This window comes from Drosophila innubila (assembly GCF_004354385.1).
Source record: "Drosophila innubila isolate TH190305 chromosome 2R unlocalized genomic scaffold, UK_Dinn_1.0 1_C_2R, whole genome shotgun sequence".
In the NCBI taxonomy this organism is placed as follows: Eukaryota; Metazoa; Arthropoda; class Insecta; order Diptera; family Drosophilidae; genus Drosophila; species Drosophila innubila.
In genome coordinates this window covers 1,734,470-1,805,683 of record NW_022995374.1, presented here as the reverse complement: position 1 = coordinate 1,805,683, position 71,214 = coordinate 1,734,470, and the positions used below count along the sequence as shown (strand labels likewise).

At 33.3% G+C, this 71,214-nt stretch overlaps 8 protein-coding genes across 9 annotated transcripts in view; 5 read left to right on the top strand and 3 right to left on the bottom strand.

The window, feature by feature from the left end:
• The window catches only part of LOC117785850 (putative gustatory receptor 57a), a 3,474-nt gene extending 2,423 nt beyond the window's left edge, over positions 1-1,051 (top strand). Inside the window, exons 2-3 of the mRNA XM_034624103.1 lie at positions 1-158; positions 935-1,051. The exon at positions 1-158 is cut by the window's left edge and continues 590 nt beyond it. Coding sequence (XP_034479994.1) covers positions 1-158; positions 935-1,051 — 275 coding nt within the window. The remainder of the gene's footprint in view (positions 159-934) is intronic.
• Positions 1,052-28,378: 27,327 nt separating this feature from the next.
• LOC117785126 (MIP18 family protein galla-1) lies at positions 28,379-29,703 on the bottom strand. Its single transcript, XM_034623029.1, has 4 exons — positions 29,156-29,703; positions 28,976-29,088; positions 28,733-28,883; positions 28,379-28,671 (listed from the first exon to the last, which is right to left on the bottom strand). Exons 1-4 carry the CDS (start codon positions 29,376-29,378, stop codon positions 28,574-28,576), a joined length of 585 nt encoding a protein of 194 aa, XP_034478920.1. The 5' UTR covers positions 29,379-29,703; the 3' UTR covers positions 28,379-28,573.
• An 816-nt stretch (positions 29,704-30,519) lies between these two features.
• Positions 30,520-34,845, top strand: LOC117783707 (maternal protein exuperantia). The gene is made up of 5 exons (XM_034621236.1): positions 30,520-30,722; positions 31,455-31,626; positions 31,748-31,900; positions 32,265-33,406; positions 33,863-34,845. The coding sequence occupies exons 2-4, from the start codon at positions 31,468-31,470 to the stop codon at positions 33,399-33,401; spliced, it is 1,449 nt and encodes a 482-aa protein (XP_034477127.1). The 5' UTR covers positions 30,520-30,722; positions 31,455-31,467; the 3' UTR covers positions 33,402-33,406; positions 33,863-34,845.
• A 354-nt stretch (positions 34,846-35,199) lies between these two features.
• Positions 35,200-42,431, top strand: LOC117785067 (protein fem-1 homolog B). Its single transcript, XM_034622954.1, has 6 exons — positions 35,200-35,585; positions 38,530-38,812; positions 39,271-40,013; positions 40,831-41,246; positions 41,321-41,547; positions 41,613-42,431. The coding sequence occupies exons 1-6, from the start codon at positions 35,337-35,339 to the stop codon at positions 41,774-41,776; spliced, it is 2,082 nt and encodes a 693-aa protein (XP_034478845.1). The 5' UTR covers positions 35,200-35,336; the 3' UTR covers positions 41,777-42,431.
• Positions 42,432-42,520: 89 nt separating this feature from the next.
• LOC117784751 lies at positions 42,521-43,256 on the bottom strand. Its single transcript, XM_034622559.1, has 2 exons — positions 42,773-43,256; positions 42,521-42,709 (listed from the first exon to the last, which is right to left on the bottom strand). Exons 1-2 carry the CDS (start codon positions 43,125-43,127, stop codon positions 42,615-42,617), a joined length of 450 nt encoding a protein of 149 aa, XP_034478450.1. The 5' UTR covers positions 43,128-43,256; the 3' UTR covers positions 42,521-42,614.
• Positions 43,257-45,449: 2,193 nt separating this feature from the next.
• Positions 45,450-69,912, bottom strand: LOC117784660 (slit homolog 3 protein). The gene is made up of 6 exons (XM_034622458.1): positions 69,620-69,912; positions 51,589-51,973; positions 48,030-49,220; positions 47,269-47,415; positions 47,112-47,197; positions 45,450-46,396 (listed from the first exon to the last, which is right to left on the bottom strand). Exons 1-6 carry the CDS (start codon positions 69,634-69,636, stop codon positions 45,811-45,813), a joined length of 2,412 nt encoding a protein of 803 aa, XP_034478349.1. The 5' UTR covers positions 69,637-69,912; the 3' UTR covers positions 45,450-45,810.
• Positions 53,182-54,648, top strand: LOC117784662 (lysozyme). The gene is made up of 4 exons (XM_034622462.1): positions 53,182-53,414; positions 53,783-53,871; positions 53,937-54,000; positions 54,370-54,648. Exons 1-4 carry the CDS (start codon positions 53,258-53,260, stop codon positions 54,501-54,503), a joined length of 444 nt encoding a protein of 147 aa, XP_034478353.1. The 5' UTR covers positions 53,182-53,257; the 3' UTR covers positions 54,504-54,648.
• LOC117784661 (lysozyme) lies at positions 54,957-57,084 on the top strand. 2 transcript variants are annotated; one of them, XM_034622459.1, is made up of 4 exons: positions 54,957-55,177; positions 56,362-56,520; positions 56,586-56,738; positions 56,810-57,084. In XM_034622459.1, exons 2-4 carry the CDS (start codon positions 56,364-56,366, stop codon positions 56,962-56,964), a joined length of 465 nt encoding a protein of 154 aa, XP_034478350.1. In that variant the 5' UTR covers positions 54,957-55,177; positions 56,362-56,363; the 3' UTR covers positions 56,965-57,084. The 2 variants fall into 2 exon arrangements, with proteins under 2 accessions (XP_034478350.1, XP_034478351.1); XM_034622460.1 differs by lacking the exon at positions 54,957-55,177 and having other exon boundaries at positions 56,356-56,520.
• Positions 69,913-71,214: the final 1,302 nt, after the last annotated feature.

Here is a 71,214-nt window from a genome sequence, read left to right as displayed (position 1 = left end):
GGAAGTGTCTCCGCCTGCTCGAGAAACTGGACAATTGGTTTCCTGACAGTCCGACTGTCAGACACCTCGTCGCCTCCACGATGCGTTGGCGCCTCCAATTCAAGGTCGAATTCACCAGCGGCACAAGCATTGTCCTTAACAAAACTGTCATTACTCTGGTGAGTTAGAACTGGAGTTACGTTTACACTAGGCAACAAAAATTATGAAAAACGTTTTTTTTTTATTACTATACTTGTACAACAATAAATTAAGAAAAACAGCTTGTATTCGGGATTATAAGGCTGTTTTAACTTATTTTAATAAACATATCATAAAACATATTTCATTAATCATATTTACTAAAGCTTTTCTCATCTAATACTTTATCAAAAAATTCTTAGCTCAGGAAATAAAAAAATCGGGACTTTTATTATAAATTTCATTTATATTGGTATTTTAAAAGAGACTGTATATAGTATATAAAAAATTTCTGAATTTCAAAGTTTGTATAAAATCACATTATTAAATTTGTAATAAATCATAAATAAAATGATTTGCATTTTGATGAACACATTAGAAAATAATTAACTTTATATTATTTTTATTGCAACAGCCTAACTTTCCATTAAATAAACTATAAAAATTGTTGGGATTTTCTTCAATTACTTAACTTTAAAATTCTGTAAGCAACGAAGAAAAAATATATAATATATTTAAAATATATAACTGCTTTAATTATGCGTCATTATAGACCTTTTTTCATTCTAATCAATGGATAGTTCACTGAGACATAACTGTTAGCCTGTAAGATGTGATAATTTATTACTCATATTATATTAATTTATTTAGTATTTTTCAAGAGGGATAAAAAAAATTATTCAATTTTTTAGGCTGCTCTTTTAAACATCAGTTTTTGGTGTTAACTAGTGTTATTTATTCACTTATTCACTTTCAGTTCGCCTCGATTGTGTTCAACTATTTGCTCGTTCTCATACAGTTTGCGATGACCCAGAAGTTGGGTGAACAGGTTGAACAACAGAAAGTCGCGTTGCAAGAATGGATAGGCATATAATGGATGTGGCAGATGAAGCGTAAGGAGATGGAGACAAGGAAGAGGAAGAGGAAGCTGCTCGTCGTCGGTTGGCGTGTTGCATATATCATTAGCTAAATTAATTTACGGCTCGTTAACATAGAAACTCCATAAATATGTCAGCGGCCCCAATGGGAGACTTTACCTCCCCATATTGCAATCTAGAACTTGGCCCAGGGCCTGACTGCACCCAGGAGGCGGTCACCGGGCTAATGATTATAATGTTTGTCGTTTATTTTATTTGAATTTTATGCAAATGAAGCGTGGCCGGAGCGGCCAGACAGTCGGGCTTATCAATACGGCCAGCCTAAACTTTTCCGAGTGCGTCATAAAATTCAAGGCAGCCCCTGCCACGCCCACTAATTGTGCGCCAACTAATTTAGTCGCCCTTTAAGTTATTTCTTTGATAACAATTTACAATACATTTACTTGAAATCGAAAATGTTACTCAATTCATTTTGTGCTTCACATAAAAAACGGAATTCAATAAATTGCTTAAACACTCTTTTAAGACAATAGTAGAACAGATTTGTATCATCAATTTTATGATTATTTTTTTACACAAAACCAAGTCTATATTGCATATATTCTATTCTAAAAATACTGCACTCAAAACAAGCGTATCACTTCTATTTATAAGAAATACATTCCTTTTTTAAATATAATATAGAAAATAAATTTTCTGAGTGTATATAGCTTAAATTTGCTAAGTTTCATTAACTATCTATATAAAACTGTTTGTCCTGACTGACTGATTAATATTTGTGTAGCCCCAACGGTAGACCAAGAAGTCTGAAACTTTTGTACAACATAGTAAAGACAATTTTATCGTGAAATAACATAAAAATTTTCCATACAAAAGTTATTTTCGCGATCAATATATAAATGAATTCGAGAGTTGTTTCTTGTCAAGATAAGGTATGGAGGAAATGAGCCTAATAACTGATGGACCCTATAATTTACAAGGCAAGGCATAAATGTTGATAACAATGAGCGCTGCAATTGGTTGATTTTTATTGTATGCGGCATTATTGGGTTTTGGTTAAAAAATTAATGTTATTGGAACTTCGAGTATGAATGAATCCAATGAGTGTTGTGCATGAAAAGAGGCCGCATCATTGTTATGATTGCAATTTACGATGTAGAGGGGGAAAAGCGGATTGTGTGTGTGTTGGGGAAAACTTCAAGTATTTATTGAATCGCATATTTTATCATCATTATTATCATTGGCATGAGCTTGCGATGGCATTGCAACATTCCAATGACCATTGTTGTAATTGAATAATTTTCTTTTTGCTCCTCTCGGCATTCCTTTGTTTCATTTCATTTCCATGTCATGAGGTTTTCCATTATTCAACTGGCACTCGGTATTCGGCAATTCGGGATTCGACTCCAGATAATGCAATCTCATACACATATATTTCTGGATGATATAATTTGCGATAATTGCTATTGCTGTAGCATGCCACATGTATATAAATATGCCAGAAGCATGCCCCCATTTAAAGCACAAGAGCACAAGAAATAATCAAAAACTATTGCATGAGCCTAATTGCATATTAATTGCGTGCACTTATCCCTCAATTACCAAACACAAATGTCTACAAATAAAAAGCCTCAATTAATACAAAATTTCTACGAATCGTAAAAACGTTTCTGCGATTCCATAATTGCAATTTTATTCGTGTATGTATTCAATCGAAAGCACTGTAATTAGTCATAAATACTTCAAAAGTATAAAAACCAGTTAGAACTTTTTATAGTAGCACCCATTAGAGGGTATTATTATAATCAATCATTATCACAGCGTGGGTGAACTTTTCAAGAGGGTGAGATTATATTTATGTTAATTACAATTAAAACTGGGCAATTAACAGCGCATTGTTCACACAGAAATGTTAATTACTGTGCTACTATTTGTTAAGTGTCTGTTAAAGTGAAAAGCCATTAAGCTTGAATATGTTAACTGGCTGTTAAACTTAAGCGGTAAAGAAAGTACAAATATTATGTTAAATGACTGCTTAAAGTATTTAACAGAGCATAGTGAACTCATTTACCACTGAAATGTTAATCTTAATACTATGTTAACTTTGTTTCTATTTTATTAATATATTATTAAATAAAAACAGATTTAAAAAATGATTGCCGTTTAATTACACAGCTCATGTAGCGAACAAAAAGTTATGTTAATGTTATGTTTGATATAATGTATTATAAATGAAAGAGATATAACTATGTTATTTAGCTGTTAAAGCGCAAGTAACAGATCAATGTTAATCACCGATTACACAAATGTTAAAGAAAATACACATACTATGTTAACTTACTGCCAAAAGTGTAACAAACACACAAATGTTACTAACATAACAATTAATTATTATGCAATTTTCTTTAATTTAAGTGTCTATTATTTATAAAATATATTAGTTTTTTTTAAAAATGTATAACTTTGTCAAGACTATACCAATTTTCAAGCGGAATGTCATTTCGGAATGTCATTTGCCCCTTAATTCATTCTGCATTCAACTTTTTACTAACTTTGACAGTACTATGTAAATTATCTAACAAACAGAAAATTTATTTAGTCAAAGCACAAATGCTAATAAGAGCACAAATACACATGTTAAGACTTTGTCTATTAAAAGACTGTTAAAGTGCTGTTTACACGCAGAACAAAGAAATGTTAATGAGAACTCAAGTGCTTTGTCTTAACCTGTCTGCGGGTCTATTTAGAGAACATTTTCATCAAAAATGTATGTGCACTAATTACATAACATAAACGTGTGTACATATATCTGGTATGGTGAGAATGTTGCTTGAGGGCTCTGTGGGTTAACAGTCTGTTAAGTTAAACAAGCAAAGCTGACAAGCTTTTGTAATGGTGAATAGAGAATGCAGAATGGAAAATGTAGAATGCAAAGTCATAACAACATTACCCGCTTTACTTAACTAACTCATTTAAAAGTTTTCCGAATAGCATGTCACACATGTAGCCTGGTCAGAAGACTCACTCCTCTTAGCCCAATTAAAATGTGGTCAGGGCTGACAGCGGTGCACAGTGGAAAAAAAATATTAAATTTTTGTATAATAATTAATATATTCGAACAGTAAGTTATCAGCTGTCTATCATTGTATGCAATTTTTATTATGTAATACATCATTTTTTTTATAAATATATTACATAATTAAATATTCCTAAGTTAATTACTATATTAGCTAAATATCTTATGATTAACATTTGTCTTTCCTATTTTGTTACATAAATTTTATTATTATTATTTCATTCAATATTTTTAATGTGAATGTAAATGTTTAATATGTATATTAGTTAAGTTTAACAAATACTTTTAAATAAAAAAGCACAGGGGGACAATCATTTAAAATAGGTACCAATTTGCTTAAAAGTCCAATAATATTGTTTTTCTTAAACATAAAACTTACAGTTGATAAATATTAAGAACATTAAGAATTATCTCTAAGGTGCTTGAAATATTGGTTATCGGTTAAATAAAAATTAATAATAAAAAAATCAAACAAGAAATTCAAATATATTTTAATTAATCAAGCCTTTTGTGCCACTGTGCGTTGAGTCTTAGCCCGCATTAGAATCAAAGGAGGAGCAACATCTGTTCCATTTTATGCACAAAAGTAACTGCAACACAATGCGTTTGGATTTTTCCACGCTTTCCCTTGGCTGCATTTTCATTTAATTTTAGTTGTCTTTTTTTTTGCTTTTTTTCATTTTGGCGAGCAACTTAATTAGCAGACGGCGCATATTTTTTATGTGTTTTGTCAGCTTTTTGTCCTAAAGCGAACAATTCGCACCTGCATGACAAATAATACAAAGTGAAAAAATAAAAGGATAGTGGAGTAAAGCAATAAAAAGACACGCTAGTATTAAGTAAGCTAACATGGAATTAAGGTTAAGTTTGTGGCAGACAAAACGCTTCATTATAATTATCCAGCTCAGTGAATCGCATATTAATTTACATTGAAATTTCGTTGGCCACATTGAAATCAAAGCCGAGTGGCAATGCTTTAATTAAGTCAATAGATATGTGAGTCCTTTCACTCTAACACATAAATCATCATAAAATACTCAGCTAATTAGTTTTATATGTTTCTTGCAAACAGTTTGCGTAAATATTTGTTATAGCTTAATATTAAGTCAATCAAAGCACAAATTTGCTCGTATTTTATTAGCATATTTCACTTAAAGTGTCACATCAAGGATATGCACACACACACACAGGACTCACACTTATACATATGTATATATATATATTTAAGGATATTTCATTGTGCAAACTTGACACTTGCAAATCATGGACAACTTTTGTCTGTTTACCTTTTGCTGCCAAATGTCCTTTTGACTTTTTCAGCACAAATTTATCAAAGCATAGCGAGAAAGAGAGAGTAAATAGCGCAGAGCAGAGAAAGAGACAGTCAATTTATATGCAAATATCAAAATCGGTTGACATGTCACATATGTATTTTTTTTTTATTTTGTTGGCAAATATTTAAACAAATTTCTATGCAAATATTTGCCAATTGACTGCTCAAAACAATTTTGCCTTTTTTTTTTTGCTATGCTAATAAATATTTTGCTCGAAAAATGTGCAAAACGAAATTTATTTTTATAAGTCTCAGTTCGAGTTATTTCAAGCATTTTATAAACTTTAAAAATATGTTTTCTTTTATTGTTGCAGTTGGAATGTTGCTACTTTGGCTGGTTTGCAAATTAAGCATACGTCTTATATATTTTTTATTAATTTCTCTCAAATATTTGGACTGAGAGCTAAGCATAAAATAGTTGCAAGCATTTTTAAAAGTTTAAAGAAAACTATTTGACTTTATTGTATTTATAGGAATTCGACTGCTTTGAGTGGTTTAAATATTTAGAATACGCAGTGTGCTTGCTCAAAAAAAAATAGACTGGGCAAAGCTTCAAAAAAATGGCATTTTTTATTGTTTCGTAGAGTGGTTCGTCTATATGTAAATTAAGCATACGCCATGTGTGCCGTCTTTTAATGTAAATAATTAATGTAGCAATCAATTAAAGCTCACACCAAGCGATTTGAGCAGCATGTCCTTTAGTGCAGCTACTATTGTTGTTGTGGTTGTTGTGGTTGTTGTAGTTGTTGCCTTCTGGGAAATTTCTGTGTAAATTTCGAATGCAAATCCACTTAATTAAAGCAATTTGATTGCAATTTTACGTCTTCAGAATGTGTTTGATGCATTAAAAATGCATTAAGCGACACACACACACTATTTGGAGACAACATTTGTGTAGTTTCCCAGCTGCAACAACAACAACAACCTAGCGACGCATTTGGCAAATGAAAATTGCATGAAGTTTGAAGCTTGAAGCTTGAAGCTTTCAACTTGGGACTTTACGCCTATGTCAAAACTTCAATTACTAATGAGGCGAGTGGCCCAAAAACAAACACATAAACATTTTTATGGGCTATAACTGAAGAGACAAAAAATCAACATATGTCACCCTCTCTCTCTCTATCTCTCTTTCTTTCACTCCTTAACTGCTTGCGTCGCGTCAATGGCACTCATCAGATGTCTTTATTTATTTAGATTTACCGTGTGCTTCAAAAAAACAGAAAAAAAAAGGAAATCATATAAACCCGTAGCTTACGCATTTAAAATAGCATAAAATGCCATAAGCAGCCCAACCTCTGACTGTCTTGATGGCACTTAACGAGCCCAGGACGAAGCTCCAGAAATGTCCTGATCTTCTTGATGCACAGCGCAATCAAAACGATGACGACGACGTCAGCGACAGCTAAAAAACACTTGAGGCACCTAGCTGAGCATTCCAGCCATGTCACAGAGCAAACACTGTAGCCTCACTTCACGCTAGAGATGGACACGGCTCCAAAGAAGCTCTTCTGACTCACGCACGACAAATCATTTACAGGCCTTAACCAAAAGTTTAAAATAGTACGTCTTCAACAAAAATTAAAATTCCCTAATTTTGTTGAATTTAATATCTATTTTTAAAAGCTTGTGAATTAATAATTAGTTTTAAAATTAGAAAAAATGAATAGAGACAAAAAGTGTAAAATAAATTAGGCGTAAATTTAAACTCAACTGATACGTAGCAAGTGGAAGCTTTCAAATTCCCTTATTTTGTACAATTTACTATTTATTTTAAACGCTTGTGGATTAATATTTAGGTTTGAAATTTTAAACATAGAAAAAATTAAAAGGGACAAAAAGTTTAAATATGTAGCAAGTTGAAACTTTAAAATTTGGGAGTTTTTAAAGAAATATTTAATAAGCCAAGCATGCTTTCCTTTTTGTTTAACATTTTTTTTGTAACCCATAAAATTATTATAAAATTATGTAAATTTTTGAGTACTCGTTGAAAGTCTACTGAATGTAGAGAGCGTTATTTAACACTTAACATGCTTGTAATTTAAAAGGCTTGATAATTAAAAAATAAAGTATTATAAAAGATATTCAATAACAAAATCTTACTCTCAATAATTCACAATTTTTTGAATACTCCAAAACTTTAGAAACTCAAGCATAGTGTATTTTTGGTGAAAACGTCGCACAATCATCTCTAACTGAAACTCACACACGCATACACACTTACGTATAAATATATACTCGCTCGCACACACACATGCACACACACATGCTGTAATAGGTGCAAATTTGCGAGGTGAGCGCTTTTTGCAGCGAAAACTGAAGGCAACAGAAGAAGGCGGAGGATACTGTAAATAAAAGGGGCTGCTGGCTGTAGGGGACGGGGGCTGCCATTAATGCATTTACTAGTTGGCCAGGTTGTTTTTGTTGTTGTTGCTGTTGTTGTTGGTGTTGGGCTTCTCATGTTGTTTGCACGGTCCAAGCAAACGACTTGACAAGTGCCGCAGCTGCAAGGACACGCCTCGTGCAAAGGTAAAGCTTGAATCTACAGGGAAGTAATCTTTACTACGCCGAATGGTTAATACCCTTAAAAAGCCCTGTGAATTGTGTTGAATTATGTCCAGAAACAACAAATTTTCATACTAAAACCAAAAATGAAGAAAAAAATGTACTAAACTTCACTTTATTTATTTGCTTACTATTTATTTTTATTAATATTTAAAAAAAATGTTTTCTTAAACAATGATTTTGCCTTGGTTTATTTCATGCTTATTTTTTGCATTTATTTTTTTTTAAATAATATTTTTTACTGTCGAAAATAATTTCTCAATGCCATCTTTTATGCGTTACACATTTAGTGACAAAATTATAACATTCTCTTAAAGAATACTCAAAAATAACACAATATTTACAACTATATGAGTGTGTGTATATGTGTGTGTATTTGTGTGTGCATGTATGTGTTAACGCTCATCTAATTCAAGTGCAAAGAAACAAGCAAATTACAAGCATTTTGTGCAAGCTGCTTAAGCAAAATAAACGAGCGCTGAAAAGTGCAAAGGTGAAGGCTACTTTTGGCCAAGGGCTTAACCTATGTGTATGTGTGTGTATGTGTGTGTGTGTGTGTGTGTGACATTGTGTGTGTGTTTATGAGTTGCTTTTTGGTGTGCCATTTAAATGCATAACGCAGCCAAACGCCTTAATCCAAATGTTGAGCACGCAAAAAAAACATACAAATATTATACGAAAATTGACAGACAATACAGATTTAAAATTGTGTTTTTCTTGCAAAAGAAAATACGCTAAATAAAATAGAGAACAAGAAAATTCCAACATGAATTCTTACTGCAGTAAAAATATCTTAAATTATTTAGTTTAGAGGTGAAAGATAGAGCTAAATACAAATGTGTATAATAAGATTAGAAGAATAGAAAATAAGCTATTTTATTCAGTGAAATTTAAAAAATTTACACAAAAACTGCAAAATAAACAAATAACAAATTTAACTAGAACATTTGTAAACTTAAGATATTAATTAAAAATTTGTTTTATGTCAAAAAAAATTAATGATAACGTTTTTGATTAGCGAAAAGTGCAAGAAATTTGTTAAATTGTGTTAATAAATACAAATAGCTTACATTTCTTACTGTTTATATAATTAATTATATAAATTTACAGATATATATTTTAAGGATTGCAAATATGTCCTTGAGGCAAAATTTAAACATAATTGTAAACAAATCGTTGAGAATAATCTCATTCAAGCAGTCAGTATTTATAACTGTTGATAACATTCATCAAATGTGGCCTAAAGAGAGCTCTATTCATTCAACTTACTATGAGAAATTATTAAATGGAAGGCAGCACTTGGTTTCAATGTAAACATAAATCAGTTCAATGAATTATTTCTTCAAGCATGTTATAAATTCAGATATTATTCAGTTTATCTGCATTCATCATTCATATGCTCAGTCTGCAATGCATTTTGGTTAAATATTTGCCAAGTTGACCACAATCCAAATGCAGGGCATAAGTTAAACTAAAATAAACCCAACAAAACCAAAGCAAAGCAAACGCAAATGGAACTGGAACTATTCATTCAACACAGCACTGGACAAACAACAACAACAACAACAGCAACAACAACAACTAATATGCGTGTGAGTGTGTGATATCTGTCACACATGGACACACACAAATTCGGGCATTAAGTCGCGCCTCACTGTGCACTATGGGATTCTTAGACAAATTATTAGCATTAGTTTGAGCTATTCAACAATTTCTTAAACTTAATTAAAAGATATTGCTTCTATTTTATTTTTTCGATGTTCGTAAGTTTCGAAGTTTCACATTCTAGCAAATTTATTAAAGTCACAGAAATTCCATGATTTATTTTCAATTTAAATATATATATATATTGTTAATTTATAAATTCATTCAAAATAAAATTGGGAACGTTTTTTTTACAGCAATAAATTTTTAATTTTATTATATCTTTCAATAAGATATTTTTGTATTTGAAAGGAAGTGTTTCTTGGTTTCAGAAACACAGAAATGTATTTTTGCGTTCTTTTTGGATTAGTTTGGATTTTAATTACTCAATTATCTGCTTAGTTTTGCTAAAAAATGTACGTTCAAAACCTTTTGCAGCGCTTTACATGCCACAAATTATATAAAAACATATTTAATTTATGCAGAATATTTGTTCAAAGGAACCCACTGTGCAATATTGCTGCCCCGGGGCCACTGCGAGATCCCAGCAAATTGTAATTACAGTCTGTGATGCGTATTTGGCACCAAATGCGATGCGAATCGACAGAGCGACAAGTCAATGACGCTAATTCGATTGGCAAGCCGCTAAAATTAAGTGCCGACCACGCTGCGTATGCTTAATAAAGTGTAGAAAATTCAAAACAGAAATCGTTGCATACTTTAAGGAGCACCATAGAAATTTCTAGCAATTGAAGTTGTGAACTGCAAAACGCGGAGACCAAACATCCGCCGGATGTCTGTGCCAATAGGTGAACGACTGAGAGGGAGAGTGAAAGAGAAAGAGACAGAGAGAGAGAGAGGGAGAGATAGCGTCTGTCGCTGGCTGATTGTGTGCTAAGCTATTTTCGAACAGAAATTGCTTTGTAATTTGAATTTGATTTTGGCAAACAATTTGACAATGCGGAAATTGAAATCGCACACTGCTGCTGCTGTTGCCAACATAATTACCAACGGAAACTCTACGCTGTCTAACAACAACAACAACAAGGAGAACCACTAAGAAAGCTACTGTCAAGCTGCTCGACTGTTAGATGTCCTGTAGTCATTTTAATGCAGCTGTTTGAGCAATAAGTGAAAAAAAACTAACAAAAATTAAACAAAAGTAAATAAAAAAAAAGTATTTAAAATAAATGTTAAAAATTAATAATTTTTGTACTACAACTTGATTAATTTTATCTTTTGTTATTTTTTAAAAAATTTAAGATATGCAGAGAAACAATTATTTGTATTTTTGATTTTTATAAATAAAAATTGTATGAATAATAAAACATAACAAATATTTAAAAAAATTTATCTTTAAGATTTAAGTGTAAATAGAAACAGACATAAATTGTCACAAACTTATAAGCCTGTGTATGCTTTAAAGGCTGGGCTAATATGGAGTGCAATAACAACTTTGGGCTTAGAGATTGTGGCAAGAAGAAGCTGCAAACGCGAAGCGCGTTAAGAAACTTTCGCGGTTCCGGCATTTGCTAAATTGACTGGCAATGCACACACACACACACACACACACACACACTTGTACAGTCAGCATCCACTTAGCAAAAGTTCATATAATGGTCGACCCAGAACAACAGCAACAACAACAACAACCATTGAGGCACTTCAACTGCAACCCGCGCATCCATTTAATTGAAGTGAAATAACATTTTGTGTCAGCAACTGTATTGTTGTGCTTGTTGTGTGTGTATTTATATATATATATCTGTGTGTGTGTGTGTGTGTGTTACTGTGTTTACGCAGCAACGGCTGGCACACATTGCGTATGCGCAACACTGCACATCACTTTTCCAAAACGCAAGAAAGTGAAAATGTTTTGTACTCACATCTGGCAAATGTGTTGCAACAACGAGTAACATGCAATTTGCCGCATTCACAACGCGACACTCACAAATGCGGGTTGAGTGTATTCAACTGAATGATGCTGCGTGTGAGTGTGAGTGTGAGTATGAATGTCGGTGTCTGCTGTATATTTTGTGTAGTTTAAGTCAAGTTTTATTGAATGCCGCATAGAAGAGCGAACTCTTTTCCGACTTCTTCACAGTTTCTGCCATAAAAAGCAAACACATCAATTTGGCTAATGAATTGCAGTTCAATATTGGTAAAAAGAGAATCTATTCAACTTTAAACTGTCATAACTTTGTCAAAACTCAACCAATTTTCATGCGGAATATCATTTTGATCATGATTTGGCACCCAAATTGATTCTGCATTCAAATTTTATACAGTAAAAAAATTTCATATTTTTCGACTATAAGCCAAGAATCATTAAATTTTCCTTACCAACCCCTTGACATTTTTTCAAAAACTTTGATCTCTCATAACTTTGTCAAAACTCAACCGATTTTCATGTGGAATGTCATTTTGTTCATGATTTGGCCCCGAAATTGATTCTACATTCAAATTTTATACAGTAAAAAAATTTCATATTTTTCGACTATAAGCCAAGAATCATCCAATTTTCCTTACCAACCCCTTGACATGTTTTAAGAAACTTTGATCTCTCATAACGTTGTCAAAACTCAACCAATTTTCATGCGGAATATCATTTTGATCATGATTTGGCACCCAAATTGATTCTGCATTCAAATTTTATACAGTAAAAAAATTTCATATTTTTCGACTATAAGCCAAGAATCATCCAATTTTCCTTACCAACCCTTGACATTTTTTTCAAAAACTTTGATCTCTCATAACTTTGTCAAAGTCAACCGATTTTCATGCGGAATATCATTTTATTCATGATTTGTCCTCGAAATTGATTCTGCATTCAAACTTTATGTAGTAAAAAAATTTCATATTTTTCGACTATAAGCCAAGAATCATCCAATTTTCCTTACCAACCCCTTGACATTTTTTCAAAAACTTTGATCTCTCATAACTTTGTCAAAACTCAACCGATTTTCATGCGGAATGTCATTTTGTTCATGATTTGGCCCCGAAATTTATTCTACATTCAAACTTTATAGAGTAAAAAAATTTCATATTTTTCGAATATAAGCCAAGAATCATCCAATTTTCCTTACCAACCCCTTGACATGTTTTAAGAAACTTTGATCTCTCATAACGTTGTCAAAACTCAACCAATTTTCATGCGGAATATCATTTTGATCATGATTTGGCACCCAAATTGATTCTGCATTCAAATTTTATACAGTAAAAAAATTTCATATTTTTCGACTATAAGCCAAGAATCATCCAATTTTCCTTACCAACCCCTTGACATTTTTTCAAAAACTTTGATCTCTCATAACTTTGTCAAAACTCAACCGATTTTCATGCGGAATATCATTTTATTCATGATTTGTCCCCGAAATTGATTCTGCATTCAAACTTTATGTAGTAAAAAAATTTCATATTTTTCGACTATAAGCCAAGAATCATCCAATTTTCCTTACCAACCCCTTGACATTTTTTCAAAAACTTTGATCTCTCATAACTTTGTCAAAACTCAACCGATTTTCATGCGGAATATCATTTTATTCATGATTTGTCCCAAATTGATTCTGCATTCAAACTTTATGTAGTAAAAAAATTTCATATTTTTCGACTATAAGACAAGAATCATCCAATTTTCCTTACCAACCCCTTGACATTTTTTCAAAAACTTTGATCTCTCATAACTTTGTCAAAACTCAACCGATTTTCATGTGGAATGTCATTTTGTTCATGATTTGGCCCCGAAATTGATTCTACATTCAAACTTTATGTAGTAAAAAAATTTCATATTTTTCGAATATAAGCCAAGAATCATTAAATTTTCCTTAGCAACCCATTAACATTTTTTCAAAAACTTTGATCTCTCATAACGTTGTCAAAACTCAACCGATTTTCATGTGGAATGTCATTTTGTTCATGATTTGGCCCCGAAATTGATTCTACATTCAAATTTTATACAGTAAAAAAATTTCATATTTTTCGAATATAAGCCAAGAATCATTAAATTTTCCTTAGCAACCCCTTAACATTTTTTTAAAAACTTTGATCTCTCATAACTTTGTCAAAACTTAACCAATTTTCAAGCAGAATGTCATTTTGTTCATGTTTTGGCCCCTAAATTGATTCTGCATTCAAATTTAGTTTACTTAGAAAATTTCAATATTTTCGAGCATAAGCCGTCCATTACTCATAATTTGAGTTTGAAACACTTTTTCAAAATCTTTGATCTCTCATATCAAGATGTTCATTGTTTAGCCTCTAAACTCGTTCTGCATTCATGTTTTATTAAATTCGTTTCGTCTCCATGTGACTGTAAATTGTTAATGCTGCTCTAATGTATTTATAATTTATATTCAACTCTCACATTTTTCAATTGTAGGCATCAATCTTAAGGAGTTCAGTGGCAAATGGGTTGTCGACGCTGTATTTAGCAAGGCCTTGGCTTAGTTTTTATTATCATTGTACTTTGTGCTCCATTTACGAGCACACACACACAGAAAAGGGAACGGAAGAGAAGAGGAGAGAAGCAGGAAGCGGAAATGCGAGAGCTCATATTGTCAAGTGTGGACTGTGCACACATTTGGTCAAGTTTTTTGCATTTGCCTCAGCTTAACTTTGTGCTTTTTATTTTAATTCGTTTAAACTGCAAAAAAAAAAAAAAAAAGTGTGGTGAAGGAGGCGTAGAAGGAGGATAAGTAAAGAGAAGGGAAGTGAGGCAACTGTCTCACTTGGCATGCTCAAGGTCCAGCGAGCAGTGGACCATTACGTTAAGTGCCGTGTGGCAGGACACTCCTGCAGGATATGCGCTGCATTTGTCACTGTGGAATGCATTTTAGCAAAATGTTTTTGGGCTCGCACGTTTGAATTACATGACACAAATAGCAATGTGGCAACGGCCACAACAATAACAAGATGAATAAGCGACAAAGGGTTATAGTCAAGAAACTGACTATAAGATACCTTTTACACAATCTATACATATAAAACAGTTTGTCCTGAGTCACTGACTGACTTTCTGATACTTGTGCAGACCAAACGATAAGAAGAAGAAGGCTGAAATTTTGACACAACATAGCTAAGACGGCTTCTCATTTGTAGAGTATCTTAATTGATACAGTTCGTTTACTGTTAAAACTAAATATTGTGTATCACCTTGCCTACAAATTAAAGTTAATTTTCATAATGTTAATAGATTCGTTTTTTCCTATTTTGTCGAAACTGAATGTTTTTTAAATTTATGTTTCAGTTTTTTTCAATAAATCTATATACCTTATATGCTTTTTAAAGTAACGGGTATAACAAGCAGTTGCCACACTTTCTCTCTGTTGCTCTAACTCTCTCTTACTATCTATCTTTCTCTTGTTGCCTTTGTGCGGCAGCTGAAATTAATATTTGCACTCAAAATGCAATTTTCCAGGCATTTCCCACCCCCTTACCGCCACCCTCCACCCATCATTCTCTTCCTGTTGTGTTGCACTTGCTTTTCATTTTGCATTTTCCGTTTAGCAGCGTGACAAATGCTATATGCTATGCGCACTCGTAAATGAATTTGCCATTTCTCAAACACACACAGCACATTTTTGCTGTCCATTCAAGCACAGTTGAGTGCACAGATACCCTGCGTATACGCTACATATACCCTGTATATACCCTTTAGCATATGGTCAGGTGTCAAGGTTCCAGTCAGGCAAACATCTAGGCATAATTAAGCATCTGCTCCAGCTTCCTGCACAATAATTGCATTATTCATGAGGTTCTCTTCCTCTCTCTCTATATGTCTATGTGTGTGTGTGTGTGTGCGTGTGTGTCAGTGAGTGTGTGTGTCAGTGTGTGTGTGTGCTATTTTAGCGACTCAATTTCATAAGAAGCCAGTGTGCAAATGCTGTAAACAGTGTAAACAACAAGTACAAGCTGAAGAACAAGTAACAATGTTGCACAGTGGGCATAATTACCAATATAGCGTAATTATTCGAAAAAAAAAATGAGCTTTATAAGCTAAGAAAATGCGTTGTACTATCGATTGTCGATCAGCCTAAGTTTTTGGTTTTTTTATTGCATATATTCTTTTATATATATCTTATACCTATTTTTAAATTTTGCTTTACGATGCCATATATATTTAACGATGCCATATACTATATTTTTTATATATAAATATTATGTATCATATAAATGAAAATTAAGGCAAAAAATTAAGAACTAGTCATGAGTCACAAAAATTGGTTTTTTTTCGCTTTTCTGAGATTTTTCTGAGTGTGTATATTAATAAGTATATTTATATTTTTATATGTACTAAATATATTGTTCCATCATTAATTTCAACCTCTTGTCAATTCTTTAAAATTATTCGAAAATACATATTTGTTAAGAATCTAAATAAAAACTTTATACAGTAATTAATTTATTTATTATTATATTATTTAATCAATTTTCTATTTTTAATTTTGTATTTAAATTTTCGTTTTGTTAATGTAATGATGGTAAAATTACAAAAATAAATAGTTTTTTTTCAAGTCTGTGATATATTTAATGGAAAAAATTTGAACACCACATAAGAGACGATTTCATCCACTGTGCGTTGGTAACAAGTACAAGAACTCAATTTGGATAGTTGCAGCTGAGAAAAAGCAGAGGCAGAAGAAACAGCAGATTTGGGTGGAGTAAAATCAGGAGCAGCAGGAAAAGGAGGTTACCAGGATAAGCCTGCATTCAGATCTTAACTTTGTCGCCTTTTTGTTGCCTACTTTGCGGCGTGTTTTAATCTCACAAGCAAATTCATATTAAAACTCTGCCGTTGACTCGCAACTTGCAACAAAACTTGTTAATTTTGCATACCAACTGCAGTGTGCGCACTTTACACACACACACACACACACACACACACACATACTCATACACACTCGCACTCTGTTGTATTTACTTTAAAAGTTTTCGCTTTTTGTTGTTGTTTTTTACTGCAACATTCTGATGGCAATACACTTGTGTGACCAGTCTAATGCATTTTTTGTTGATTCAACCAAATGTGGCAGCTAAACGAGAGTGGCAACAACATTAGCTGCAACTGTGGTGGCAATTATCTTATATGAGATGATTATGTTCAAACGTCACTTAATGATCTAGTCGATTATATATTAATTAATTTTCCTTAATAATTTAAGCTATAGTTATATATAAAATATTATAAATAATGTTATAAAGAGATTTGGATTAAAAATAAATGGATTAATGAATGCAATTGCAAATTTATAATTAAAATATGAAATATCTATTACTTATATCAAACTAAAATAAACAGATTAAAATAATTTAAAAGTCAATTTAAATTTTTTAATAAATAAATTAATATAAATAACATCTTAAATTGAATAATGAAAAGTATTGCAATTCTTTAAATTGGTTTTTCTTATATTTTTTCAACTGTTTCCATTTTTAAAATAAATTTTAGAAAATTTCCAACAAAAATGAACATATTAAAATAATTTGTAAGTCCATTAAAATTTTTTAATGAATACTTTAATATGAATAACATCTAAAATTAAATAATGAAGAGTATTGCAATTCTGTAAATTGGTTTTTCTTATATTTTTTCAACTATTTCCATTTTTAAAATAAATTTTAGAAAATTTCCAAGTAAAATAAACATGTCAAAATACAACATGTCAATTTAAATTTTTTTATAAATAAATTAGCATAAATAACATATAAAAGTGAATAATGAAAAGTATTGCAGTTCTTTAAATTGGTTTTTCTTATATTTTTTCCAACTAAAGCAAACAGATTTAAAAATTTCAACTGAATTTTAATCAAAATGCATTCACTACAACACTCAATATACTCAGTTTAAACTGGCTTCCTGACATGGCCGAGACGAGTTCACCTTTTTGGCTCATCACTGTCAGCTGACAGCAACAACAACAGCTGAAAAAAAGCAACATGATCCGCAGTGGCTGCAGATACAAATAGAGATGCAGTTACAGTTACAGATACAATTACAGTTGCATTTGCAGTTAGAGATACAGTTACCGGAATTTGCGTTAGTTGCTGCGATTTTGAACTCGGTACGTGGAGAAAACTTGTCTCGCCGCCAGCCAAAACAAACATGCAACGGAAATGCTAATGAGCCTCTATGTAATTAATTTTCACAAAACATACACATGCTCAGAGGAGGAGAGAGAGAGAGAGAGAGTGTGTAAGAGAGAACAACATTTTCTAGTGAAAATGCAAAGCGAGAATTGAAGATGTGCACAACAAACTTTTTGATGCAATTTCAACTAATTAAAATTGTATTACCTGGAAAATACTATAAACTGGCAAATGAAAATGTAAATTACACTCGTGTTAATAGTATTTGTCTTGCATAGAAAAACTAACTAAATTTGACAAGCCAAAAGCCTTCAAACGTTCACATTACGTATACGCCATGTCAGCCGAAAAGCCAAAATGAAAGAAATAAAGAACGATCTGCAAATCTGCATGACAAATAAAGCATTTTCAAGGGCAAACGAAACATATTCATGAGTACACTCACAATACGGTCATGAATCACAGTCGTGTTTGTATTGAAAACTTGCATATCCAAATAAATACGCGTATAATTTGACAATAATCCAGCAAAACAAACAACAAAGCAGCGTATGATGCGACTAAAAAAATACAGAATGCGCTACAACATTTGAATTATAATTTGCATCAATTTACATTTATTTAAATAACATTTAGATTTAAAAAAATAATTTATTTGAACTGAACATATATATTTTTAAATATTTAAGCATCAGTTTTAAAACTTATGTCGAATTCAAATATATTTTATTAATTAATTTGAAATGTTTATTCAAATTTTCTCAACTGCTTTTACTTAAAGTGATTTAACGCATATATTTAAATGTATTTTCTTAAATATAAGTTTATGCATTTTTTATTAACTTAAAACAATTATTTTTTTTATTTAATTTGTTATGCTTAACATCTTTTGTCTGCGGCTGATTTTAGTAGACATTATTTTATGAAAATGTTAAAATCAATAATAAAATTTTTATAATTTGAATAAAGTTGAAAAATTTGTTTTTAAAATCATACTGAACATTTTTTTTGAAATTTATTTATATATTAAAATATTTATTATTTAAAAACTAGTTAAAAAATTTAACGGTAACCTAAAATTTATGATTGAAAATATTTTTTAATTTAAAAAAAACATTTTTTGTCGACTTCTTTTTAAATATAAATGAATTGCTACTGAAACATTTTTTATAAATTTACTGTTTATTTAAAATATTTTTTGCTTAGAGCTGTCGATATGCCATACAGTTGTAGGGGATCTCAGTTGGGCTCAAGCAGCGAGATGAAGCGGCAAACTGAAGCAGAACTTGGTGGTTTGGCTCTTTCACATCGTAGGCAATTTATTGTACATGAAATGAGCATAAAAAAGCTGGCATAAAATCAGAAAATAATCCAGTGGCAAAATCGAGGCTGCCACAGCAACAACCGCAGCAGAAAAACAAATTCGAATGAAAAACTTTCTAATGAGTCCGCATTACAATTTCAAATTTGTAGCGCAAATTATTATAAAAGTTTTTTGTGTGTTCTGAACAACACACTCGTCCTGTTCTTCCTGACTTCCCCGCGTCCTGTCGACTTGCCCTTCTTCTCAAACTTATGCACAAGTCGGCATACAAATGCCACAATCATTTCTATCTCCCACACACAAGCAAACACACACACACACACACACTGGCAGAGTCACGCATAAAGTCACACAGATACTGTAACATTTAATGTTACGGATACATAAACTTGTAGATACATTTACAAGTATATTATGGCGCAGCCTAGTTTTTTGTCAGTCATAGAGTTATGATATACCCTGTAATTATAAAAGTAAGCTAAACAGGCATGTTGTTGTATAACACAACGGAAAATATTTTAATTTTTTATTTATTCCTTTTATTCTTAGAACTAAATTTCTTTAATCTTATTTTATTTGTTTCCATATTTACTTACTTTATTTTAAATTTAATTTTATTCTCTTTCGACGTTAAATTAATAAATAGTTTACAAATTAGTGCAGTTCAAATTTATATACAGGGTATTTTTTGGTCCAGTTTTAAACTTAATTTTTTTAACTACTTTGCGCACTTTTAGAAGTTTATTTTGTTTATGGTAGATGCACGTTGTTATGAGTATTTATGACTTTTTTCTATAGTTTCGGCAGTTAATTATTAATTTATAATTATTTGCCAGGCAGGCAGAAAACGACAGGGAGAGAGAGAGAGAGAAGGAACAAGTGAGAGCGAGTTAGGTACTTGAAACAAAAGTTTCCGATAACCCATTAAAATGTTGCAACAGTTTTGCTTTCAATTGGAGCCAGCAATTAAATGTTTTTGACAGTTTTGGCCATTTAAATGTTTGTAGCGCGCACAGCCAAAAAAAATAAAAAAAAAAAAAAAACAAAAAATAAATGAGAGCTCGACAAATTGGTTTAGCACGGTCGTTGATAAAGGGAGGGGGAAGAGGGATAGGAAGAGGAAGCGAGAACCGTGCAATCTCAAAACGAAATAAAATAAAACCGCGCACAACAATTTGCACCTAATTCAGTTTATTATTTCATGATTTCATTTATTTTAGCCTGCGGTCAACACTTACAAAAAAAAACACATATTATTTTAAATAAAAAAATGTCCAAGCTGAAATTTTAATACTCTTACTTTTAAGCTTAAATTAAGTTAAGATTTTTGATAAAATTTACATTCAATATTTTGACGAATTGTCATACAATTTTAAAGCAATTGATTGTTTAGATTCACTGCATTTTGAAAGCTAAGTTGGCAGGGCTGTTTTCATTCATTTATTCAACTTAAGCTAAATTTCGAGATTTAGTTTAACTTCCTATTATTTAATTAATTCTCTTATTTTAAGATGATAGGCCTAAAAAATAGTTTTGTTTTTTGAGGAAAATAAACTTTAATATTAAGTTGGCAGGGCTTTAGTAATTTAAAATAAGTTTTATTTAAAAATAAACATTTTTCTTCTTTTTTATTAATTTGTAAGTTTATCATCTAAAAAGTCCACTTTATCTTAATTTACTTGACAGATTTGGCTGAGAAACAAATGTGGGAGTTGACAGCACTTTAAAATTAAGTTGGCAGGGCTACATAATATATGCTAAGTTTAGTTTCAAAAAATTTTCATATTATTTTCTCATTAATTGCTTATTATCAGCTTCAGAAAATCAACTTCAACTTAACATTCTTATGAGTTTCAGTTAAAACCTAAAAAAAAAGAAAACTTATACATAAGTTGGCAGCACTAAAACGCTAAGTTGGCAGAGATACCTGAACTTAATTTGAGCGAATTTATATTTTAAACATAATCGAATGGTTTTATTTTTATTAATATTTTATGAGGATTAACTTTAAATTAAGTTGAGAAATAAAAGTACAAGTTGGCAGCCCTCTGACATTAAGTGGACAGCGCTCTGTCAAACTGCATGACAAATCAGATATTGTCTTTCTTAGAGTATTCAGTGAAAAGTGAATTTGAACGCTAAAGTTTGAGTCGCGGAATCACAGAATGAAACTGTAAGGCAGAGTTTCATTCGGAGGTGGGGACGAGGGCGTGGCATAGAGGGGGGGCAGTAAATAACTCAGTTGCGAGCTTTGTCCGTGTTTATTATGTATATATGTAATACGAAATTGTTGCATAAGTAATTTGTGTGCCACAAAAATGCGTGTTTGAGTGCTGTATTTTTTGAATATTTAAATCATTTTAGTTTTGTGCGGCACTTGTTGTGTGGCATCAACCGCAGTCGGTTGCACTTGCAGCGCTATCAATTATTTAAGCAAAATAACCGCCAAATTTGTGCCACATTGCCCCTACGGCTGTTGTTGCCACATTGCCACATTGCCGCAGTTTTGTGCATTTAGCGCGTGACGCATGAATTTAGATTAAACAATTTAGCGGCCAAGTTGAATCCGCCTTTGCATTTGCCATTGTTTATTATTTATGATTGTTTATGCATAATTTTTACTTCATCTATTTAGTCGGTTTTAACTATATGCTTGCCACTTGCAACAAAACTAGGCCAGACAAATAATTGTTGTTTCGTTTAATTATTATTGTTATTATGTGTGGCATAAACAGGCGCATTATCCACAAACTATTCAGCTAAGTATTCATTCGAGTATTCAACTGGGCATTCATTACTCAAATATGATATTTATAATCTTTTCCTTTTAGATTCCACTTTATAATCAATGCTACATGTAAAATTAAAGCATTTTTCTAATGCTGTCCACAACATTTAAAAAATAAAAATCCTATTATTTTATTTAATTCTAATATAATATGCAATACATTTTTCTCTGGTAAACGAAATAAAATTTATCACAAAATTTACTTATAAATTTGTTAAAATTTATGGGTCGGGTTTTCAATGTCTGCCTAAATTTTATCTAAAGTTATTTTCAAATTTGACATTAATTTCTATACATATTACGTCAAAATATTTTTGATATAGGAATTGAAAAACACAAGCACAAGCATTTTATGTTGTTATTGATTTGCTGACTAAACTGTCAACTTTCAAATAACACAGAGAGGTAAGAAGAAGAAAGCTGAAATTTTTACAAAAGTCGCGCTCTGTTGCTAGGAATTTTTTTTCAGAAAATTAAATCTTCAAAGCTCGAAAAGACATATTTTACATTTAGACATATATATTATTGAATTCAATAGGACTAAACCAAACTCAGAGATGAAAAATTAAATTTCTTTAATCTTTTTATTACTAACTCAAGATATAACATTTTTTTTTGGCATTATTATTTTGTATTATTCACGCTACATGCTCTTTAAAGCCTTTGTTTAGTATCATAGCAAGATTTTTAATAAGACAGTTTTATAACAGATTTTTTATCGTAGCAGCGTAGGAATCGAACCTTTTATTTTACAAATGGAAAGTCTAATTATTAAACAGGTCGTCTGGAGAGCCACGGAACACCACAAATATTATCTAAAATATAAATTATGTTTAAGAAAATATGTCTGGCTTTAATGACTAATCGATTAGGTGCATTCGATAGGTCATATTTGAAATTCCATTCAAGACTTGCATTCAATTTAGCAACCTGCTTCTTAGTCATTTATCAGCATTGTATGCAGCATTTAGAAGTTGTGTGTTATCGATTAAAAGGAGCTTAAGGAGCAGACAGAGAGGGTGGAGGAGGAGGAGGAGGAGGGGCAGATTTGAGATTCATGGCACGGATACCGTTAGATGCATGCTACCAATGCAATGTCCAGGCCATTGTGTGGTGCCATTCAGTTGCTTTGTTAATTGCACTAACAAACGTCTTCTTGTTGGCCTGGTCAATGGTCAGAGCAGAAGAGGAAGAGGAAGAGGATGAGGCTGAGATAAAGGAAGGCTTAAATGGCACTTGATCTGCATTCGACATTAGTTCGTTAGTTGCAGCAACACTTAAGCGATAAAGGGTTTGAGAATGCAGCTTAAGGTGCAGTTTAGAGTCCAACTCCAACTGCGATTCGCCGGGTCCGAGTTTGGGTCCGTGTCCGGTTACGGGTTACGGGTTACGGGTCTAAAGAGCGGCGACCTCTTGGCGTTGCGGGGCCAATTTGATGGCAACAGAGCAAAAGTCAGTTTAAGAAGCAGAAGCAGAAGGAGATAGATATCTGCATAAATGTGTGTGACTGCAGGAAGCACTAGCATGAATAATAAAGGGCCAACACACACACACACTTACACACACACACTCAGCAACATACCAATACACCCAGAGAAATATCTTAAAACATTTAAATATCTACACTTTGATTTAAATTATAATTCCATTTAATTTGGCCTCTAATATTTATTGATTAAATATAATTATATTTGCATTTAACTTAAATTAAATAATAAATTTTTGTATTTGATAATAATTTATAGTAAAAAAATAATTTATAATATTAAATTTAACGACTTAAATAAGAAATGTGTAGAGCTATAAGAAAAGCATAAAATATTCATGAAATAAGTAAATAATATTAGACTAATATGACTTATATAATTAGTCATATTTATAACTAGAAATAATTGAGAAAAATCTTTGTCTTTAATATTTATATTGAACATTTTTAAGTAAAAGCTTAAATAATTATAAAATAAGTAAATAATATTAGACTAATGTGACCAATATTATTAGTCATTTTTATAACTAGTAATAATTGAGAAAAATATTTTGCTTTAATATTTATAGTGAACATTTTTAAGTAAACTAAAAAAATTGTTGTATTTAAGTTAAGTAAAAAATAAAAATATACTATGAAACCTATTAAATTTAAATACAAATAAATTTATTTTTAAAATATGTTGAAAATTTGTATGGTAATTTTAATTAAAAGTGTCTTTCACTTTGCACATTTCAAAACGTTTTTAGTTATATCAATGTGATTTACATTTATTTTTAAATTATAATTTAATACATTTTATATTTAAGAATGCATTTTTGTTATTTATTTTTTTCTCTGTGTGTATGTATAGGTATGTTTGTGTGCAATGGCGACAGTAACAAAAGAGCTGAAAATTAAAAAGAGACAAGCAATTAAAATGGCTTACAACGCTGCGCTGCGCTGCAACAACAACAACAACAACAGCAGCAACGAGACTAACAACAACAATAGTCGACGGCAACAGCTGTAACTGTAATTGTTGTTGCCGCTTTCCCTGCCGCCGTCTCCTGCTCCTTTTGCTCCTCTTCCTCCTCCTGCAGCTCCTGCTTCTGACGTTGCTCCTCAGGCATAATTGCTGACAGGATGCGACGCACGCGACCACTTCCGCCTGGCAGCTGCAACAGTGACACAAGGAGGGATTCCTCTACAATCCCCACGACCTACCCTTACCTTACCCACCCTACTTGGGGTCGGGGTTGGGGTTGCTTTCATAACGTTGGCACATTTTACGTGCAAAATAAATGGCAATCCGAGTGCAACAGAAATTAAGTGCAGTGCAAACAATAAAAGCCCAGGAGCAGCTCCTGGTCACGACTTTTGCTGATGCGTAAGTTGTCCTTGTCTGTTGTCCCCTTGTCCCCTTGTCCCCCTGTCCCGCTCTCCCGTTGTCCGCTTTCCTTTGGTCACCGCAGTAGCTTCACTTTCCTGTTGGCTTTGCATAATGCGCATACGCAGCGTAAGCAGCCCAACATCAAGTGTTACTTCCGCTTTTAAGCGCCTGATGAGCGCATTTCCAGCAACAACAATTATGTATTACAATTGCATGTACAACAGCAAAAGAACAACAACAATAGCTATGTCGAACAAGCCGAAATTCGCATGCTCTTTGAATCGATAATAATCAAAAAAAATAAAATTTTCTAAGTGAATAAAATTTGAATGCAGAATCAATTTGGGTGCCAAATCATAAAGAAAATGATATTCCGCATTGAAATCAGTTGAGTTTTGACAAAGTTATGAGAGATCAAAGTTTTTTATAAAATGTCACGGGGTTGGTAAGGAAAATTGGATGATGGTTGGCTTATAGTCGAAAAATATGAAATTTTTTTACTGTATAAAATTTGAATGTAGAATCAATTTGGGGGCCAAATCATGAATAAAATGACATTTCGCATGAAAATTGGTTGAGTTTTGACAAAGTTATGAGAGATCAAAGTTTTTTAAAAACTGTCAAGGGGTTGGTAAGGAAAATTGGATGATTCTTGGCTTATAGTCGAAAAATATGAAATTTTTTACTGTATAAAATTTGAATGCAGAATCAATTTGGGGGCCAAATCATGAATAAAATGACATTTCGCATGAAAATCGGTTGAGTTTTGACAAAGTTATGAGAGATCAAAGTTTTTTAAAAAATGTCAAGGGGTTGGTAAGGAAAATTGGATGATTCTTGGCTTATAGTCGAAAAATATGAAATTTTTTTACTGTATAAAATTTGAATGTAGAATCAATTTGGGGGCCAAATCATGAATAAAATGACATTTCGCATGAAAATTGGTTGAGTTTTGACAAAGTTATGAGAGATCAAAGTTTTTTAAAAACTGTCAAGGGGTTGGTAAGGAAAATTGGATGATTCTTGGCTTATAGTCGAAAAATATGAAATTTTTTTACTGTATAAAATTTGAATGCAGAATCAATTTGGGGGCCAAATCATGAACAAAATGATATTCCGCATGAAAATCGGTTGAGTTTTGACAAAGTTATGAGAGATCGAAGTTTTTTAAAAAATGTCAAGGGGTTGGTAAGGAAAATTGGATGATTCTTGGCTTATAGTCGAAAAATATGAAATTTTTTTACTGTATAAAATTTGAATGTAGAATCAATATCGGGGCCAAATCATGAACAAAATGATATTCCGCATGAAAATCGATTGAGTTTTGACAAAGTTATGAGAGATCAAAGTTTTTGAAAATATGTTATGAGTAATGGACTGCTTACAACTAATCGAAAAATATTTAATTTTCGAAATCAACTAAATGTAAAGGGAAAATCAGTTTGGCGGTTAAATTATTATACAAAATGATATTCCACCTTAAAATTGGTAAAGTAATAATTAAGTAAAGACAAGTCTTTCTTCAATTTTTTAGAATTTCCAGCCTTGCAGCCTGACAAACTCATTCATAATGTTGTTAATCCCTCGGTGATATACTCTATAGAATGAGCCACAAGGAAGAACCATAATAAAATACATGGAATATGAGCACTGCCTGAAATCCAATGAAAATTTAAAAGTAAATTGCGAGTTGTGCAGTGGCAATTCGTGGTGTCCTTTCCTGTGTGGGGAAATGATAAGAAGGGAGTAGAAGAGGCAGGAGAAATGCAGCCAACAACGGCAATCATAATAATGGCACACAATTTCAACAGCAATGCCTATCGGAAGTAAATCTCGGTGACCGCAATCTGCGCAACAGTCACAACACACAAGTGCGAGTATGTGTAAAAAATATATAAATAAATAAAAATAACGACTTAAGATCCATAAATGTCATGTAAAGGGAGCTTAACTTTCTTTGATTTCAGTAATCCAAGTGTTTTCAAGTGTCGTTTCAGCGCATATAAATATATATTTGAGCATTTTGGGCATAAATTTATTAATATTTATTATTTTTTTATTATTTAATTTCGAGCAAAGTATTGTAGAAAATTATAATTCATTTAAAAAACAAAGAAATAATAAAGATTATTATAAAATTGTGATTTTAAAACTGAAAAAATATATTTTTAAATGGTGTCTTTAATATAAAATTATTTTAAAATTGCCGCCCATCTTTAATTTTTATCAGTTATTTTTAGTGGCTTAAGTTTCATGTAATATCAACCACTGGAAACACATTTTTTAAAAATGTAACATATTTTCCTATGAAAATGATGTGACATTCTTTTTAAAATGTTAAAATAGGTAAAGTTATATACATTTTGGCACAGTGGAATTGAGCTATTGAAGTGCACCTCTTTAAATTTAAGTGTAGGACAGCTGAAGGTTGTCGATTGAATGGTTACTTCCATATTGAGCTTAACTATTTCTTACGACGCCTTTGGCGACAATAAGCGATTTCTTTCCGTCTCTTATACATTTTTCTTTGTTTCTTTTTTTTTTTTTGTTGCTGTGCAACCTTGGGAAACAGGGACGACAACGTGCCTGAAACGTGGTGTCCACTTTGATTGCCGACTCCAATTAGCGTAATATTCGCAATATGCTTTTCCCTGCATTCGCCTTTTATTATTTTTTCGAAATTCCGTTTTCACGACTTGTCGCCTGGTGGCGGTCTCTTCTACTCTCTCCCTCTCTCTCTCTCTACCTCTATCACACACACTCTTCCCCTCTATATTGGCTACGTTTTCTCGCAGTGCAGTAAGTTCAAGCAGCAGCTTGTTTTAATTGCTCGACAAGAAAATGTTCACATAAGTGTCGCGCACTTTTCTTTTATGTGCAGTGTCATCGCGATTTTCTTCGAAATTACTTGAAAAATTTAAACTAATTAAGGTAATTAAATATTTTGCAAAAACATTCAAAATAGGGCATTAAAAACAATCTGAATTAAATAATTTTAGTCAAATGCTTACTAATAGAAGCATAAGCTCTTTTCAAAAGTGTATAAGTATAATTTCATTGCTTAGTGTTAAGTTTTCTCTTCGTATTACGATTTTTTAAATTTAATATTCGTCTTTTTAAATATAATAAAAAAAAAGCAACAAAATCTGTTCAGAAGGTGGTTAAGAAATGTGACACTTTTTCTCCATTATCTGAAATATTGTCATGATAAAGTACCAAAGTTACTACTGTCAGGGGATAAAAAATGTAAGCACTGATAACTCAACGAACGATAAGTTATGTTTATCGAGAGAGTAGTAACCAATATGGCTGCCAAGGCTGCATTAAAAACAATCAGCTGGAAAGCTCCTTTATCGAATTCACAGATAACTCAACAAACATTCAGTTATGACTATCGAGAGAGAGGCAGAGAGAGAGAGCGCGAACCAATATGGCCGCCATGGCGGCAAATTCATTCACAAAATTTGCTAAGATAGTACGCTGCACACGGTGCGATCGGTTGCTTAATAGATTAACAACAATTGTAGCGCTGATAGTAGAGTATTAAGAAATTGGGCCGCATTATCAGTCAACCCATAACAATAACAAAAATAATTAATCACGGTATAAAAATGATCGACTGCAAGTTAAACAGACAAAAATTAATGCTGTAAACGTGATCTATAAACAAAATTTAATCGACAGACGTTGTTCGTACATTCTTATTTCATGATAAGTCAGTTAATTAATATATCATTTAAATTTAATGCTGGATAGTACAGTATAGGCCACAAACACTTGGTAGACTTAATATTAAATTGACTTAAATCATTATTTACACGCAAGGGGCACAGCTCCTTCTGCTTCTACATTTATTCCTCATCTTTGATGCAATTCTCAACCAGTTCACGCAAATTTGGATTCTCCATGGCTGCTGCAATTCGTTCCTTATCATTTATTTGCTTGTTAACTGTAATAGACATTATTTATAGAGTTTATCATAACTTGATTTGTTTAAAAATAATGTTTACTTTCTTCCTCCGTTTGATGTGCTCCTTTTTTTATATAGATATCCAATTTGATGTTATGGGGTAGACCACGTTCAACCTTGATCCGTATACAGAGTCCAATGAGCGTGGCGAGCGAACAATGGGGCACCGTGGGGTTAAATTCAATGCGCACCTGCAAAATTTACAAAAATCATAAAAAAAAAAAAGCAAATTTAAAAATACATACATACTACTGTAATAGAATTTATGACAAATCGCACTTACCACAGAGACATTGGATCGTGTTGGAGTCATAACAAAGATGCCATCCTCATAGATAACATTCAAATCCTCCAAAGTGCAAGGTTTCTCTGGATCCCGTATGGTGCGCAATAGATCTGAAAAGATAATGTTGAATAAATTACATAATGTAAAGGGATTTATTACAATATAGACTATACTTACCATAGATGGTCTCTTGGAGATCTGTGGCATTGCGGTAACCAAGCTCGTGGAGCAGAGCGTCTTCGCCAAAAGCAATTACTCCACTGTCCAATGACATTTCACTTGTTTTCCGCACAATTTCTGCAGCTACTGTTGTGCTGTTAATGTTGTTGCTGTTGCTGCTGCTGCCGCTGGCGACGCCGCTGTCCGATTCAGAGAGTTTGCGCTTAATGTAAGACAACATATTTAACGTGCTGTTGTTGCTCTAATTATTCCCAGTGTGTAGGTGTATAGGTGTATTCTGCTGTTTGGCACGTTTGATTGGATTTCTCTTATCGCTTTTAGTGTTTTTTTTTTTTTATCTTTTACGAGTTTTGTCTGTGTGTCTGACTGTGTATGTGTTTGTCTGTGCACTTGGGCAATGCAGCATAATCTTTTATTATTCCTGTGTACTTTGTTTAGGCGTTTTAATTAAATAGTTTTGCATAGTTTTTTAATTATCATCACAACTCGACACATTGAGCACAGCAAATGTAACAAAACAGCTGATTTTTGTTTTGGTTGCGTCAGGGCTGCAAAAGCGACAGTCAGAATATACCAAATAAAATACCAAATACCAAATCTGTTGTGCGCCAACAGCATCAACAGCTATTTGGCTAGTAAAGCAGCCCTGGTCAAGATAAAACGGATATAATTTTTGTATTTTCAAAACGTTATTTAATAAATTTATATAAACAAAATCATGCCGCATTATGAACATAAAATGCAAATTTCTTTTATTATATCTTGCCAACCGAATTCAGATTTTACAGCAAACAGTGCTGCCAGAATTTTTTGCGCTAAAATAGCTAATTCAGCAATACATATACCTAGAATATAAATAGAAAGTTATCAAAATGGCAATAAAACAAATTATTTTTTGTACAAAACATATAATAAGAAATTTCCTAAAATTAACTAGCTTTTGCAGTTGCAATATTAGCTACTTAATAGCTTAGATAGCACCACTGATTAGAACTTCAGTGCATTAGGCAACCCTGCTGCTTGTTATCAGTGTTTGCGCTCTCTGCTCATGTGTTTTGCGCTTAGAGAAATTGTATTTACATATACATAATAGCTGCGCCGGCTCGTTTCACTTATTGTTGTAAAATTAAACCACAATCGGCATAAAGCACAAATTATAATTGTAAATAGTGTAAGTGCCTGAAGTAAAATCACTCTAAACATTCTATAAAGAAATTACAAATACAAATATAAATATAAATGGCGACTACTGTGGAACAGTTGATAGTTTAACAGGGTATCATAAATTTGAGCTTTATGCAGCTGCACGCTGCCCATTGTACTTAGCTATCGTTGTGTTTTGTAGTAGGCTTTGATTTTGACAATTTCAGCACCTAAACGGCAAGACATTTATTTTAGAATCATTTCGTTTTTGTTAGTCTTACGAATTGTTTCTTCTTTGTGAAAGCTCGTCGAACGGAAGCAAATCTCGCTTTTTTACCCCTTTTGAAAAATAAAGGAAAAAAGTTCGTAAAAAGCGAAAAAAGCTTATCGAAATTGATCGCGAACGAAAGTGGTAAATTAGGTAAGCATAAAAGGAGAAGAATAAAAATTCATTTCTTAGTGTGTGTGTGTGTGTCAAAGAGAGTGAAAAAAACATGGCGTGCATTAAAACTTTTCAGGAATTGTGCCGTTAGTTGCTGCGTGTATAAGTTTGGCTTTGCGCTCTTTTTGTAATTCTTTTGACAAGCTGCTCGCAATTTGTTAACAGTGTTTGTTCAGTGCACTCGGACATTTTTCTGCGCTTGTGAAAAATTTGCAAAGGATTATTTTTGTCAAATGTTAGTAATTTTGCTTGTAGTTATTAATACACTTAGTGCGATAATTGTTTTACAGTGAATATTAAACAATGTCAGAAAATGTTTTAGCAAAACTTTTGAATTAGTTTTCTTTTTTTTCTCATTAAGTTTTTCTTTATCAAAATTTTTTGACTAACTGTAACTTTACACAAGTCTTGGCAATATTAAATGTCTTTGTTTTAACTTATTTTCTTGTTATTAATTTATAACATTTTTGAATTTTACTATTTTTACAAAAACGGTTGTTTGTATCAACAAAATGTATTAATTTTTGCTTAAATTCATTGCCTTGGTATTTTTTTAATTGTAATTCATTTAATGTCAAAAAACTTGACAAAATCATCATATTTTTTTTTATTTTTTATTTATTTTCCAACTGATTTTTATTGAGTCTTACTATTTTTATTTGCAATTCTTTATTTGTCAAAATACACACCTGACCAACTGTCTCTTCACAGTTCATATACTAAAATGGTTGCCGATAATATTGATGCTGGCGTTGTTGCCATTGCTGCCGCGGATCAATCCTCGGCTCCGTCCGGTGTTTCCATTAAGGACGAGCTGCCAGCTGGCAATTACATCCTGGTTTCTGTTGACATCGACACCACTGGACGTCGTTTAATAGACGAGGTGAGTGCTTTTCCAATGGCTGGAATGTAGAAAGGTTAATGACCATAACCCCACTTTATACTGCGCTTTCCAATGGAATTTCACTCACTCTCTCTCTCGCTCTCTCTGTCTCTTTTGATAGATTGTCCAATTGGCTGCTTACACACCGTCGGATCATTTCGAGCAATACATAATGCCGTATATGAATCTAAATCCGGCTGCACGTCAGCGCCATCAAGTTCGCGTCATTTCCATTGGATTTTTTCGTATGCTGAAGTCGATGCAGACGTACAAGGTGAGATACAGATATTCCAGTGAGAGGTGTTACCTTTCCTTAATTATTAAACCATGATTAAAATATGCATATTAGGCTGCATCGATTTTGTTTCATAAAATAATGGTAACCCAAATTTTTAAAATTAAATTGATTGATATACCTACATATCTATTCCAAAATTTCGGTCTGACACTATTTCCATTAATTAACATTTTTCTGTTAACACAGATCATAAAATTATTACTGTTGCTTTACATTTTTATGTTACTACAGATCATAAAATCCTTTTACTTTACTTTGCATCATATCTGTTAACATTTCTATGTTAAACGTATCATATTAAATAATTAACGTTACTTAACATCTTTCTGTTATGCTGCAGATCATAAAATCAAAATCAGAGGTCGCTGCACTCAAAGACTTTCTTGACTGGTTGGATCAGCTGAAATCCAAGAATCCCGATGCAGATGGCATTGTGCTGTTCTACCACGAGGAGCGTAAATTCATACCCTACATGATATTGCAGTCGCTGGTGAAGTACGGAATGTTGGATAGATTCAACAAGACGGTCAAGTCCTTTGTGAATAGCTTCAATTTGGCCAAAAACTCAATTGGCGATACCAAGCATTACAGTTTACGTAATCTATCAAAGATTCTGACCAAAACCAAAGAGGAGCAACAGGAAATTGTGGCCGAAACTACTAACATCAACAACAACAATAAACGTATTAAGAATGGCCTACAAAAGGAGCGCGATGAATTTGATGGCAATGCGAGTGTTCGAGCCAAGTTAGCATACACTGTGGCCATGCAACTTAGCAATTTGGATAATCCCAATGAGCCGGCAACTGTGGAGGCTTTGGGTAACCTCTATAAGGCCCTCAAACCCTTCACCGAACCCATTAGCGGTGATGTTAAAGAGCTAGACACACAGAATTTGAATCTGGAGCGTCAGAATTCATTTCGTCCCGTTTTCTTGAACTATTTCAAGACTACATTGTATCATCGTGTGCGTGCCGTTAAATTCCGTATTGTGTTGGCCGAGAACGGTTTCGATTTGACCACATTGAATGACATTTGGACGGATAAACATGCCGCCGGTTTGGATACGGCTTTACAGGGTATTTCCAATCTGAAGGCGGAGGATAAGACGGAATTGGTGGAGCTGCTGGACAGCTTCTTTGATCCCAACAAGGTCACCATTAAACCCGTGGTCAAACCCAACACTGTACGGCGTCGGAATAAACGTAATGCTCTCAACCAGAAATCCGCTTCAAGCGGTTCACATTCCGCCAGCGATGAATTTGGTGCCGGTGGCGATAAGTCCCAGAGTTTGTCCTCGGTGCCGGATTCAACTACCAAGACACCATCTCCGATTAAGAGCGGTTCCAGATCTCAACGTAAACGCAATTCACGTCCAATTGTTAAGGAGGGAAAATCCACAGAGACAGCTCTAAATAACACTGCTCCGGCTAGCATCTCTGTGTCCAGCTTCGTGCCCATTGCAGCCACAAACTAATCTGAGTAAATTCCTCATACTCAATCCTTACTACAAGTTGCCTTTTTGTAGTATTTAGAGTTTATTTGCTTATTAGTACTTATTTTAATGCTTTTATTTAGCTAATGCTGCGATATGTATTTTATTTATATATATTTATATATGTAGTTAAGCATATCCGGCTTACAAAATGCGCTTTGTAGAGAATTTGAATTTTTGAAGTTAACAGTGGCGCGCTTGCGCTGTATATTAATGTTAGCATGCTGTTGGCTGTAACAGCCAATGCTATGGAAATTAACGTTGCCTTGTATGTTAATGTTAACATGCTGTTGGCTGTAACAGCCAAATGCTATTTAAATGCATATTTGAATATTAATATTGAAGTGCTGCTGCCTGTATTATTTTTTTTTATTGAATGTTAAAAAAATACAATGAAATTACTTTGTTAAATTTGTTTTGTTATAATTTTAAACACTTTACAGCCACGTTAAAGAAAATTTCAAAAAATAGTTCGATTGGAAAGAAAATCAAGCACAAATTGTCAGACGGATCAAATGAGAAAGAAAATAGAATACTAGATGCGAACTGTTTTCCTTTTTTGAAGAACGACACAGATTAGAAACAAAAAAATTAGTCCAAATTCTAGAGTGACTCGTATAAATTTCAAGTTGGTAATATATGCAACATGTAGACGTGACTATATGTGATGAAAACATGTGAGTGAATGGATAATAGAAACAAAAGACACGTAAAACTACAAGGATACAAAATATATAAGAGAAATAAGCGCCGATTAAAAGATAATCGATAAGCGTACACTAAGCTACAGGTATGCCCAAAATCGTGAATAGCATTTGGGCTAATACCAATACCAAATCCATTCCACACTTTATGTATATTTTGGTCAATAAGGAATCAATCGTATATGGATATAATTTTGATAATTGAATACGCTATCCAATATCGTTGCGTTTAGGGCATAATTTTCCAAAAATATATCATAGAATACAATACACGATTGGAAAACTATGGATCGATAAACGCTTCGATTAGAACAACATTGGGTAAACCTAGAAACACTGAAGAAATCGTTACAAATCATAAATATGGTTACCCAATGTTATGGAATCTCGTAAAAGTCTCAAGACTGATATAATATGAATGAGAGAAGTGGAGAAACTGGAAACATCAATTATTTACACAAATATATATCGAAAAATCTGAAGAGAGAAGAAACTATAGCTGAATCCTTACTAAACAGCACACACACACACACACTGACAACACATAAAACTCATATAATTTCGCATATATGTATGTAATTGTTTAAAATGAGCAGAAACTGCAGTAACATATGTACGTCAACTACAACATCAATTTATTTCAAGCTGTATTTCACACACAATTGTTTCATGTTTGCACATAAGTTTAACTTACAATTTCAATAAAAATATGAGATTATTGAAATTTACTTATTTGAAAGTAACGGTGGGAAATAATCGATATGCTCAGGGTTAACAGCAAACGAGCATATTTAAATATCGATAAGTATCGCAATTCAATTTGATCTGGGCTTACAGCATGTTATTGACAGGGAAATGTTAAATATCTATCAGTCATTTTTGATAATGTATTTTTTGATTAGTGGCTGGCCGACTTAAGCTTTCTTTTCAACCTGAACCACAATTTAAAAAAGCAAATAAAACGTAACAGCTTATTTGTTTACCTACGCAGCTGATCAGCTGTGCCAATTTTGTTAACAGCAACAGTTGTATGTTAACGGAAATTATGTTAATATGTGAAAAGTTGGCAGCTCTAACTCGTGGGAGACAGTGTCAGCCCTGGTTTCGGTGTGATCAACAAAGTGTGTGTGATAAATAAAAGCATTCGAATTAATTGTAAATTCAAATTAATTGTTAAAGCGTCGCTGCTGCGCTATTTGGAACTTGCAGCCCGATGAGCAGCAAGAGGAGACGCATACGTCGATCTAAAAAGATATTTGATTTCAACAAATTCAACATGGCAAATGGAATGTTAATTGACATTGCCGAGGAACTGAACGACAAGTTTCCCAACGAAGGACGCGTTCAATTCTCCAAATTAAATACATTATATTTGGCAGCACGCAGCAGTCATATGAAGAGATTTGTGGAAGCACTCAATACGATCAGTTCAACGAATATTCAAACTTATTTGGTTAATACGGTGAGTGTGCATGTATGTCTCCCACTCTCCCTCCCACCACCCACAACATTCGTCAAGTTGTTAATTTATTTTGCGTAATGTCCGCAAATTGACAACTGCGTCATTAATGAAAATTTCCACCTATATATAGGTATTGTTTTTATATGTGCATATATCAACCGAATCGAGTAGAGCGTTTCATTTCTCGGTCAGCTCATTTATTTGGTCTGTTCTTTGTTTATCGCCTCATCTGGGCCGAAAGACCAAACCAAATGTTCTCTCTCTCTCTCACGCTCTCTCTGTGTGTGTAACATTTGTAAACAGTGGGTCAGGTAATTGTTTTGACAAGCAAGAAAGTTTTAAAGCTTATATTTATTATTTTTGTTTTATAAAAATAATAAAAAATTTAATAATATGAAATATTACTATTAATTTTTGTTTTTGGTTTTCATATTTTTTAAGGAATTACAAAACCAAAGAAAAAAAAAGTAATTGCATTACTTGTGTTATGCACTGTAAATAATTTTTGTAGCTTGCCAAGAGAAATGCACGAGGCGAGACGAATTGCAGTAATTGTTGTTAATTTTCAAATTAATGTTGCGTCTTTAAGAAAACATGCTGTGTCACGTTGTATTAGAGATTGTTTCACTGTGTTTGACTAATTATTAATTATCCATTTGCTGCCTGCAACGTGTTATTTTTCGCTCTTCTCTCCCCATCTCCCTCTCTACCACTCTCTCTCTCTCGCTCTTGCTTCTGGACTGGCTAACACGAACTTGGCCAACTGCCAGGCACTTTTAACAGTTCCTGAAATGTGCGTTGTTTAATCACTTGCCTATTTATGAATAATATTTCACTGTAAATAAGCTAAAGACACAATTGTAATTTATACTCTTTGTCGATCAATGGAAATGCAGTTGAATTTCAATGGAATTTAACTGTTTCATTGGAATGTGACTGAACAGCTGCGAGTTGTAAACAAACCCCCTCCTCCTCCTCCTCCCACCCTCCGCCGGCCACTTACTCTTACTCTCTCAACTGCCGCTCACTGAAGTCACTGAGCGAGAGAGTTTACTTTCTTGTCATCCCTCTCTCGCTCTTTCTATTACTCTGGTACATGGTGCAATTGATAAGGTCACATAAATATTTTGTACCAGATTTTAGGGACATATGGCCAACTTTTTATATCTACTAAATAATAATTTTTTATAAATAACAAAACATAAATCTATTTTATTTTTATTTTTTTTAAGCTCAAACTAACATTTTTTTAATTCCTATCTATTTAATGTGTATTTACAAAAATACTTTAACGATGTTTATAAAAGTACAATTTTGAATACATAATAAAATTTAAATTAAATGAATAAATTTTGAGGAGCACATAAAAATTTTGGTCTAATTTATATTTATCAAATGTTTGCTCTGAAATGAGAGATAGATAGAGTTTTGCTCTCATAGCTTGACCTTATAAATTGAACCATGTCTGTGGTCAGCTGTGTTAGGTTTGGAATGCACAGGCGCTCTTCTTGCTACCCTGTTTTGAAGAGGGTCCTTTGAATATCAACCCCCATTTGATATATATATATGTAGGCTTATGCATATGCTGGCATGGCTGTCATGGGGGTTGGGCGCAGGACGTGCAGAACACGAAGTTTTATCGAATTTTTCGTGCCGTCAGGACCTTCTTAGTCCTTCAGTCGGCCAGTCAGTTAGTTTGGCAGCTGCTTTTAGTTACAAAATTTTATACTGCCAGTTAGCAATGCACGCGGAGCTATATCGGTAAGGATATTGCACATATCCTGAATTGTTGTCAATTAATTGTTGAATTTGTTGTAGTACAAGGAAGCGTTGGTACGAATCCGCTTGGCCAGGAGCAAGTTTCTGGCGCGGCGCAAGCGACACGTTGCCATTAACCAGCTATATAACCTATCCGGCGGTGAGTCTCACAGTCTAGTCGGTCAGTTTCTTGACCCACTTGGCATTTCTGTTGGCCAAAATGTCTATAAGAAATGCAACCATTTAATGAACATTTCAAAAAGCACGCAATTCACACTGAAAATGTCGTCTTGGACTTTGGTTACATTGTCTGGATCTTGTCTCCTCTTTATCCGCTCCATATGGCAGACAAAGAGTGTGTGTGCGTGTGTGTGAGTGTGTGTGTAGTATTTACATTTGCTGTGCCAAGAAATAGGAAAAAACAACAATGAAAGCGACAAAAGAAAAGTCTGCTTTCTTTTGCTCTTTTTCCTCGGATATTTATGCTGTATAAAAAGTGCTCGACGCACTATTTTCAGCCAGCCTTGACTGTGAAAATGTGAAAACTCTTGAGAAATGCATCTCATAAGCACAAATGCAAATGCGTTGCAAATTCTATGAGTACAGTGGATTCCCTATAAAAATTACAAATACTACCAAGGATACTTAAAATGGGGAAGTTAAACTAGGAAAAGTATTTAATTTGGAAATCAAAATTAAGAATAACGTTAATAATTTTAAAATTAATATTAAAAAAATTTAATTTTGAAAGTCGCGTAAATAGAAACCAAGTTATTAGAAGATTAAAATTTTGAACTTAATTTAGGTAGGCAAAAGTAACGTTTAAATTAAAAACATTTCAAATTATTCTTATTATTATTAATTAACAAAAATATTATACATACTTTTAATTAAATTTGTCTTTAAAATTAAATGAAATTGATTTAATCTAATTGTTACTACTCATGTTTTTTTTAACAAGAACTGTTTTATAAAGTATCTTTAATCGAGCATACGTTTGTAAAGCTAACTTAATGTTAATGTTATTTCTAAAATGTTCTTCTCTTGATCTATCTTTCACTTCTACTATATTTTTCCCTGGTTCTCACTTTCAATTTTTTTTATATTTCTCTTAAATTTTTTCATTTTATCAAACGCCCACTGTACACAAATTATTTATAATAAAAAAAATCTCTTCACCCCGCAGAATTTTGACCAACCCGATGGTCAATCGTTGACGCCTTTAACCATGGCCGCCATGTCCGGCAATGTGACGTTTGTGAAGACGCTTCTGTCGCACTACGACGTGGATCTGGAGCGGGAATGCAATGTCATCTTCGATGGTCTGGTGGTCTATGGGGCAACGGCATTGTGGGTTGCAGCTGGCATGGGGCATCTGCAGATTGTCAAGATGTTGGTCCAAGCAGGCGCTTCTATCAATCACAATACCAAGGCACAATCGTCGCCATTGCGTGCCGCCTGCTACGAAGGTGAGTCGAGTCTTTATTTCCACTTGCAACATTTTAATAATGATTTAATTGTATTTTGTAAATAAAATATAAAATGAAAAGCAAGGAAAAACTTAATTAAAATATGAAAAATTTAAAAATAAATGAAACAAGTAATAATTAAAAAATTAATCTTATAGAAAGACAGTTGATAAATCACAAAAAAATATATAAGATAGAGTTATAAATATTATATAGATTATAATCTTTTAGAAAAAGAATAAAGCCCAACTAATAAATATTCTAGAAAATAAGCAAACTAAATTAAATTTCAAATAGATAAAAATATTAAGCAAATGGGCTTTTAAATAATTTTTTTTATAAAAATAATACTTGTAAAGATTTAAGAAAAACTAATAAGTAAATTGTATGTAAAAAAACGCTCATAAATTACTTATACATTTTAAATAAAATCAATAATTAAAATTCTGTATTTTTAGGTCGCCTGGATATTGTGGAGTTTCTGATCGAGCATGGGGCAGATGTGAATGGCACGAATTTGTTCAACAACAACACGCTGATGATTGCTGCCTACAAAGGACATCATCTGGTTGTCAACACGCTGCTGCAGAATGGTTCTCGCCCCAATGATCAGGCGCTTTGTGGCGCCACAGCGTTGCACTATGCAGCAGAGAGTGGACATCTGGATGTGGTGATAGCGCTGCTGGATCATGGAGCAACATTGCAGAGCAATGGGGTAGGCATTACACCCGCGTTGCAAGCTGCCGAGCGACTGCACGAGGATGTCGTTGAGGCATTCATACAGCGTCCAGGTTTGATGAGCAAGGAGGAGCAGATCACAGCTTTGGAACTGTTGGGAGCTACCTATGCCAACGATAAGACCAAATATGATGTGACACGTGCCTACAGCTACTTGATGCGTGCCATGGAATTGCGTTACAGCGATTCGCGGCATGTGGTGCGAAAGAAGGTGCAACAACCTGTCCCGGCCTACGACAGCTGGTTTGAGACCGAGAATCTGCCCGAATTGAATGCCATTAAATTGAATCATCACTCCATACACATGGAATCCCTGGCTATACGCGAGCGTGTGCTTGGCAAGAACAATCCAGAGTTGCCACAGGCCATCATTTATCGCGGTGCGGTGATGGCCGATCAGGGACGCTTCGAACAGTGCCAGGTGCTCTGGAACTATGCCATCGATCTGCGCATGCGCAACAATGTGAGTCAGATCGGAATTGTTCTTTCATTTGATACTCATCTTGAATTTTGTTTATACTAAAAATATGAAATTTGAGGCAGAAAAATTAGGAAAACATAACTAGAAAGTTAAAAAAAATGTAAGAGGAAATCGGAAGCACAAAAATGTTTCTTTTTTAGTACAGAAACTAAAACCGTAACCGAAATTAACTCTCTTACAAGAACCGACAAACGAAACGCTCGTGCCGGTACGGTTGTGGTAAAGTGACTAGGTCAAAGAATTGACCAACTTCCAACTGTCATAACTTGATCAAATCTGACCCGATTTTAAAGCAGAATGTCATTTTGATCATGGTTTGGCCTCTAAATTTATTCTGCATTAAAATTTTGTTCATTTAAAATATTTTATTAATTTCGACCAAGACTCGATTTCGATGGTAAGGGTCCCCCCTTTGAAATATCAAAAATTCTAAATTTTAAATCTCAAGTTTTCACTTTTAATTAACTTCTTATATCGTAAGTAATATAAAACAACACTTTAAACCTGATTCTGAGACCTTTCATTTTATTGTAAAAAATCGTGTGAAATTGAACAAAAATTTGGACTTGTAAAGTGGCTAAATCCGCAGTCTGACCAACTTCAAACTGTCATAACTTTGCCAAAACCCAACCGATTTTCAAGTAGAATGTCATTTTGATCATGGTTTGGCCTCTAAATTCATTCTGTATTCAAATTTCATTCATTTAGAAAATTAAATTATTTTCGACCAAGACTCGATTTTGATATAATTCCTGCTAAAAATATTTGGAATACTCAACTAATTTCTCTTATTTTCCAGGTCTCCGTTGATCGTGACTTGCTGCGTTTTGCACAGCTTTTTGCGCAGATTTTGCGCGTGGAGAACCACCGACTGACGCTGGATGATGTGCTGCCAGTTCTGGTCAAGTGTCAGCTGGAGATTGAGAGCAACAAGCAGAAAATGCTGAACACAAAGCCAAACACATGTGCCAGTTTGTTGCAGGATCAGAATAATCAGAACTGCATTACAGCCTTGTATTTAATCAAGATTGTTACACTGTTGGCGCGTCGCAAAAAGGATCAGGATATCAATGAGGAGCATATACAACAGTTGTTCCTGGTGGTGCGCAAGTTTATCCAAAATGACACACGTCTCCAAGATGGCCAAACACTGCTGCATCTGGCAGTCAACGGAGTGACGCCAGTTGATGAATTCTATACCAACGAAATGTGCAAGTAAGTGAAGCAATTTATATTGTATGATTAGTGTGTCAATCAGAATTTATCTAATTTGTGGTGCTTTCTTTTAGATTTCCATGCTATGCTACCACTTTGGTTCTGGTGCACTGCGGCGCCTCTGTTGTGGCTGTGGATGCAGCTAGGAATACTCCACTGCACATACTGGTGACCAAGATAAACGCTTCACAGGATCGTCAAGGTGAAATGGCGCGTATTCTGCAGCTATTTGTGGAAGCAGGCGCACACTTGGATGCGGTAAATGCTGCAGGTCAAACAGCAGCCACAGCTTGCAAGCAAGGTAGATGAATCTTTGCCTGATATAACTATATATAACTCATGTTTATCTTGTTTATACATCCATAGTTAACTTGGCCAATCAGCTGCATGGTCATCAGAATGCGCACACGAGTTTAAAGTGTCTTGCGGCACGTTCGATTGCCACAAATCGTCTGAATTTTAGAGGCATGATACCCACACAGCTGGAAGCTTTCATACAAATGCACAGCGTGCACAAGGTGCTTACTTAGATAGCCAAAAAAACAAAATAAGCTTGGCCCAAAACCTGGCTAAAAAGTCATGGGCCAAACCAAAAACAAACTCAAGTCATTAGGAACTGTGTATATTTTGGAGTCATGGCACAACAAAATGTTTAAATGTGTATCGAATTTAGTGACTTAAGTTAGCCAAATGCCAATATGTACACCTAAGAACATTGAAATAGTTGTGAAAATAATTAATAATAATTAATTTCGAATAGTTTATGAACTAGACACAAATGATGATTTAAAAAATTATTTAAGAGTTATTAAAATACAACCCATATTAAATAACCTACTGATATTTTTGAAATCCTAATTTATGTATACTTTGTAAACCTAAAACATCAAAAACAATTAATATTTTCACACATATTTCAATGTACAATTGTGTATATTTTATAATTTTACACTCACACACAACTTATAAACATTGTATACTTACTTAATGTTATATTGTTTATATTTGATATAATTTGTATGCAACGAAAATTCATCATTTATTTATTTACAATTTAAAACTCACACTTTGACTGACTGTTTGTTTATACAAAAAAAAAAAAAAAACCATATGTGAAATCATTTTGTACATTTTCTATGTGTATTAATTAATTAATGTTAATTGTAATGCGGCGGCGGCATTATTTAAATCAATTGAATTGATTGTGATTTTGTTGCGCGATAAAAAAGAAAAAAAACAACATAAAGAAATAAATATCAAAATACGCCATAAAATTTGTAGTTAATTTCATAAAATTTATTGTATTTACAATCGGAAAATCACAGCTGAAAATGAAACTACAAATCGTATGTACACTTAACTTAATATTTAAATATTTGCATCGCTAATTTTATGATTATTTTGTCGCACCTGGGGATACACCTGAGGCTGACGCATTACCTCCTCGTATGTGGGAGGCGGCGCTGTAAAAACAATTAAATTAAATTACACTTAAATGGAAGGAAATGAAAGGAAAGGAAACTCACCATTGATGACATAGTCCTCGTCATGCATGAAGGCGGGATTAATGACGGCATCTGTGGGATATGTGCGTTCAATTGTGCGCTCCTCAAGCGTCGAACGATGCGAATAACGTTGCAAGCTATCCGACTGTCGATGAAAACTATCCATGTAGTGATCCTCCTGTTCGATTTCCTCGTTTGGCAGCTGTATCACATGCACGGACGGACGACGCTCAGTTCTCGGCTCGGCAATTGCATCCGTGTAGTTCTCACCAAAGCGAAATGGAGCTGCCAACGACTTTTTACACTTGAGAAACAGCACGATCAATATCCAGCCGAGTATGAGCACCAAGTAGACAAATCCCAGCATGCTCATCATTAGGCCTTTTCAGAGGGTCAGGCTAACAGCCCCCTCCCCCCCTTAAAACTGAAGGCGTACACCTACAAGTAATCGTGTCCAAGGCGCTTGCTGATGTCTATCACAAAAATCGATAAACTATAGCCGAGAGTTGTTGTCGAGTTGTTGCCAACGTTGTTCTGGCCGTGTTCATTGTTGTCGCCAAACTGACAAGCTGACAGCACACGAACCTGCAGGCAACTGGCAACTGGCAAGTTGGCCATAACGCTTTGGCAAAAGCGTCGCCATATCACCACTGACCACAACACAAAGCAGCAGGGCAACAAATAAGAACGCTGCAGTCCATGTGATCGACTATGAGATGCCCAGTAGCCAATTCGATAAAATTACCATACAAATTAAAATAAAATTATCATAAATTAAATGCAAACTTAAAAAACTAAAATAATAGCTTCTACAAGGATACAAAAAAAATTATCGACAATTTTAAAGAGTTAATAAAATATTTAATAATGAGAAAGAATAAAATATTGAGTACTGAAGAATTCAAAAAATATATACCATATTTGTAGTAGTTGGACCTGCACATTTTATAACTAAGCCTAGCCACCAAAGTTTTTTACTTAAAGATTTGGTTCGATTTAATGCTAAAAAATTTTTTTTTTTTTTATAAACCAATTGAATTTTATTTTACCAAAGTCCTAACTTTTGTAAATAATTAAAATAAATATATTTTTTAAATCAGTTAATTTTTTCTGTTACAAAAGTCCCAATTTTTGTAAAAAATTAAACTAAATTTTTTAATTTGAATGCTTATTATTTTCTAATGATTTTTATTCAAAGTCTTAAACTTTATGTAATTTTTGTTTTTTGAACCGAAATTACAATTTAAAAACACGATCCGGTTCAGGTAGCCCGACTTGAAAGGGTCGAAAAAAATTCTATAGTAAATAAATTAAATCTGAATCTAGATATTTATACGGATAGACAGACACGATCACAAACCTATAATCCCTTCTAAACTTTGACTACTGGGTCTAAAACATAAAAGGAGACGAGGAGAGGAGCGGGAGCAGGAGCGAAAGGAGCAAGAGGTCACAGTGGCAACTTTGATTTTTGTTTGAACGACAGCCAATAAATAACTGAATCCTTTTTGAGTTGAAAACTCCCGCAGTCCAAAATTCATTAACTCTCCACTCAAATTGTCAGTCACGTCATTGTCTCTTGTGTCTTGTGTCATTTCTTCGTATAATTGGCTAATTTGCGTTGGCCAAATGTGTGACGTCAGATGCATAAAAAAGTTAATTGTCTACACTTAGCATTATGCGCCCTTTTGTCAGCTTATATAAAATATGCATGTATAAAAATAGTATACCAAATGGCCCAGTTGACCTTATGAGAGGTCTCTCTCACTCTCCCTTCCTCATTTCACACCCAACCCAGGAAAAAAAAAACGATTGCAACAGTTATTTTTTTTCATTTCAACATTTATTGTGTCCTGTTGCTTTGCTGGAATTTGTTTTGTGTGCTTTTCTTTGTGGGTTAATAAATTATTAAAGCCTTATGCCTAGGGTCATGACTTACAATTCCTTAATCCTAAACTCTTTTCGAATAAAAGTTATGTTCTTTGAGTGGCATTTAAAGTAACAGAAGACAATTCAAGTAGAAAAATATAATAATTTTTAAAAGTTAGAAATTTATATATGAAATATGAAGAAAATACAGATAAAACATTTCTTTAATTTCCGATTCCTTAAAATTCGTTAAAGACAATTAAGATTCAATATGTTTATTTAATAATCGGTTTACGTTTATCGAGGTATGGATAGGATAGTATACAATACTTATAATATAGTATAGTTATTTAAATTGGGCCATAAACACTTGAAATATTGTTTATTTTATGTCTTACAAATCTCTTAGGTGTCTCAAAATATGTGCGAAATCATCTTAAACTTTCTGCTGATAAGGAATCAAAAAATTGTAATCATATTTTAAGTATTTCACAGATATCAAGGTATATTGAAATGAGCATTATAATTCTAAAGAACGCTTTGGGAATATTAAAACTACTCTTTTATTTTTTATATTCCAAATTAAAATTTGATTTTTTAAATAAGATTATACCTTTTTCGAAATTTAATTTAAATATTTTAAGACATTAATTTTATTGCCCTACGTCAAAAACAGGTATTATAAGTAATTTATTTTAAAGATAGCATAATTTCTATATTTTAAATTTGAAAAAGTTTTAAGAAAGGTTTATCTTTTTGAATATTTTTGTGGTCAAGTGAGGATAACTCCGATTAATTTATAAAATGTTTACAAAATTTAAAAGACTTTTCCAAATTATAATATATATTCCGGGTTGTATTGACATTATAAGTACACTGAAGTATAGATAAAGATAGCTTAGAATGAATATTTATAAAAAAAACTTTTCAAAATATTGGATATATAAAGAATGCCAAAATTCTGCATAAGTTTCGAATTAATTGTGTGTTAGTTTATGGCACAATTTGGTAAGTGTTTAGGCCAAGTATTTGGATTAGTGCAGGAATTCTAACTACAGCGCGTATCTATAAGCATATATGTATATATAGTTATAGTTAGGGTTATATATCTATATAATATCGGTACAAGCAAGATGCCTAATGCTGCTTGTACTATCACAAGATTCAATTCCGAGAACTGGAGTGAGTTCTCAGAGACTCGTCGTTGCCTGGAGCTTGAGGTAACGTGTCCCATTCTCCGCATCCGCCATGCGAGCTATATGATCGGAGGCGGCATAGCAAGTGGTGGCTGTGGGCGTGGCAGGTCTGCTGCTGCTGCTGTTGTTGTTATTGTTGTGAATGCTGCTGCTGTGACTGAGACTTGTATCACCTGCATTTCCCACACTCACACTTCGACGAATTCTGGTGGCGCCCCAAATCAAAACTACAACCGAGGTGACCAGGATGCCCAAACCCAATCCTGGCAGAAAACTCTTGTTCAGCGAATCAATGACATCGTAACTTTGTAGTAATGTTGGCGTCGACGCCTGATGAACCGTTGTTTGTTGTTGACTGCCAGCAATATTATTAAATTGCCGCTTATTCAGCTGATAATCCTCGCCAGCAACATGCTCCATCTCGTGCTCATGGGGTGTGTAATAAGGTCGACGTTGATACAGACGCGGCACGGACTCCGATCCCGAACTACTCAACTGCAATTGGGTGATGTTGGAGCAGCCAATGTTGAGCTCCGCCTTCGGATTCTGCTCCTGCACCATGACCAGACAGAAGCGATAGCTGTGGAAGATAACAATTGAGTAAGAATCGAATTCGTAGATATTTTTATGTAAGAAATACAATAACAAACACAAAAACACCAAGCCTAAAATTTAAAGAATCCAAAATAAGCTTGATAAAAAGGAAACACAATTAAGGAAACTGAAATTAGCAAAATATTGAGAGCACAAATTGCTTTTCTAATTTCCTAACTATCAAAATATATTTCTTTGCAAATTGCTGAAGTTTTTATTAAAATACATTGTTTCCGGCTTTGTATATTTTTTGCCATTGACATTCAAATTTATAATTACATTTTTCGAGTTTTTCGATTTAATTTTTTGTTAATAACATTTTTTTAATTTCGCACTCTTCTTATGTTTTGCCATCCTCTCATTTATTTCTATTCAAATTTCGTATAATACTTTTTGATATTTAAAAAAACTGAACAATTTCGTTAATAAAATCTTTTTAATTTCAGACTTTCCGAATTTTTGTTTAGCCAGTTTTTTTCCTACTTTTAGTTTCCTGACTAGTTAAGAAGGTTTCTTATTTTTATTTCCTAGTTTTATGTATCTATTTTTTAGTTTTAGTTTCCTGATTAGCTAAGAATGTTCCTTACTTTTATTTCCTAGTTTTATGTTTATATTCTTTTTCCCCCAATTTTTTAAATTCTTAGTACTTTTTGTCAAAATTCTGGAAAAAATTCCTGTAATTAAAGGTACTCAAAACCCACCTTTCTCCAATGTCCAGGGAGGAGCTGTCGGGCACAATGACGCTCACTGTATTCTGTCCATTGACCACCTTGCTCTCGCAATGAATCTGCAAAGGAGGAAGCATAAAACATAAGTTAGATAGTTGATAAAGTGAATCCCTTAATAGAGCTCACTCACCGGTGAATTGTCTATGAGTATCTCATTGATGTTTTCCTCCTTGTACACAAAGATGGCATCGCACATGTAATCCTTCTTGCTAAGATTCAGCAGCCAGGTGAGAATGAGGCCATAATCCGCCGAGTAATGCAGTTCATGGAGTATAATCTGAGTATAGCAAGGAATAAGTTGGCAATTAGAAAATTAGTTTTCTTACATATAAGAAAATTGGCATAATTGAGAATAAATTTTTGCTTAAATTCGATGAACAAAATACAATTTTTAAGGATAGTTTTTCTAAATAAAGCGCATTTTAAATGCAAATTGGAAAACAAAAGATTTTGTATATCAAAAATTTAAAATTTTGGACTTAGAGTAAAATAAATAAAAGTATAAAAAAATTAAATACATTAGAGTTGAAAAATAATATACGTAAATTAAATTGATAATGGATTTTTATAATTTTTAAAGTATTGAAATTTCAAAAGAATGTAAAATTACATTTTTTTTATAAGCTATATACATAAAATTCTATGACCTGACTGACTGACTGACTAAGCACTGTACAGGTCAAACCATTAAACGTACGACCTTGAAGTTTTCACACAACACATATTTATATTATATTCATATTCAACACATGTTTTTTTAGGTTAGGTTAAATATTAGAATTTGTGTTTTATATTTATAAGTATCAATAAATAATTTATATTTAAAAAATCATGATGTTCACGGATTGAATTAAATATTTATTAGGTTGTTTTTAATTTGAATATCCTTACCTCTTCGGACAAGTCTTTAACATGGGATGTAGTCTGATTTGGCTTGGCCAGCGTCTCCAGATGCTCCATGATATTGGCATTATCCTTCTCGACATTGTCCATGTCACAGGTGAGTGTCTCCACGGGCACCTGCAGCAGGGGAGCACCCTCCAGTCTCGGTGGCGTCACACAGGATGCACTCAGGCTGGAGGAGAGCTTGGACACCTGCAGCCACTCGGCAAAAGCTCGAATGCTGCAGTCGCAGGACAAGGGATTCTCCTGCATCTGCAGGCTCTGCAGCTCATGGGCCCGATCCATGGCATTGCGAGCCACAATGGAGATGTCATTGCCGGCGAGACGAAGTTCTCGCAGAGAAGGAAGCGGAGCTATCAGATCCGAGGTGAGAGCACGCAGAAAATTGTGCGTTAAATCCAGAACTGTCAGCCGGGTTAAATGTTGTAAAGATGAACTCGAAATGGCCACAATGCCATTGTAGCTGAGATCCAGAATATCGAGTGCTCCCAATCCATAAAATGCATGATCCTGCAGCACATCGATCTGATTGTGACGCAGAGAGAGACTGACCAAACGGGAGAAATTCGCCAGTGCTTTATTCTGAATGCTCTTGATCATATTTCGATTTAAATTCAGATTCTCCAGATTACGTAGACCCGGCAGCGTTTGTTCAGTTAGAGGACCATTCAAATTGTTGGCCGTCAAATCGAGTTGACGCAGTGCCAAACATTGGCTAAGCGCCTTTAGACTTTGTGGATAATCTCCCAGACGATTCCCGCCCAGCTTCAAAACCTCCAGCTTGCGAAGACTGATGAAAGTGCGTTGGGAGATGCTCGAGATTTGATTGCTGCTCAGCTCCAGATACACAAGATTTCCCAGACTCACAAAGTCCGCTGTGCCCAAGGCTTTGATCTTATTGTTGGCCAAATCCAAACGCTCCAAGGCGCCCAATGTGGACAATGCATTCCAGGGCACACTCAGGAGTGCATTTCCTGGTAAACCCAAAGCCTGCAAAGGTCCTTTGATCCCTAAGAAAGCGGATTTGTGCACACGCTTAATTTCCCCGGATGAGATGACCAGTCCATGCAACGAGATGCCATCAAAGATCTTGGCATCACTCAGGAAGGTCACATTCCTCAGAGAACAGTCCAGCAGCGAGATGGAATAGGGAGAACTTCGCAATCTATCAGCCAGCAACTGTAAAGAAAATCAGACCAGATTAAAGGTTACAAAATATATTTAAGAAGATATATATATTTTTAGATTTCATAAATATAGTATCGGTAAATAAAGCTACGATTGAAAGAAAAAGGTAAAATTTGAAGAGATTTAGAAATTTTGTGATCGAAGATATAAAAAATGGAATTTGATGCAGAATGAAAATAGAGAGCAAATAATGATAAATTTGATAAGCCGCAAGGAAATCGGCTAAGATTTGACAAAGTTATGGCGGTTTGAAGTTTATGAAAATGGGTCAAGGGAAGAGTATTGAGAAAATGGCCAGTGATAAAAAATATGGAAAAAATGGACAGTTTAGGAGGGAAAATTGACTTTTCCAATTTTGATGCAGAGTGAAAATAGAGAGCAAATAATGACAAAATTGATAAACCGCAAGGAAATCGGTTAAAATTTGTCGAAATTATGGCGGTTTGAAGTTTATGAAAATGGGTCAAGGGAAGAGTATGGAAAAAATGGCCAGTGATCGAAAATATGGAAAAAATGGACAGTTGAGGAAGAAAAATTGACTTTTCCAATTTTGATGCAGAATGAAAATAGGGAGCAAATAATGACAAAATTGATAAACCGCAAGGAAATCGGTTAAGATTTGACAAAGTTATGGCGGTTTGAAGTTTATGAAAATGGGTCAAGGGAAGAGTATGGAGAAAATGGTCAGTGATCGAAAATATGGAAAAAATGGACAGTTTAGGAGCAAAAATTGACTTTTCCAATTTTGATGCAGAATGAAAATAGAGAGCAAATAATGACAAAATTCACAATCCGCAAGGAAATCGGTTAAGATTTGACAAAGCTATGACGGTTTGAAGTTTATGAAAATGGGTCAAGGGAAGAGTATGGAGAAAATGGTCAGTGATCGAAAATATGGAAAAAATGGACAGTTTAGGAGCAAAAATTGACTTTTCCAATTTTGATGCAGAATGAAAATATAAAGCAAATAATGACAAAATTGATAATCCGCAAGGATTCGACAAAGTTATGGCGGTTTGAAGTTTATGAAAATGGGTCAAGGGAAGAGTATGGAGAAAATGGCCAGTGATCGAAAATATGGAAAAAATGGACAGAAACGGAAAAAAAATTGACTTTTCCAATTTAAATGCAGAATAAAAATAGAGAGCAAATAATGACAAAATTGATAATCCGCAAGGAAATCGGTTAAGATTTGACAAAGTTATGACGGTTTGAAGTTTGTGAAAATGGGTCAAGGGAAGAGTATGGAGAAAATGGCCAGTGATCGAAAAAATGGAAAAAATTGACAGTTAAGGAAGAAAAATTGACTTTTCCAATTTTGATGCAGAATGAAAATAGGGACCAAATATTGATAAAATTGATAATCCGCAAAGAAATCGGTTAAAATTTGAAAAAGTTATGGCGGTTTGAATTTTGTGAAAATGTGTCAAGGAAAGAGTATGGAGAAAATGGCCAGTGATCGAAAATATGGAAAAAATGGACAGTTAAGGAAGAAAAATTGACTTTTCCAATTTTGATGCAGAATGAAAATAGGGATCAATAATTGATAAAATTGATAATCCGCAATGAAATCGGTTAAGATTTGACAAAGTTATGGCGGTTTGAAGTTTATGAAAATGGGTCAAGGGAAGAGTATGGAGAAAATGGCCAGTGATCGAAAATATGGAAAAAATTGACAGTTAAGGAAGAAAAATTGACTTTTCCAATTTTGATGCAGAATGAAAATAGGGACCAAATATTGATAAAATTGATAATCCGCAAAGAAATCGGATAAAATTTGACAAAGTTATGGCGGTTTGAAGTTCTAAAACTGAGACTACGGGAAAGTATGGATGAAAAGAACACTGACCGAAAGCATTAAAAAAATGGACAGCAAGGTCATAAAATTATATTTTCCAATTTTGATGCTGAATCAAAACAGAGGCCAAATAATGATAAAGTTGACATTCCGCATGGAAATTGGCTAAGATTTGGATTATGACAGTTTAAAGTTTGTGAAAAGTGTCAAAAGAAAAGTTTCAGGTTACATTGATATTAATGAAATACTTTGCAACATTTTGACAACGATCAAGAACTAATTTAAAAGACGTTTTTGTTATTCAAAGAAAATTAAAAAACCATTTTTGAGTCTGGTAAATGATTTTGTATTAATATTTTGTAATATTTTTTAATTCTTTATATATACAAAATATAATAAATATGATATTAAACTGTACTTTTAGTGCTGTTTTAAGGTATTTTCGCAGATTCATTTGAAAAGAGCAACTTCTTTAAGGAGCATTTGCAAAAATTTAAAGCAAAAAAATATAAATATTTTTTTTAAATATAATACATAAAATTTAATAAATTAAGTGCTCACCAGAAGACCATGCAGATCGATGTTGCAACGCAGCGTGTGTGGCAAGTCGCAGCCGCATTCGAGTTCCGCACTGCGAGATCCCGAAATATTGGGACACTTCCACTCGAGCTGTCCGTCGGAGTCCACGGGCAGCGGCAGCGAGGAGACTTCCTCGGCTTTACGCTTTTTCGGAGAACTCTTGTTGAAGTATTTGACTGTGGCAAGCTTCGACTTGACCTTGGGCGTGGCAGCATTAAAGGCGGGCACAGCTGCTGCTGAGATGACATATGCACTGGGAGTGGTAACAGTTGTTGTTGTGGCAACTGTTGTTGTTGTGGTATCCTCCAGCAGATCCTTGAGTTCATTGGCCGACACCAGCGAGAGGGCCAACAATAGAAAACAGCAACTGCAATGTAAATGCAAAGTAATGGAAAAGTTTCATATAAATAATTTTCATGGCAACTTTTTCGTCTTGTTTTTCGTCAAAAATATAAAAAACACTTTAAGATAGATTTGTGGCAAATTGCATTTGAATTGGAATTGTGCGTTTTTTTAGGTCAAGCAGCGTTTGACACTCTGACACACAAAAATAAAAAATCAAGATACATTTCCAACTATAGCTGCAGCTTGAGATACAATTACAGTGACAGATACAGATACAAATCCGAGATAGTTTTGTGTGCACAACATTGTGCTGATGTGCAAGCTGACAATTTGCCAATTTAGCGCTTAACGCAATCAAAGGCGTGCGATTTATTGGATATGTGCATTCTGCGCGTATCTCTGAGATACTTTTGCATCTTTTTGTGAGAAATGCAAATACTGGCGACATTCTTAAGCTTAATACGCATATTACTCAATTTCCTAATTTTCACATGTTGTGCTGGGAAAGTATCTTTGAGATACTTTTGTATCTGTGAGATACTTTTGTATCTTTTCAGACAATCTAAGCACTTATGATATCGTTTTTACAATATCGAAATTTTTACGCATTATAATAGTAAAGCATCTGTGAGATACTTTTGTACCTTCGACCTGAACTCAAATTTTTTTTATGCTTATGACATTCGTTTCCAATTTTCTGATTTTTACACATATTTGTAGTCATCTTTTATGTTATTGGCGATAAATAAACCTTTTTAGGTTTTTTTTCCCAATTTACTATTTTTTATCAAAATTTTAGAAAAGTATCTGTGAGATACTTTTGTATCTTCAGTGAGATTTAAGCAGGTAGACGAGTTTCTCAGTTTGTGACATCGTTTTACTTGTCACAAATTTCCCAATTTTCTAATTTTCACGCTTTTCACAGGGCAAACTGAAAGCGAAAGCGAAACCGATGAACCCAAAGCGAGAGAAAGAGAAAGAACTAGAACGTAAACAACGTTGTTCATGTGACAAAATGTCTTATTGTTGTTTGCTGCTAATTGAACTTTGTGTTGTTGCTTGTTGTTGTTCCTTTTGTTGTTGCAATGTGTGTCAATTTGTCTGCGGCATAACGAGCTCGACAGTTTTTTTTTGTTGTCTAGCGAAAAATTGCGTACGAGGCTTTAAAAACCCAGAATTCTGAAGCTACGCGTGTTTAGTTGTAGTTGGGCAGTTGCTGGGGAAGCGCTTTAGGATTAAAGTGGTCCAGGCAGCCAGAGATCAAGTGCAAGTAGTCCATAGCCCATCGAGCATATCCTTTCAACAAATGGCTCTGCCGCATTGCAAGTTCAGCGCCATTGTCCTGATCCTCGTCCTGCTGCTGTCGCTGTCACCATCAGAGACGCAGTCAAAGCTCCTCACACGCTGCCAACTGGCCAAGGAGCTTTTGCGGCACGACTTTCCACGCAGCTATCTATCCAATTGTAAGTAAATACGATTTTTTTTTTAGATTTCTTTGTATCAAGAAATGCGTAATTTTGTAAGCTCTTGAGATAATTTAATGAAACTCACAAATTAAGTAAAAAATAATATTTTATACAATCAGGCAAAGTTTTATCCAAAACGGAATACTATAACATATAGCTGCCTTAGGAACGATCGCTTTAAAATTAGAGTTTAGTAAGAATATGAGTTAAATAATGGTTGAAATATAAATTTGTATTCTGACTATTATATTCGATAGCTGTCATAGAAACAATCGCTAGATTTCTTCTCATTTCTATGTCTTATGTCTATTACATTTTGTTATGAAAAATTTGTTATTGGACTATTATATCGTCTTTTTTTTTAGGGGTTTGTCTAGTGGAATCGGAAAGCGGCAGGAGCACATCAAAGTCAATGCAGCTGCCGAATCAGAGTGTTAGCTACGGTTTATTCCAGGTATGTGCATCGATGTTTAGCCGGCTTGTAGTGCCATTTATTTATTCCAACCAGCCAATCAACAGATAAACAGTAAAAACTGGTGTCGCAAAGGACGTCGCGGTGGCATATGCAATATCAAATGCGAAGGTAACTATGGCATGCAACAAAATAACCATGATAAAAAAAAAACGGTATCTAAAATTACAAATTATGGTATTAAATATTCCTTTTTAATCAGACAACTTTAACAAAATAATATAAAAAACTTAAAGATTAAAAAATAAATTATCTTCCAATAGAAATGTCTTTTTTTTTTTAATTTTAATATATCTTTTTACCAGCTTTATTACTATAATAAATATTAGTGTTATTTAATATCATAATTTATAATAGTTTAATTTGAATTAAGTTTATTGTCTCAAAACTAAGAATTTGCGTCTAAAAGATCCTTTAATATTTTTTTAATCAGTGTATTTCTTTACTCATGCATATATTTTAATCCTAAATTCCATCTAGAGTTCCTCAACGATGAAATCTCGGATGACTCGCGCTGCGCAATGCAGATCTTCAATCGTCATGGATTTCAGGCCTGGCCCGGATGGATGAGCAAATGTCGTGGGCGCACGTTGCCGGATGTTTCGCGTTGTTAAAGCCACAAAAACAACAAACACAAACAATTGCAGTTATAACCCAAAAAAAAAACATACAAATGTACAATATTTTAGCTGCTAGATTTAAGACTCGCCTCATTGGTTTCATTGCATTTCTTTCAATAATATATTAACATTAGTTGTATTTCGTATTTATTTAAGATTAAGCTTGATTCCAGGAACTCTCCCTTTGCTGATAAGAGAGCTGTGACTGCTGATAAGCCAGGAATATATGGATCAGCATGTCGGGCTTATCACTTAATCAGCTTGAACAACAACAATAACAATAAATGCAAATAATTATAAAGCGTAGCGCAAACTGAGCGTCAATAAGTACAAGTTGCTTCTCTCTATTTTATTCTCTCTCCCTCTCTCTTTCTCGTTGTGTCTCGCTGTATTTGTTTTTCGGCAGCACAACGTAAGAATACTTAAACATTTTAATATTTTTTTAGTTGCCCAGTTGTGGCCCACAGCGTCGCACATGTGAAGCGCCAGCTCACATTGAAATATCTCGCCAACTCGAATACAAAAGAAGATACAGATACAAAGCACCACAGAGACAGATACAGATACATTTTGTACTCACACTCGCACTCGCTAAACGTGTATAAACTAGTTATTATTATTATTATTGTTGTTCGCGTGCTTCGCTGTGTTGAGTTAATTAGCAAAAGGTAAACATTATAATTATTTTGTAATTAACTCAAAAGTTTTATTACCAAATTGGTAAAATTTCCCAAAAATTTGTCTACGAGCGCTGCATAATCAATTTATTGTGGGAAATATTTTTCAATTATTATGAATTGCATATATTATTTAAAAATCAATGGAACATTATCGTGAGCTCAACTTAAATTTTTGTTTTGTTTTTTCTGCAATTTAACATTAATTACATGAAATTCTTTGCACGCTTTTTCTAACTTTATCTCTACACACTTTGTTTTAACAAGTTGGCATTTGGCAGATAGCAAAAGTGACGACAAATATTTAAGATATCAACAACAAAGTCTGTCTTCCTCTTTCCTCTTCTCCCTTCCTATTTCCTATACCCTAAAACTTAAGAAACACTTGTGTTTGCTTATTCTTTTATTTATTTAACTTTTGTTTAAAGAACATCATTAAGAGAACTTGTTGTGAGAAGAATAGCATAAATTGCTATTGTTATAGTAATAATTAATATTGTTAATAATTTAACATTTATAATTTACAATAAAAGAAAAAATTAAATTAAATAAAACTTGAATTTAATATGACCTTATTGATTTGTATACCCTACATTTTTTAGAATGAATTTGTAAATTTCAAAGATTATATATTGCAGTTGTATGCACAAGGCAAAAGTTGAGAGAATATACGTTTCATTGGGTATATTTGGACACATAGCAAAACATTTGAACTCATTGACTATTCGTGTTTCGACACAATGAATACCCATAGTTAATTAGTTGTATCATACGCCCATTCCTGGAACTAATGAATTTAAAATGTCATTCTAAAAAAAACTCTATACTAAATGCATACAGTCTAGTATTATCCGGCATTGTCCGTGTTTCATTTAAGCAATGCTTTTTGTAATTATAATAAAAGCTATATAGAATAATTATACTTCAATTAATAGCTTTACTTTCATTTTAAATTTGTATTATACAAATCTTATTTAAGAGTTATTTTTAATATTCATTAAAACAACAATTAATTTTTTTTAAATAATATTGGTTGCGAGTTCTGGAATATGGTAGGAAGCTAAAGAAAAGTCAGCAGAGAAACATGAATAACGAAAAATTACAATTTAAATTAAAAAAGAATGTTATTTTCAATTCAATCGTCTATCATGTATAAAGCTAAATATATATTTCAGATATGTCGAATATATCTGAAGTACGACTCTTGGTTTTGCTGGGACTGTTGTTCCTTATGCTGTGTGGAATTCAGGTTGAGTCTAAGCAGTATATGCGCTGTGAGCTGACCCGAGTGATGGTGCAGAGCTACAGATTCCAGAAAACCCTAATGTCGAATTGTGAGTTATCATATCGAAATATGAATAATACATGCTGTAATTTATATTAATGCTGCCATACATAGGGATCTGTTTGGTGGAGCATGAGAGTAACTTGAACACAAATAAAGTGACGAGCAATGAAAACAATAGCAAAAACTATGGATTGTTTCAAATCAATAGCAAGGACTACTGTACAGAGGGACGTAAGGGAGGAAAGTGCAACATGAAGTGTGAAGGTTGTTTAAAGGCCTAATTTATTATAAGAATTATATTCATCATATATTATCTTTAATCTCATTTACTTCAGATCTATCTAATGATGATATTTCTGATGATATTGCCTGTGCCAAGACAATCCAACAACAAGAAGGATTTAAATATTGGAAGGGCTGGAAGCGGTATTGTCGTAATACTCAGAATCTGCCCAACTTGGATCTCTCTTGCAAACTGAGCCAATTCTAGGCTCTCAGAATTCCCAATTCCTTTGAATGATTTCATTAGACTTAACATTAAAGCAAATTTACTTAAGCTAAAATTCAATTTAAAAAAATCTCATGAATAAAACTCCAACTTTAATCTGAAGGTAATAGTTTTTTTATATCAATTAAAATGTAAGCTATTGGAGGATTTTATTACGATATTTATAAATGCATTATTTATTAATTAATCATCGCTGAAATATTAATTTAATGTATTTAATATAATATTTACCAAACCATTAATTAGGATTTTCATTAAAACATCGTAACTTATGCTTTAGAATTGAAAAATTTAATTATGATTTGATAACAATTATCTTTAAAATATTGTATTCATATGCAGAGTTACATTAGCTATTTCATTAGATGTTTCATTGAATTACTACAATGCCAATTAGAAAATCAATTAGGATATGTTAACAATTGTTCCTTAATTGAATGTCAGGTGCAATTTCAGTTCTAATTTGCAGTTGTATTATAGTTATAAACACACACAAGTTTATTATTAGTAATAAAATACACTTTTAATATTTGTATAATTTTTGATAAAAAATATTTATTTTATAAACATGTTATTCGAATAGTTTGAATAGAAAACGCCCTAAAGTTCGCAAAAATTTCCAACTTTTTTCTGTATATATTTGATTTGATTTAACGTGCAGTAATTCAGGCACCACGCCCACACATTTTATTGTTATAAGGCACATGGCAAACTTCAGTTAGTGGGCGTTTTATTTTATTTTTTATTTCTTAGCTCTGTAGTTGAAACGCCTAGGCAATCAGAGTCGTAACTCTGGCGACATCGCAGTCAGTTTTCTAGACGCCTCATGCTGTGCTTTCTTGTTGCTGCTGTTGTTGTTGTTGTCAGCTGGTTGCAAGGGCGTAGAACAACCTACGGGTTTGTGTCTAATGAAATGCAGTTTGCTGTAGGTAACAAAAAATAAAAGAAAAAGAAAAAAAAGGAGGATCTGGGCTGGGTTCTATGAACTACTTTAGAAGATTGTGCCTTCACTTTTGTAATTGATAGCCAATTCAGTTGTTATTTTTTTTTTTAGTTGTTGTTTTGGTAATGCAAAACCAGCTTTAACAATTCCTGGTAATGTCTACAATATCATTTGCATTTCCGTTGCAACAAAAGCGGCATTTCCGCTTTTTAGCATCCACAAACACACACACACATAATAAAAAGCGAAACAATGAACTAATCTCAACGTTCTACTGCCGCAGGCAAGCGTGCAACAACAGCAATAACAACATTAACAACAACAATAACAATAACTATAAGTTAGTAACAGGTGAAGCTACAAATGAAACTCAAAAATCAGAGCGTAACTACAAATTACAATGCGCAATGGCCAAACATAAGCAGATCTGTTAGCCCAGTAGTTAAAGTTTCTACAGGCTGCTGAAATTGTGAATATGTCTGTCACAAAATATCTATGCTTTGAATTTATTTCGAATTCAAACCTTGCTTTGCCCATGCAAATATTACATTTAACGTTAAATATTTTTAGTATTTATAGTTTTTTTAATCTCTAAATATTACAAAAGATAAAAAACAACACAAAAGCAAAATGCTGAAATTGTGATCAAAACTGAATTTAAAGCGGAATCTTTCCTTTAATTGTTGGTCTAGTGCTTGGAGACAAGATTTTAAATTTCTAAATATTTAAATATATATTTTTATATATATATATTTTTATTTTTTCTGTTTCAATTTGTTCATTATTATTTTATTTTTAAATTTTATTTCAATTATGGTCCTTGAGTCGATCTACTGCGAAGTTAAGTACAACTACAGGGCATCTAAGAGTCGAGCAACTGGACTGCAGCTTTCTTATTTATGGCTTTTGTTGTTGCTGTTGTTCCATTAGAATGCGTTTTGCATATGTACGTGGTCAAAATAAATCACTGGCCACAGCAATAACAACAACAACAGCAACAACAACAACAACAAGTGTTGCTGCTGCTGCGTACACTTCCCATTTTGGACAAAAGGCAGCAGCAACAACATCCTCTGTCTCTGCAACTGTCTCTTTCCAACTGGCATTTGATATGCAGTTCAGTTCAGTTGCTTCTTCTTCTATCTGCTGCTTCCCTTCTCTTCTTCAGTTGTCACGCTAAACTGGCCACAAAAACAACAACAATACGGCAAAACGTAATGTTCGAAACGTTTCAGTGCGTTTAATTTCCGCTGCTGCTGCTGACGCTCTTTTGGTCACTGTCTCTGCCCAGCTAATTATGCATAAAATGCATTGACAACAACAACGCCAAAAAACAACAACAACTACAATGCAACAATCAAAAATTACAATAATTTATTCAGATCCTGCCTGCTGACTCAACAAGACTTAATTATATTTACAAGTGTAGTTGGAATTTAAAATATAAAAACAAACAATTGTGCGATATTTACCATAAAATAAGGGATGGATAACAAGCAAGGAATAATGAGAAAATTCGAGTTTGAAAAAGATTCAGAGTACGAAAATTACGAAATTTTAGTATTTCTAAAAACAAAATATTTTAAAAAAAATTAGATCAAAAAATTTAAAAAAAAATGGGAAAATTTTTTCTACATAATTTTTGTTTACTTCGGCATTTTTTAATTTTTTCTTTTCAAATATTATTTCTATTTTTAGTTTCCTGAGTTATATTTATAAATAACACGCTTATAATGTAAGTTTCAAAAATAAAGGAAGCGTTTTGCTTCAATGCGATTTTAGTTATTCTAAGTGGAAACTTGTTAGCCTTAGTCTGGCTAAGAGGGATTCAAAGTTTACCAGCTTAGTTCTGTTTTTAGCAGTCGTTCGCTAATCCAACTGCCAACCAACACATCAAGTGAGACGACGCCAAGTTTCAGCCAGTTTAACATTCTTCTGCCGCAGCTCAAGGCGTCTCCCACACACCGCAAAGACAACAACATTTTATGGCAAGTCGAACTATAAATACTCTAAGAAACTTTTGACAACTTCAACAACAAGTTTTTTAAGTTTTCTTTTAATTAAACTCTTTAAATAAGTATCTCAAAATAGTTTGTAATAAATAAATATTACATTAAACTTTTTTTCGAAGAAGTTTTGTTAATTATGCTTCAATTTGAGTAGATTAACTAAAAATTTAATTGATCTCTTCAGAAATAAAATATAAAATTTAAAAGCTTTATTACACACATTTAGTTTTTTTTATTTAGGTATTTTGAATAAGAATTAAGTCACACACAAATAGACAAAAATTAAAATAAAAATTGATACTCTAATAAAAAATATGAAGTTATTTTTATTTATTGAAAATTCATTCCCTGCTTTTGGAACTTTCCTTTGCAAATGCTGAGCAGATCTTTTGTGTACAGTCTGTATGCTAAAGTCAAGTTACCCACAGCTATAGTAGAGTATATACAGCATTTTGTGTGGGCGCATTTAAAGCGCCGCTTTTAACGCCGCGTCGCGTCGCAGAGTAACCCATCCACCATCCACAATCCACAATCCACCATCCACATAGCCAAAACAACTCTGGCCAAAACTGAATACCCAACTGGCTGAAATTAAGGCACGTCAACGGAAATAAACCTTTTTCAAGTTTTAATTTTTTCTGTATGTGCAAAGCGAAATGAGTCAAAATCTTGTTGTTGTTGTTGCTGTTGTTGTTGTTGTTAACGGCATTGCAGCGTTTTCTTTGGAATAAGACGAGGCTGTTGCTGCCTCATTGTTGTTGTTGTTGTTGTTGCTTGGCTGCAGACACGCTCTTGATGATGCTGGCAAAGATACAGATACATTTGCAGATACAGATACGTATGATAATGATGTTGAAACGTTGAATGGCAGCCTGGGTGTGTGTGTGTGTGTGAATGAGTGTGTGTGTGTGTAGCACCACACACAACGTGCAGCTGACGCACTCTCTATCTCTCTCTCTCTCTTACTCTCTCTCATTTTCTCTCTCTCTAGCTATGATTTAACTGTCTATCTTGCTAATGATAATGAACCGATTTAGAATTTTGGTATATTTTTTATGAGCTCATCTTTGCCTGGATAACTAGCTGTATTGACCTGTTGGCACTGCTTTTAGCCATCAACGATCTGGCCAACAAAGGCGTTGGCCACATGCAGCGCTTCATGCTCATGTCGCCCACTGTGCAACAGGCTGACAGTGGGCAAACAGAGGCGATAATTGATGCTGTCTCTGGCAACGTCTCCAGCTGCTTAAACTGGCCAAGTTATTGGCTAACACAAGATATACTCGTATACACTGTAAATATTCAAAGAAGTGAAACAGGTAGTCTTTTAAATAATTTTTAAAACACTTGTTATGTTCATGTTGCTAAAAAAAAAGGATTATAAATAAAAGCCTGACTTTTAAAATGCATTAAAATAATTTCGAAACATTAAGAATAAAAGAAAATAGCTTATCTTTAAATTTCACAATTTATTACACAATTCACAAAATATCTTATCAATCTCTGTATCATTAAAAAAACATTAAATAAAAACTAAATAGATGCCAAATAAAAATAATTATAAAACTTAAGAGCTTCAGCTATGAATTATGCTTAAATATTTTGCATTTAATCCAAACTAATCCAACACAATTTTTTATTTAATTTACAATGAACAATAAATTTAACATTTATTTATTCTGTTTATTTTTTTGTATTTTTTTTTCCAACATTTTTGCGCACCCAAAATGGCCAAAAACATGCGATAAGCCACCGAACAATTAAAAACGCGTTTATTGTTAGTTCGCCTTTTTTGGGCTCTAACAATATGCCACAAAATAATTGTGATTGCAACGAATGCTGCATGCTCTGCCAGCTGATAAATATTTTTATAATTTACTTAGATTTATTTCAAGCTAAAAATGTCACTTGATTGCCACACAGTGCCTATTAAAAACAACTGACAGTCACTTGCAACTTGCAGCAAATTGTTGCAGCTGCTGCTGTGTCTCATGTACCTCAGCCCACATTGGCCACATTAGCTAAATACAATTTGCTACTCGTAAATAAAAAAAAATAAATTAAAATACATGAAAAAAAGTTGCAGCAGGCAAATTAGGCAACATGTTGCTAATAGTGACAGCAACATGTTGCTGCAAATCGAAAAGGCCAAAGGCTAAATTAGACATTTCAGTGCTTGTGTGCCATTTTTGGCTTTTCTGCAAAATTCAATATCAACCTGTTGTTGCTGTTGTTGCTGTTGCTGTTGCATTGTTATCGCTTGACCAAACGCAAAAACCATTTGCCGAAATTGGCAAACGAAATACGCTCGAAAGCGCAACGAAACGAAGCTGCCACAGGCGAGGTAACAGCGCTGTGCATATGAATAGAGACACCAACTAAACTTCAAAATTCTATAACTTTGCTAAAACTAAACGAATTTTCAAGCGGAATGTCATTTTGATCATGATTTGGCCTCTTAATTGATTCTGCATTTAAATTTTGTACATATAGAAAATTTTATATTTTTTCGATCCTAAGCCATCAATCATCCAATTTTCCATACCTACCCCTTGACATTTTTTCAAAGACTTTGATCTCTCATAACTTTCTTAAAAATTAACCGATTTTCAAGCAGAATGTCATTTTTATCATGATTTGGCCTCTAAATTGATTCTGCATTTAAATTTTTATCATCTAGAAAATTTGATATTTTTTCGATCCTAAGCCATTTATCATCAAATTTTCCATACTTACCCCTTGACATTTTTTAAAAAACTTTGATCTCTCATAACTTTTTTAAAAACTACCCGATTTCCAAGCGGAATGTCATTATGATCATGATTTGGCCACCAAATTGATTCTGCATTTAAATTTCTATCATCTAGAAAATGTTATATTTTTCGATACTAAGCCATCAATCATCCAATTTTCCATACTTACCCCTTGACATTTTTTCAAAAACTTTGATCTCTCATAACTTTTTTAAAAACTACCCGATTTTCAAGCGGAATGTCATTATGATCATGATTTGGCCACCAAATTCATTCTGCATTTAAATTTTTATTATCTAAAAAATTTAATATTTTTTCGATCCTAAGTCATTTATCTTCCAATTTTCCATACATACCCATTGACATTTTTTCAAAAACTTTGATCTCTCATAACTTCATCAAAAATTGACTGATTTTCAAGCGGAATGTCATTTTGATCATGATTTGGCCACCAAATTGATTCTGCATTTAAATTTCCATCATCTAGAAAATTTTATATTTTCCGATACTAAGCCATCAATCATCCAATTTTCCATACTTACCCCTTGACATTTTTTCAAAAACTTTGATCTCTCATAACTTTTTTAAAAACTACCCGATTTTCAAGCGGAATGTCATTATGATCATGATTTGGCCACCAAATTCATTCTGCATTTAAATTTTTATTATCTAAAAAATTTAATATTTTTTCGATCCTAAGTCATTTATCTTCCAATTTTCCATACATACCCATTGACATTTTTTCAAAAACTTTGATCTCTCATAACTTCATCAAAAATTAACCGATTTTTAAGCGGAATGTCATTTTGATCATGATTTGGCCTCTAAATTGATACTGCATTTAAATTTTTATCATCTAGAAAGTTTGATATTTTTGCGATCCTAAGCCATTCATCACACTTTCCCTATTTGCATGAACGCAGCTGTTAGCACTTGTATGTTGCATGAGTTGCCAGTGCACGTATGTCTTTCTCTATTATCTCACCAAGTGTGGCAAATGAAATTTATGCGAAGCGCGTGAAAATAGTAAAAGTTGCGGCAAAGTCTGAAGCCAGGCAAAGGTCAAAATGTCACGCAACACAAATAGAGAAGGAGGAGAAGGAGAAGAAGAGGACACACACAGAGAAAGAGAGAGAGACACATGTGGTTTGTGTGTTTAAGTAGCTGCAGTTGTGGCAACCACAACAAAACGTGCAACAAACAAAAGCCAAGGCAGCAGCAGCAACAGCAGCTGCAGTTGCTTTGAATGTGAACTTGGCAAGAGGAATGCAAGAGAAGAGCAGGAAACGACAGAAAACGACAGAAAACGACAGAAAAAGGGATTTGATTGTGCTCAGTAAGGATGGAGACCTTCCTTTGTATTGTGTGGCTGCAGATTAAGACGGAAACGGATGTTGTCCTTGCGATAAAGCAAAACAAATACAAACATTTCTCAGGGATCAAATTGAAATACGATTGAATTACACACTGAGAAAATAATTACAATTAAAATTTTCACTTAATTTGTCATTTAAATTAATTATATATTAAATATAAAAATACAGAATATTTAAATTAAATAATTAACTCGATATTTTTAAATGAAATAAATTTAAAAAAATGTTAAATTTAAAACTCTTTAATGAAATGTAATATGGTGAAAAGAAATATGTCAGTATTTATTTGTACTATGAATGTTTTCTCTAGGTGTACAAAATGCAAATCCAAATCAATAAATTTTACTATTTTAGCAATGAGCTCAGCAAGTGTCAAAATAACAATTTCGTTGGCGAGAATGTGTCAGAAGTTAAGCCCATTAAGCGACAGCAGAACGAAAGACTTAGGCAACAAACTCGTGCTTGCTGTGGGCAACTGTTCCCAAAGAGTTCACTATGTTCTATAAGCCAGCTAAGAGTGCTGCTCTTAATTAGTTAGTTGGCCAGAAGGCAGGCTTAAAAACGCATCCGTTGCAGCGTCATAAATTTGACGGTAAATTAGTTTAAAATGCCGCCGGCAACAAGGCAACATTCATATGCAAATGTTGTACACAAATAAAATGCGTTTAAATGAAAACAAAAAATGCAGCCTGAACAGCAACAAACAGCAACGTAAATAACCAAAAAGGAACAAGATGAAAAAAAAAATAAAGCCAATTTAATTTAAATGAAATTCAGTTTTCGCTTGCTTCCAAAAAAAAAAGAAATACAAAATACTCAAACGAGTTCGAGGTTAAGTTCCTTACAGACCTAAGCTGGGTTTTGTTTGCCACTGTTGCATTGTTATTGTTGTTGCTGTTGTTGTAACAGGTTCTAGAGTCCATAAATTGAATGATTTTGGGGCAACCTGCTGCAGACAAATCCCGGCTTAAAGTCATACCAAAAATGGTTTGTTTACCTTACGGGATTAGCCAACTTGCTGCCCGTATTTATCTCATTTTGCTTTTGTACTCTTTTGTACAATATATATAATTCATTTTGTATGTCCACATTTATTGACTGAATTTATTTGGTTGGCCAAAAAGACTCGACTCGAGTTGATTCTTCGCTCAATTGCTGTTACTTATTGGGCATTTTTAATTTTTAAAGTGCTTTTGATTTGATTTTCATTGCTTTATATGCAGCCGCCTACTTACATATATTTTTTTTTTGAATATGTGTCTTCAATTAAAAAGTAATTTGCCTAACAACCAACAACTTGAAAAGACACAGAGACTGAGAGACAACAACAACAACAGCAGCAGCAACAACCACAAAGACGACGACTCCCACACATTTCCGTTTCTCAGCCCACTCTCAAAATAATGTTTAGCAATTTTTGTGGCCGCTATTGTTGTTGTTGTTGCCCATTTGAATATACAGTTGAAGAGAAATATAAAAAAAATAAACAAGTTTGTAAACTAATTTGCAGCCGCTTGACAATATTGCCCGTAATTTTAAACTAGAAATAAATACACAAATACAGAAACAGATTCAGGTGGAGATGTAGTTGCACTGGCACAGTGGAAGTCATTTTTTTAATAAAATATTAAATTATTTTTAATTTAAAAATAAGAAAGTTTCTTTTATTATTTAGAAGAATATTTGTAATTTTGTTAGCTTACTTATTACAAATTTAACCCAATTTTGTGATATACTTTTAAAATGTATATGCTAATGTTATTGTGAGTGAAATCGCTTAAAATATTCAAGTTTTTATGCTTCAAAGGCTTATCAAATGGAGAGCATTGTTTGGATAGTAAAGATTAATTTATAGACCAAAATCGATATTTAAAACTCGATACCTAAAAAGAAACATACAATTCTGTCAGTCTACTTATAAAGATATTTTATACACTCATTGATAACATGGGATTTAGGATATTGAAATTTAAAAACAAAACAACAATTTTTCTATTTTAATAGTGCAAAAAAGAATAAATTTCCAAATTTTTATGCTACTTAAAATGTACATTCGTTTCAAATCTGTAAGACAACAAATGTTTTTTTTTTAATAATGAAAAATAATATATTATGTATTTATTTTGGAGGAGAATCATTTTAATTTTTTTATAATCCATTCAATTTATTATTTTATTTTTTTTAACTCTTTATTTTCAAAATTGAATAATTATACACTATAATTTTATTTTTTTACAACTATTTTATCAAATTTATTATCAGCTATTTATAAACTTTGTAAAATGTTAATTTTCATGAATTAAAAAGCCTTTTTTCCAATTTGTATAGTGAAAAGAGTCTTTTATTATTATATTATTATGTCTGATTGTCAAACAGCTTGATTAAATAAACATGTCCTACGATAGGGCATTGTGACTGAAAACTGAAAACTGATGACTGAAAACCAACCCAAGTTCACAGCCCACGCCAACAACATCGACGATGATGCCGCCAACGCACGTGCATAATGCTAAATCGCCTGTTAATTGCGACATTTCGAAAGTCAACACACACCACACACACACAACACTCAAAGTGTGCTCGTTGAGTTCATAAAATGTCTTTAATATTGTTGTTTTCTTTTTTTTTTTGACTATCAAAAATTGATGAAATTTAAGCGCACGAAAAACAAATAAAAGCGGAAGAAAGCCCATGTCTAATTTCAAATATATTTATTCATTTCAATATCCAATTCGTATGCATTTCTGTTATCAATGAGCTGCTTATGTGGGCGTGGCCTGTGGCGTTTAGAGGCGGAAATAGATGCCAAATGGACCCAAAATTAAAGTTATTGGTATGATGTTGTTGTTGGCAATGCGACAAGCATGTTAGACTACACACACACACACACACACACACATACAACTAAATGTTAGCCCACACGTAGCGCGTACATTGAGTCTATTTTTTTTTTCTTCTTTTTTTTAACATTGAGTCTGTATGAAAAGCACCGAAAAACCCACACACAAAATGCCAGCAGCCGCTTAACTTGTATCTCAAGAAATTGTTGCTGTTGTTCGCATTGTTGTTGCTGTTGTTGCTGTTATTGCTGTTGTTGTTGAAATGCGAGTATTGGATGCTGCGGAGGAGTATGCTAAGTGAATGGCTCTAGCTTTATTTTCTATCTCTCAGCTCTCTGCACTGCGAGAAATGTGCTCTGTTCATTAGCTAAAGAAAATGCCACGCCTCTAACGCCCACTGTGCACCGCCAACTGCCACATAAATAATTTACGCTAATTCAAGGCACACAAAGTGCAAATCAGTTCAGAGAACTCACAAGTGAGTTGTCTGACAGTTATTGATATCGACATGGTTATCGATATATTGACACATAATTAATTTACGCAAATTTAGTGCAGTATTCAATAAAAATCAGCCAAGAGAATCGCAAATGAGTGGTCTGACAGTTATCGATATCGACATCGCTATCGATATATTGACACATAAGTAATTTACGCTAATTTAATTCAGTGATAGGTGCAGTTCAGTTCACAGACTTTAAATTTAGTTGCTTGACATTTATCGGTTTCTACAAGCTTATCGATATATTGCCACATAAATTATTTAAATTTAATACAGTCAACATAATTTCACAGAGTTTCAAATTGAATGCTACAATTATCGATAACGATCTTGCTATCGATTTATTTGTTATCGACATGTTTATCGATATGCCTGCTTACAGTTATGTGTGGCCCGCTTTTAACAACGAACGCAAGTGGGCTGCGCTCTCATTGCCAAATTTGGCAACTTGTTATGGAGCAACAACAACAACAATACGCAGCAACAACAACAACTACAGCTATCAGCAGTGGCAAGTAGCTGTAGCAGTGGCAAGTAAGTAGCACAGTTGTATTTCAGTTGCGATGACTTTTCTTTCTTCTTTTTTTTTCTATATATATTTTAGTGACTGCTGCTGCAAACGATGGCTTATAAATGACGCCCACAGCTGAGCGCAAACAAAAGACTTAGGCAACGAACTTGCTGCCACAAAAGAACCAAAGCAACAACAACGACAATAACGATAACAACGACAAACCAAGCGGCTAATGAGCACATGTAAAGCAGTAAAAAAAATTATATAAACATTAATTATGTACATTTTGTTTTTTTTTTTTTTTGTATTCTCTACCAAAAAAGGAAACGTTGTAGGCGTACAAAATGAAATGAAAATAAAACTTTTAAATGTGTATATACGTGTGTGTGTGTGTGGTACTGGAGTGAGCATGCTGTGAAAATTATGAACTATGTTTATGAAATTAGAAAACATAGAAAGGTTGCCAACGAGCAACAACAACAACAATGAAACTGAATCGAAAGAAAGACAGCTAAAGAAAAGAAAACAACGACAAAGCGCTAATTGCGCTTAAACTGAATAAATGCCAGAGTGTGTGTGTGCATGTGTGTGTGTGTGTGTGAGGTGCGTAGGTTGAACAAACTTCTTGTCTGCGTCCGTTTTGGAGTCATTCAAGCTGTCAGCAGCAACAACAACCATCACATTACATTTAACTCATTTTGGTTTAGGTTTTCATTTTCCTAAATACACAAACACACACACTCTCAATTGTATGTGCGTAATTGTGAAAAAACTTTAACGCATTTTAGATTTGAAATGACAGCAGGGAGTCGCAATAATTGCCGCCGCAACGGAAGTGCGGCTGTCTGACGAAGTTAAATGAGCCCACAACATTGTCAAAAATGACGCAACACATTTTTAATTAAATTTATAAAATAGAAATAAATAAAGAATATATTAAGTAACATTAAATATATCATGTAAAGTAAAGTTAGTACTGTAACGTTTGGCAGAGACATATAAATATTACAAGTGAATCCAAAAAATATAATTGTGCTTAAAATATTCAATTAAGAAAAACAAAACTAGTGGAACTAAAATTCAATTTCAAATTAAAATTAAAAAAGTATTGTTCGCAATTTGTTACATTTATTAACAATTTTAAGCTACCGCTTGCTAAACAAATAAACAAGGAGATCACTTTACATAGTGCTGTTAAATATAAACAATTTAATAGTTAATACCTAAGACTGTTTGGCCCATAATAAAACCTTTATAATTATTTCTAATACACAATGTATCTATGCCGCATTGAAATTAATTAATTCGGCTATTATATAAATGTTATTCAATTTAAATATAAAGCTAATTTTAACTTTAAAGCCCAAGGCTTAATCGACAAACGCGTAATTAGAAAACGATCTGCAATTAGCTAAATTAACCCAAAAAAAGAGCTGCATGAAAATACTATAGATACGAGTTGAAGATCACTTTGAATTTAGATCGGATCTGATGAGATTAAATCATGTGGGTGGAACAATAACATTAAAGCAGTTCCATTGTTCAAAACGTAGCCAATTTAATGGGCAAAAGTATAAAAAGGAAAATAGCAAACGCATAAAATTCACATAAATAAGCGTATATATAGATAATGTATTTGGCCATAACATTAGCTCAGTGACGTTAAAATATATATATATATGTATGTAGTCAAGACTCACCTCAGTTTGGACCACATTTTGTAGACGGTCTGTTTATTTTGGCCAATTTTGAAATTATCAGCGTGCGAAACTTAAACAGAGAACAGTTTGCTTTGGGGCAAATTTATCAGTGTAGAAGTTGAGCGACGTTTATAGATCGACTGTGGCAAATAAACTGTATTAACTTGGCCCAATGTATTGTTTCTACCTGAGTGGTGAGAAAACGGTTTCTGCTCCAGAACGTAAGTGCTTATTTAAAATGCGATTAAGATCTTTACGGTGCACTGGGTCTAAAACTGTAGGTAACAATTCAGTTGACACTGCTGGACATGGACACACACAAACACATCGACACACAGACACACACATACACAGTGAAATACACTCAAATTTCATTCATGAAATGCGTTGAGTACAATAATCAAATATGCCTATCAGTAAGGCAGACAGAAGACAAAGAGCCGGAAACGGATGCGACGTCGCGTTGTTGATGCCTTTTGTGTATTTCTTTTTATTTTGTTGTATTTATGTTTCAGGATTCTAGAGGGATGACCAAACGTTGCAGGTAGGCGTAACAACAACTCTCAATACACTCAAATACCGAATTGTCAAATTAATATTTGCATTTGCACATTATTTTTCATATCGTAAAACGAATGACTGAAGCAACGAACTTTGCACTGACTGCACTTCAGTTTACATTTGACACAACTGTTGCAAGCGGCAGCAACAGACAAGCAATCGAGCGACCGTCTGTGCGAGAGAGATGTACTTAGAGCGAGCGAAACAGCAATAACAGCTGCCACCACAACTGATCGCGCCGACGACTAAAACTCGACTGAGCGCAATACCAAAACGTTTGGCAGGCAGACAATAGCAAAGCAGCCAGTGTTGGCAACTTTAGAGATGAAAAACAACCTCGAAAAAAAATCAAACTTTTCCGGAAGACAATCAAAATTTTTAAGAAGAAAAATTCTTATTCTTCAACAAGAACATCTAAATTTTTTCCAATTTTAAGCTTGAAAACCATTAATAAATAAGTAAATAAATAAATAATTATTTATGATATTTATTAGACCCATTGCTTTTTTTAACTCTTGAGCCATAAGCAATTACAAAAAAAAATTATTACAATGAATTATTTTTTTCTCTAAAATTATATACACCAAGGCTAATAATTGCTCTGACATGAAATTCGCATTTTTTGCTTCAAAAAACAGTTTTGCTCAAATAATCTTATATTTTGTTAAACATATAAAGGCCAGTGGTTCTTGTTATTGCTTTTTATATTAACTGGTGCTTAAGACCATAAGCAACTTTAATAAAAATCAAAATTGGTATATAAAATAAAAGGTAAGGGCTTTTTTTTTAAATTATATATATAAATTGTTTCTTTGTAAAATTGTATATTGTTGTTAGAGTAGTATTAGCGGAAAAGGTAAAGCCAGAACATTTCACAGTTGATTTTTTTTTTTTGGTAACATTCTAGTTACTAATTTTAATATTTTTATATAACGTCATTTAAATGCTAATATTAAAACTCAATTTTTTTTATTTTATTGTAAGTTCTAAATTCATTCTCTCTACGTTAAATAAATAAATATCCATATTCAAAG

Bases quoted from the DNA above. Each gene is read 5' to 3' on its own strand.
- LOC117785126 (XM_034623029.1), bottom strand. From the start codon at position 29,378: ATGTTGTCTTACATTAAGCGCAAACTCTCTGAATCGGACAGCGGCGTC. The intron at 29,089-29,155 runs GTAAGTATAGTC...TTATCTTTTCAG, and splicing joins TCTCCAAGAGACCATCTATG to ATCTATTGCGCACCATACGG. The intron at 28,672-28,732 runs GTAAACATTATT...TGTCTATTACAG, and splicing joins ACATCAAACGGAGGAAGAAA to TTAACAAGCAAATAAATGAT.
- LOC117783707 (XM_034621236.1), top strand. From the start codon at position 31,468: ATGGTTGCCGATAATATTGATGCTGGCGTTGTTGCCATTGCTGCCGCG. The intron at 31,627-31,747 runs GTGAGTGCTTTT...CTCTTTTGATAG, and splicing joins GACGTCGTTTAATAGACGAG to ATTGTCCAATTGGCTGCTTA. The intron at 31,901-32,264 runs GTGAGATACAGA...GTTATGCTGCAG, and splicing joins AGTCGATGCAGACGTACAAG to ATCATAAAATCAAAATCAGA.
- LOC117785067 (XM_034622954.1), top strand. From the start codon at position 35,337: ATGAGCAGCAAGAGGAGACGCATACGTCGATCTAAAAAGATATTTGAT. The intron at 35,586-38,529 runs GTGAGTGTGCAT...TTCACCCCGCAG, and splicing joins AAACTTATTTGGTTAATACG to AATTTTGACCAACCCGATGG. The intron at 41,548-41,612 runs GTAGATGAATCT...ATACATCCATAG, and splicing joins AGCCACAGCTTGCAAGCAAG to TTAACTTGGCCAATCAGCTG.
- LOC117784751 (XM_034622559.1), bottom strand. From the start codon at position 43,127: ATGATGAGCATGCTGGGATTTGTCTACTTGGTGCTCATACTCGGCTGG. The intron at 42,710-42,772 runs GTGAGTTTCCTT...TTGTTTTTACAG, and splicing joins CGAGGACTATGTCATCAATG to CGCCGCCTCCCACATACGAG.
- LOC117784662 (XM_034622462.1), top strand. From the start codon at position 53,258: ATGGCTCTGCCGCATTGCAAGTTCAGCGCCATTGTCCTGATCCTCGTC. The intron at 53,415-53,782 runs GTAAGTAAATAC...CTTTTTTTTTAG, and splicing joins ACGCAGCTATCTATCCAATT to GGGTTTGTCTAGTGGAATCG. The intron at 54,001-54,369 runs GTAACTATGGCA...AATTCCATCTAG, and splicing joins ATGCAATATCAAATGCGAAG to AGTTCCTCAACGATGAAATC.
- LOC117784661 (XM_034622459.1), top strand. From the start codon at position 56,364: ATGTCGAATATATCTGAAGTACGACTCTTGGTTTTGCTGGGACTGTTG. The intron at 56,521-56,585 runs GTGAGTTATCAT...TGCCATACATAG, and splicing joins GAAAACCCTAATGTCGAATT to GGATCTGTTTGGTGGAGCAT. The intron at 56,739-56,809 runs GTTGTTTAAAGG...CATTTACTTCAG, and splicing joins GTGCAACATGAAGTGTGAAG to ATCTATCTAATGATGATATT.
- LOC117784660 (XM_034622458.1), bottom strand. The intron at 49,221-51,588 runs GTGAGCACTTAA...TTTTCTTTACAG, and splicing joins TCGATCTGCATGGTCTTCTG to TTGCTGGCTGATAGATTGCG. The intron at 47,198-47,268 runs GTGAGTGAGCTC...CCTCCTTTGCAG, and splicing joins TACTCATAGACAATTCACCG to ATTCATTGCGAGAGCAAGGT.